The following is a 72089-nucleotide window of genomic DNA, read 5'->3' as shown; positions in this document are numbered from 1 at the left end:
TTTTTCTAATATTCTACATTCTGAAGTTTGAATATAGCATTTGAGAAAACAGATGCTATAAAAAATTTAGAGACCAACAAGTCTTATCATGTCATTTCTGAGTGAATATTCTTATTTATTTTGATTCAGTGAGTGGCTAGATTGAACACTTTCACTGTTCTGCTTTTTAAAAAAGGCCAAGTGCAATCTTATAAATGTAAAACAATGCAACCTAATTCTATCCTCTTGCAGTAGTAGACATTACAATATACCTTTTCTTTCCTTTTATTTTACTTGTAAAATTATATTCCTAAAACACAGAGAAATGGAAGCAGTAGACAGGTCAAAATTATAGACAGGTCAAAAGCTGTAATTTAATTATACAATCAATAATTGGACTAATCATTATTGAAGGCAGTATCAGGATTTCCTTGTATTTTCTCTGAGTTATCTTAAATGAAAGATATTCTCTGAATTCTAACATAATTATTTTAATATACTTTAAATGAATAGATTTCAGAAATCATTTTAAAACATATTAAGTCATAGTGATTTCTTACTCTAACTTCTCTTAGGCTTTATCTGTAGATTATGAAAATGAATTTTGGTCAGGTCTTATCAGACCTTCAATTGTGCTCTAGAAAATGAAGAACAAATGGTCCCTTAGAGTAGCTCGCCGACTTGCAGAAATTATAGTGGCTAAACCAGATGCAGCTCTTTGGATAAAAGATACTGGATGTGAGTTGCATTTTAATTCTTGGGAAAGATTATAGCCTCTGAAATGAAAGTTATGGTCACTTACTGTAGTTTAAACTTTAAAAGAAATTACCTCTATTTCCTTTTCCTTTCATATAAATTTCTTAGTTTTCCTACAACAAAAATAAAATATTCTCTCCAGATTTTCTGTGACTACAATCATAAAATTTTATACCACTCAGGATCCTCAGGAGTTACATTTTTTTTCTTCTTTTATTTCCAGTACCTGTAGGTTTCCAAACATTTTTCATGTGAAAATAAACAGAGAACACAAGATATTCTCAAGTCCTTGACCAGATGTCGCAGATTTTCAGCATGGAGTGCAGAGATCCTGCCAGATTCCCTGATGGCTGAGGGACACAAATAAATCAACACTGTTGAGTCATATACTATGATGCAAATGGTTGAGACATGTACTAAATAAGACCACACCAAGCATTTCAAAAACATAAAATGATAAGTTGAAGTCTGTTCCAACAGTGTTACTTTATAAGGCACTGATTTAGCTTGGAGTCTCAAATCCTGGCCTGAGAAGGGGAGGCTGCAGAAATGCGATGCTCTGCAGTCAGCCTCGCTGAGGCTGCGTTTTTTCCTCTCTGATGCATCCCTTCCTGGGAACTCCTCAGAAGAGAGTGCAAGTCCCTTATTCATCACTGTGCTTCTCCTCTGAAAGCAACTCAAATTCAGTATTGATTCAGCAGGGGAGGAGGCTGTAAAGTCCATGACTTGGGTCAGCTCTGAAGAGTTTTCAGAATTTCAGAGCTCTATGAGGGCCAAATGGCTTCTGCTCTTCCTAAATTGGGTGCAAATGCCCAATTTTGCTTCTCACAATCCCTTCTTCTGAATGCAAATCTGTTTCCTCTACAATAGTCCTGAAAGGAGCAAAGACAAATGAAATTTGGAGCATATTCTTACTATTTTAGAATCCAAAGGAATTGACATGTAGTTAATCAAATAGAAATGTGAAGGTTGCCACGGTATATATATACGTATGATGATGCATAGCTTATCCATTGAAACACCAAGAGGGTCCTAAATAAGAGGTAAAAGGAAGAGAGCCTTCAGGGAAATCAGGCGACATAACACAGATGCAACCCTTGCAGCAACAATTCCCATTGCTTAAGGTGTGATATCTCATGTTAAATAAATTTTTACTGCATTAATAATGCTGAGGTAATCTTACAGTTTATCATTTTATTATTATTTTAATTGTATCATTTTAAAGGAAAGGCTAATGGTAAATGAGAAGAAAGTTTTTGGCTGACTGTTTCAGAGGTGATAGGCTGGCTCCTAGGCTAATGGTGCGGCAGAAGCATCCAGCAGGAAAAGCACAGCTCAGCATAGTTACTCCCCTTGCACCCTGAAAGGTACATCTCCAGAGACCACCTTCCTTCACCTGGGGTCTAGCTCCTGATCTCTCAATAGCACCACCATTTGAGGAACAATAACACACAGACCTGGGAGAACATTCAGAATCTAAGCTATAATAAGTAGCATTTTAAAAACGCTGACAAGTGTTTTTATTCAGAGAGGTGAAAGTAGTCTGGTCTGGTTCCAGCAAGGGTGAAACAAAGTTAGTGTGGAAGCAAAGGCCAACTTACAAATGTGGTCTGTGGGCTCACGGTACCTGCCTGGGGCATTAGCTCTTGGAAAACAAGAGCTCACAAACCTTTAAAATACATACTGAGCCGGTGTGTTAGGTCAGGTGATTGTTGCAGTAATGTAGAGATCTCAAAATAAACTAGTGTAAGTGAAATTGAAATATTTGTTCCTCATTGTCAGATAAAGGTCAGTGGCATAGACTGAAAATGTCCTTGCTTCAGGGCACCACTATTGCAGTTTTTGTTTATCTGTTTTTTTTTTTTTTTTCCTTCTTCTTCTTCTTCTTTTTACTTCTGAACTTTCCTGCTGCCATACTGGAAACTGGGGCTTGTTTCTACCTGTTGACCACCATAAGGAAGAGCCACTGTATGAAGGAAGACAGCTCAATCCATATTTAAAGGTCGAACTGAAGTAGGGAAATTCCTTTTATCCACATTCTATTATAATTCCAGTTACATGGTCCAGCGATTTGCAGGGAACCTGAGGTCAAATAGGCATGATTCCAGCTTAGGAAGACAGGAGAGAGGAAGTGGCCCTAACACAAAAGGAACCAAAGATCCAGAGAACGTTCATGAACTTCATCCATATAGTTGCCAATGTTTTCAAAACTTGGAGACTTTGCATTAGAAGCAAGATTTATTGAAAATTGGGCCTGAATTTTTCTATGGCAATAATCAGATAGTTTCCTAATAGTTATTAACTTCAGCAAATGCAGTGCTTTTTCTAACACATTCATAAGTGATAAAAGTGTACATAAGTTACAAAAACCTTTTCCATACTTAAATGACAGTATATAAATCTTGAAAAAATTCAATGCAATGTGTTTTAATAAAATATGTTTTAATAAAAACGTGAAGAGAGAAATAATCTTGTTTAAATCTTTATAAATTAAAATCACTAACATTCAAGCAAGTGTTTTACAATGTAATTATATTTTCAGTAAAAATAGATGAAGTAAAATTACAATTTTTTAAATGTTGGAACATTTATAATAGCATGTGTTTAATCTTAAAGATATTAAGTATACTTAGCAGGAACAAACATTTGAAAATATACTCAATTAGGAATATTATTGCCCAGAATGCAAAAAAAATAGCTGAATTTTTAGACTAATGGAGGGACATTTTTAAACACATGTAACATTTAGTACTATCAAGCAGGACAGCCTAGATCATGAAATATGACTGCAGGATTCACTCCAGAGGCAAATCCTGGTTTAGAATGAAATCATCAGACTTACAACACATTTTACTTATGTGCAAAATTACAGGCCAGAGTTTTCAATGTCTTTAACAACTTCAGAAGAATTTTCTTCAGAGACAGTCTTTACTGGACATGTGGATACTTGGTCAGTCCACACAAGAGTCAGCCTATTTGTAATGGTTGTGAGGAGGTGTACTGAGGAAAAAGCCGTTCTGCGTTCACTGAGCATCACTCACCATGGGAATTAGTATCCTTGAGCCAAATATTCTGGCTAGCCCGGATAAACACCGTAGGTGTGAGGAATCCACTTCAGCCAGAAAGATGAGGGCAGCTCACTATTTGTCCTACAACACCAAATGCAGATCATCAAATATGGATTCATTTATAAGACAAACACCATTGCTTTGTAACAGTGATAGCATGCCACATGTAACTTGAAACTTTAGGCTTCAAGGGAAATATGTAGGAGAGGTAAGTCATGGATCACACTTTTTAAATGAAAATTAATTCAAATTAGTGATCCATTCCCCTCAACGCATTTTTTATAATAGATGTGTTTTGGAGGAGACTGGTGATGATGTGTATGACATCTGAGCGGCTGAGTGGCATGCTGCTTATTAATATTTGGATGAGAAGTACCTTGAGCATGCTAGGGAAGATTGATTAAAAGTTTGGGTTTGTCTGCTTACTGTGTTCTTCGGTATCTTACACTGACTATCAGATATCATCATCCTCATCTCTGTTTTGTTTTTTTTTTTTTTTTCTTTTTTTATTCTGCCTCATAGGTAGGGATTGTTACTTCACTTCAGATTAAAACAGTTAAGAGTAAAGGCAGGTTCTTTACTTAGTTTCCTTTTTGTATAATTCTGTTACTAGTGTGTAAATGCATTTTTGCACAAATTTATGTAAAGTAACAAGTGCATATTGGGACCCTATTGGAATCAATGTAGATGGAGCCCAGTAACAGTCATTCTGAGCCTCATTACACAGATCTTTCCTCAGGGTGACAGCCACATTGACTTCAGCAAATTTCATGATGTAAGCAACTAGAAAAATGAAGAACTGGGACTTTCTCAGAGCAATAATGTAACTCGGATGAAAATCTTATTTTACAAAGCAACCAAAGAAATTGGAATCAGAAAATCTGGGCCCTGGTCCTTTCTAATAGTTGGGAGCAGAGTTGCTGATATGAGAGTGAGGGTATTGACAGAGTTCAGAAAAACATCTGGGACTTCCTTCTGTTAGTGGCAGAGATTTAACCTCCCTTAACTACACCTCCCTGTAGACTGGGAGTTGGGGATAATATTACGTGATTGTATTTTCAAGTGCTCCCAAAAACTACATACACTTTTCCACAGTGTTCTGTGTCATGTACTACATTTTTTTTTTTTGCTCCATATAACCTGGTCTTTTGTGTTTAAAGCAATGTTTCCTTTGCAAGATTACTAGAATAATTTTATTACTGAATCTGTGATTAACCAGTGATAGTGACTAGCTATTTCATTCACTTGTATTTTAATTTTCTAGGATCCTCTATCCAAAGAGAGGATCTATTTCTGTCATTTGTGCTACTTTACACAAACCAACCATGTAAATTCAGGTGGCTTTGCCTGTCTGTAAACCTAGTAAGTTACCACCTAATAATAAAGCAGATGTGCAAGACAACAGCATTTGGGAAAGACAAGCGTCAGTAGTGGGCCACTTTACTTTCCCCAGAAGCACCAAAATTAGAGCTTTATGTCATGTTTCCCAAAGAACGTATAGAAGAACATCTTACTCATTATTTTTCTTGGATTCTGAACCAATCAGGGTTAGCTAAGTGCTGACACAAAATCCAGCGGCATTATATAATAAATGTATATTGGATATTTGCATGAAGTCCCAACATTGCTGAGAACTGGGGAGGAGCTCTGTTTTATACCATCTTTCAGAAACTCTCATTTGTTCTTTATCCTAGAACTTAAAACCTTCTGATGGCCAACAGATGGGAGGAGAGAGTGCAAATAGCTGCCTGTGGGCTCCTTCGAGGATTGGTTCTGTCTACATTAGGGCCAGACACATGTGATAAGTTAGTAACACAGTCAGAACTAAAATTTGTCACAATCTGACAAATGCTGTCACATTCCGTGCCACAAAGGAAATATAATTATTTGACATATACAATCTCTGCTCTGCTTTTGCAACACCATGCTTTCCTCAGTTCTTCCTGAGTCAATAGTCTCCTCTCTGGAGAGTCCTTTGATGGCTGTTTCTTCTGACAAACAAACTCCAAACACAGCCCTAAAGATGAATCTGAGCTTCTCCAGTTCAATATAACTTTGTCATGATTCTTTGTTATTAATTTTCTTATTTTAAAAAGAAAAAGAAGTCAGAAAAGAAAAACAAAAAGCAAAACAGACAAACAACAACAAACCCAAAACAATAACAATACAGGTTTTCAAAACAGAATGAAAGAAATTTAACAATGGTTGTTATATTGTTATCTTTTTTCAAGGAAAGAAAGAAAATTAAGAAAAAACAAAATAGAGAAACAAAAAGGTATAAAAATACAGAATTCAAAAAAATTAACATCATAAAATTTCTGAGTAGTATTCATTGTATAAAAATATCACATTTTTTTTCATCCACTCTGCAGTTTATGGGCACTTTGGTTGTTTTCAAGATTTAGCTAACACAAATTGTGCTGCTATGAACATGGGTACACATATACCACTGCGATATGACCTTTTCAATTTTTCTGGGAAAATACCCAGAAGGGGAATAACTGGATTGAATGGAACTTCCAATTCTAGTTTTTTGAGGAATCTCTATACTGATTTCCACAGTGGCTACACCAGTCTGCACTCACATCAACAGTGGAGAAGTGGCCCTTTATTTCCGCATCCTCACCAACATTTGTTATCAGTTAATGTTTTGATGACAGCCATTATTTCTGGGGTGAGATGAAATCTCAATGCTGTTTTAATTTGCATTTCTTGAATTATCAGTGATGGTGAACATTTCTTCATATATTTATTTGTCATTTGTTTGTATATTTTCCTCTGAGAACTGTATGTTCGTCTCCAATGTCTATTTTTGGAAAGGTTTTTGAATTTGGGGGGCTAGGTGTTTTTCAGTTCTTTATATGTTCTGGATATAAGTCCTTTGTCTGAGGGATTATAGGCTAAAATTCTTTGCCATTTCGTGGGTTTTCTTTTCATTTTGTTGGTGATTTCTTTTGAAGTTCAGAAACTTTTTAGTAATATGAGATCCCAGTTGTTGATTCTTTGAAGTACTTCATGTGCAGTATGCATTTTATTTATGAATTATCTGCCTACCCCTATGTCTCCAAGTAGATTTGTCTCCAAGTACCTTTTCTTCCAGTAGATTTAGTGTTTCTCTTTTAATATTTAGATCCTTGATCCATTTTGACTTTAGTTTAGTGTATGGTGAGAGGCATGCGTTTATTTTCAGTCTTTGGCATATGGAAAGCCAACTTCCCAACGCCCTTATTAAAGAGGCTTTATTCCAGTAATGCAGAGATGGTTCAAAATATGCACATCAAAAAATGTAATACCCCACATCAACAGAGCCAAAAATAAAAATTATATGATCATCTCAATAGATGCAGAAAAGCTTTTGATAAGGCCCAACACCTGGTCATGATAAAAACCCTACAGAAAATTGGAATATACGGTATGTACCTCAAACTCATAAAGGCCATTTATGAGAAACTGATGGCCAACATTATATTAAATGGGCAAAATCAGAAAGTCTTCACTCTAAAATCAGGAACAAGACAAAGATGTCCACTATCACCACTCCTATTCAATACAGTTCTAGGAATATTAGTGAGAGCAGTAAGACAAGAGGGAGAAACAAAAGGAATATAAATAGGGAAAAAAGAAGTTAAATTATTATTACTTGCAGACAACATGAAACTCCACAGAGAAGACCCCAAAAACTCAATTAAAAGACTACTAGAGGTAATAAACAAGTTCAGCAGCATAACTGGATGCCAAGTCAACACTCAAAAAGCAATAGCATTCCTGGACACAAAGAAACAACTCACTGAGACAGAAATTATAGAAATATCGTCTTTCACCTTAGCATCTAAAAAAATGAAATAATTAGGATTCAACCTAACCAAGAATTTAAAAGACTTATAATGCTGAAAATTATGCTATGCTAAAAGAGAAGATTAAAGAGGATATTAGAAAAAGGAAGCATACTCCTTGGTCTTGGTTAGGAAGAGCCAACATTGTGAAAATGGCCATACTCCCAAAACTGTTATATAGATTCAATGTAATCACAATCAAAATACTATTAACATAACTTGCAGATCTAGAGAAAACGCAACAAAAATTCATTTGGAACAGAAAAACCTAGAGTAGCAAAGGCAATTCTGGGTAACAAAGGCAAGACAGGAGGTATCTCAATTCCTGACTTGAAACTACACTTCAAAGCCCAGTAATAAAATCAGCATGGTGCTGGCAAAGATTTAGACCTAAGGATCAATGGAACAGATTAGAAGATACAAACACTACTACAAAGAAATTAAGCCACCTTATATTTGACAAAGGGGCTAAACATGTTCACGGGAAAAAAGATAACCTCTTTAATAAATGTTATCGCTCATGATTCTTAAAGTCTTCTGAATCACATACTATTCTCTCCATTTGTTCCTGTCTTTTTCCTTCTCTCATTTCCTCCATGATTTCTTCTATGCTTTATAAAAGTGGATTATTATCCTCTTGTATATAAAAACTTGCTCAAACATTTGGAAATCTTTGCTTGTAAATGTATGCCTAAGGTTAAGTTACTTAGGTGAGTTGAATGACGTATGTGCAAGGAGTTAACCCTTCATGAACTTCTTTGTAACCGTGTGTGTGTGTGTGTGTGTGTGTGTGTGTGTGTGTGTGTGATCTCACACAAAACATGGAGTGCAGTATAGAGGAAGGGAATGCTGTGTGTGCTGCTATTATTCTTAGAAATATAGTAAAGGCACTGGTGTGAGTCTCACTATTCCGTATGTGAATTTTCCTAGTTCCCTTTTACTGCTCTGTCTCATTTTCTACCCACTACTCTGAAAGGAAAATTGTTGTGGCTTTTAAAAAGATGATATAGATTTAAAATAGTAAGTTACATGCTTAGAAAAATGCATTTGGAAGATTCAAAAAACAGTTTCAGGTAGTGTATCCATTAATCACCTCTCCAAAGAGCTCTACAGCACTGTTTTCTGAAAGGACCCACATTTGCAGCTGTGAAAAAATTGAGGTATCTATCACTAGATCTGTCTCTAGGAATAAGTGTGTCTGCATTTATGATCAGTAAACTAGAATAAAATATGCTTAAAGGTTATATTACATTAGTAAGAATCAGAAAGGCATTAATAAGTTCAGAGCCAGCCATACTTGCTTGATAGACCTGGCAAAATTTACTGACCTGCCCACTGTTTCTTGGTACTAATAAAATCATAAGCTTGGAATGGAGCTTTATTAACACTCATTCAGATAAGCCCCATACCTCCTCACCTCTGCATGTTATCAGAAATGCAAGAAGTAGCGCGTATGTGATCTTTAATTGAAATCTAATCAAATATTCAGCTGCAAGTCTAGAAGAGGAGGCAGTTACTAAGTTTTCATTTTGCATAGTACACTGTGGCATGGTAACGATGGAACTCTAACTCTCTTTGATCTTAAATTATTTTCTATGATTGTTCAGAGCAGAGTAAGAAAGGGGATCTGGGTTCTATTGATTGCTCTATCTCGCTGTTTTCATATCCCTGACTCACTTGCATTTCACAGTCAGCAGTTCCTCTGATATTAAACCATTTTGGAGTTTCCCAATGCGAAACTTTCAGGGAGGGCAAATTCTCCTTTAGTCTTGCTCTCTAGGCACTTGGTATTCAGCCTTTCCGTGCCCCTCACTTAGCAGTACGCCTTCTGTTTTCTAAAAAAATGTCTGTAACACCTGCTCTTGTTCATTGATATTTTATTTTCTGATGGCCTTGCCAAGAAACATCCTTATTTGTTGTTCTTTTGGCGGAAAACTGTTTTACAAATGAACTTTAACCTAGAATCCACTCAGCATTTTTGTCTACCCTCTTTCCAGTGATCTATCCTGTTGTGTGTGAGTAGGAAACATCTTAAGCATCCTAATAACTTCTTAATTTACGTTTTCTCTTTCAGTATTACCATTGGATTCCACACTCTTCTACTTTTTATGTGGCATCCCACATTGAATATTTGATAGATATCATAGATATAAGGTAAATAAAATAGAACCCTTAATTATGTTGTCTTTACAATCATTTTTCTCTGTGGCATTTAGTGTCATGAGAGGGATAATTTAGAGAGTGTTCAATTCCACTTTGCTTGATAATAAATTACTCATTATTATAATGCGAATTTTCTAACCTCCCATTGGAAGCAATAGTTAGACTCTTTCAGCATCAGGCCTCACAGTCAGTTTCTTCAATCCCCTGCTCCCACATATCCCTACTCTGAATATTTTGATTTTGGTTTTGTCAGAATACAACCAGTAGTTGTACTCATCAGATAAGTTGAAGAAGTAAATGTTGCCTACTGGACAACTGAATAAACCATGGGGACTCTGACAATCCTATTGACTATTTAGGATCTTTACAAATTGTTATTATACTTTAAATTTAAAATCTAAGTCAAAGAAAGCATTGTATTAGATTTTAGTCTCACAGCCAGTAACATAGCATGATCCTGAGATAAAAACAAGTAAATATATTTTATTGCTGTACTTAAGTTGGTTGTTACTTCTTCAGCAATGAGACATGGAGTTGTATACCTTGAATGAGTATCATACACTTTTCATTACGCAAAATCATGCCATCAATAAACAGTATTCAGATTTTAAAACTCTCCTCAGAGTCCAGGGGAAAAATGTTTTTGATATTTATGCTGGGAGTTATGCATAGTTTTGTAATTAAGTTTTAAATTTAGTAATGCAAATATAAAATAGTGAATATTTTAAAGCACCATATCACATAGTCATATTTTGGCAAGAATATTTTTACTAGATGTGAAAGTTATTTAGATGCTAAACATATTATGCAAATAAGCCTAGTTCAGTTTTCTTACAATATTAAAAACAAAAATAAAAGTGTTAACAATATGCTGGGAAGAATACTTAATAAAATATGTCCCAAGACTTACTGCATGTTGCAGTTTGTGTCTGAACGTAAGAGACACTTCTGATTCAAATGGTGTGTGCTTAGCAATGTCAAAGGCATCTTCTCTAAAATTCTAATTAAGATTCTGGTGAAGGTGTGGAGAAGGGGTAAAAATTCAAAACATAGGCAGTTAACTCTGTCAGAACACCTACAGCTCGAATCTTGGAGGATTTAACATTAATTATAAGTCAGAGGGCTCTGGATTGAGAAATATCTTCCAGGGCTTTGTCATATAATGTACCTTGAGTCTGTTTCAGGTAACAGACTACTTGAAATAGAAAAGAAGATGTTCAGTGCCACTCTTGCAGCATTATATCAGGCTTACATAGACAGAGTGAGCACCAATCTGTGCCTTCAGGCACATCTCTGAAAGCAATGTATGCTTGCAAATTACTGTTTTCCATTTACCCTACCTCATCCAGAGGAGTAGGGGTTGCAGTGTGAAAGGAGCTCTCAACAGAAGTTAGGTGATAGTCACAAATGCTTTTTGGACATTTTTTTTAATATCTTGAAACAAATGTCAAGAGTAGTGCCTGGGGTAAATTGTTATTAAATGTATGAAAACATAAAACTGACTGGAAATGTGATCTTCAATCTTATTCTACCATAACACTTCGGGTAAATTCAAATGACATAAGATAAATCACACAATCATTATCATTATTAAACACATCATAATTTAGTATTATAACAAGTAACATTTATAGAGATTCTTACTTAATTCTAGACACTCTGCTAAATGTTGTTTTATGTGTTATCCACATGACAGTCTTAGGATACTGGCCATAATCACATTATCTTCATTTGAAGTAAACCTACCAGAGGTTACTAAAAGAATCAGATCTAGAATTGAAGCACAGACAATGACTGTATAACCCAAGGTCTCAGCTAAATACAAAGATATTCTGGCAGATACTGCTAAGTGAATGTTTTTTTTTTCTCCTAATTCATATAGTAATGTAGGCACTAGCTTTGGTTTGATACATTATTTTCAGAAAGACAGACAACATTTTATAGGCTCTGTTAAATTTAGCTGTACCCACTTGACTGTGTTCAAATTAATATAAAGAAATGAAAGTGATATTTTCAATACTAGGGCATTTAAAGGAAGAGAATTTCAGAGAATATTCTTTGCTTATTTCTTCTCCACAAGAGTCTCTATAATTACATTACTGTGCATAATGCTTGTTTCCCCTTATGTGAGTCTCTGACTGCTCAAGAACAAGTTAGCAAGTCAGTATTGTTTTGTAGCTTCTTTGAGAAAAAGGAAATGAATTGAACTCTATAACCTAAATGTAGAAGATGAAATTGTACATTTTTTGAAATTTTTCTGAACATATGTCATATCAAAACATTTTTTGTGTGATGTACCATGTCAAAGCAACAAAAATATCATAACCTTTATGAAAAAAATTAAATGAGAAAATGCACAACTCTGTCTTAGAAAATTTGTGAAGATTCTTGCCTTAAAATCAACCACTGGGATTCCAACATCTTCACTATCTGTATGTCAGACAAAAAAAAAAAAATTGGCATCCTGAGATAGGCGTCCTCTGTAATATCTATAAGCCAGGGATACCTTGGAGGACGGTGAACAAAGAATAGAAGGAGGACAAGGAAAGGCAGGAAATTTAGAGGAAAAAAGAATTATTTCACAGAAAGTAAAAATCAAAGCTGTTATCTAGACAAACTTAAAATTTCTCTACTGCAGCAAAGGAAATAATTTTCCTTGATGCTGTCAAGGAGAGTTTCATTAATATTAGTCACTAGAAACCTATTATTCATTTATTATTTACAAGTTTTTATGATTATGTTGAGGTTCACTGGTTCACTGTTTATATATAATCAGAGCATCAGAAGGTACTTTTTCAAGGAATATACCTCCGCAAAATTAAAACTACATGTGCCAGACCCACAAGTAACATTATACTGAACATACAAAAGTCAGTAAATCCTTTTTTAAAGATGTGGAATGAAGAAGGAATGGTCACTTTTGCCATGTTAATAAAAAAATCAATAGCATGTCTATGCAGAAATAATAAACTATCTGAAAAAAATCAAGAAATCTACAGATTCAACACAATTCCTGGCATTTTTCACAGAACTAGGAAGAATAATCCTAAACTTCATGTGTAACCACCAGAGACCTCAGAGAGTCAAAGTAATCTTTAGCAAAGCTATCAAAATGAAGACAACATACTTTCTGACTTGAAAATATACCACAAAGCTTTTGTCACCAAAACCAATAAGCTACTGTCATAAGAGACAAATATACCAGTGGGATGGAAAAGAAAGGTCAGTAGCAAATCCATGTATTTAAAACCACATTTTTTAAAAGGTGACAAGAACACAATTTGAGAAAGGGTGTCCAGTGCTGGGACAAATGGATATCTGATGTAAGAGAATCAAATTAACTCTTTATCTCTAAAATCATATGCAAAAATCAACCTGAAAGAATTTAAATACATAAATTTAAGACCTAAAATTATGAAACTGTTAGAAGAAAGTATAGGAGAAATATTTCATGACATTAGTCTAGGCAATGACTTTTGGATATCAACACAAATACAAAAGGACATGTGGGATAACGGCAAACTGAAAAACTACCAGGCCACAAAGAATGAACAAAATGAAGAAACAACAAAAGGTGGGAGAAAATATTTGCAAATTACATATCTGATAACAGCTTAAAAGCTAACACATATTGTTATGCTTCATTTGTATTCTTAATATTCATTACATTGAGTAAAAATGTTTTGGTTTTTAATGCTGAATTATGTATTTTTAAATTTTGAACTTGAATTTGAACTCATTGATAATAAATATGTGAGGCTTCTAAAAATTAAGAGCAAGATAAACTACTTAATTTGGCAATATTTCCAAAAGAAAACATATAAATTTCTCATTGTTATGTAAAAATATACAACATTACTAATAGAGAAATGCATATAAAAATTACAGTAAGACATTACATCACACTTGTTAGAATAGTTATCAAAAAATCAAATAAGTTTTGTCTAGGTTTTAGAGAAAAGGGAGCCCTTATACACTTTCTGGGAATATATATTAACACAGAACTCATGGAGAACGCTATGGAAATTCCTCAATGAATTAAAACTAGAGTTAACATAAAATCTGGCATCCTTCTACCAAGTATTCATTTAAAGGAAACTGATATCAGTATGTCAAAGAGACCATTGTGTTTAGTGCTTATTACAGTAGTATTCACAGTAGCCAAGAATCCAAATCAAACAAGGTACCTATCAAAAATTAATGAATAAATAAAATGTAGTGAATTAATTAAATATGCAAAACTAACAAGACCTTATCACTTAAGAAAACCATAAATGAACCTGGAAAACATAATGTTAAATAAAACATGCCAGGCATTGAAAGAGAATTGCAGTATGATGCTAATCAAATTTAAAATCTGAAAATATTGTTTTCATTGAAGTAGAAACAGTGTAGTGACTACCAGATGCTTGAGTGGCTAAAAAGGAGAGGGATAATGCAGAGAGGGATAATTGTTAGCTGAAATAGACATAATTAAAGTCATGTAAAATAAATATATTTCCAAAAGGTATCCAGAATAGACAAATTTAAAGACGGAAAGTAGATCCGTGGATGTCAGGTGCAATAGAGGATAGATAATAGGGAAAAGGGAGGAGAGAACTGGGGAAAGACTACTAGTCAGAGGGTTTTTTAAAATGTCATAATAATGTTCTAAAATGTAATATGTTAGTGCTTGTACCATTCTGTGATTGCACTAACAATTACTGAATAGAATATTTAAAATGAGTTTACAGTAAGGTATATGTCATATTTCAATGAAACTATTTTAAAAGAATCTGCATCTTAGATGGACAGAGAAGAATGAGTATCCCCATGAATCCTGCACATGGCTGCAACTTTAAAATTGCCTCTTTGGAGTTGGCAATCAGTGTGTTCCATGTACAAAAAATGAATATTCATGGATATATTGTGTCAGAGAATGATGTTCCAGGTTCTTATTCCTTCTTACTTTTACTAATAGAATCTTTTAATGTGATTCAAGCACATTATTAGAAGAGTGAATATTTTCTAGGTTGCCTGAAGCTCTGCACTGTAATGTGACAATGTCCTCCCATTAACACTAAGCAGAGGTGGTGTATCCCAATTCTGACAAGTAGCGTTGCTAAAATCAGCATGTTCACGTCTTTCCTTTCTATTGGGATTCAGGGCAAGGTACCAACAGGAGTTTCACAGCTGCAATGGCTGCAGGATAGATGTCTGCTGTGGGGGATTCTGGGTCCCTGGTGACAGAGAAACTGAACCATCTGTTTAAGAAGGCCTATGTTACATGAGAGAGATAAACATGTGTCTCTCACTAAGTCACATAATAAATGATATTCATGTACCAATGTGCTCTGAAATGTGTCTGGATAAAATTATTCAGGAAAATATTACAAATGAATGTATTGATAATTTTGGATAAAAAGAACTGAACTGAATGACTATGTTTAAATGGCATGCACAGAATGATCCAGAGAAAATTCTTTCTTAATATATATTTCAACACTGAATGAAATATAAAACTACATATTGATTGATGCATGGCTGAATTGATATAAATGAAAAGAAATTCTTCAGAAGTGAATAATTTTAAACCTGTAGTGTTAAAGCCTTGGAGCTAGTGCTTGCCTGTAGCATATCTACTCCTTTCTGTTGATAGAGAAACTGGATATTGGAAGAAATCTGAAGCGTTAGAAGACTAAAGGTCAGACCGGAAGTACATTCAATACAGCTGACACCATTGCCAGGCTACACTATAGCAGAAGACGAAGAGAAAGCAAAACAGAGGCATTTTACAAAGAGAGTGGGGGAGACCTATAATTATTTTGACCTTAATTCTAGATGGGGTGAAAACAAAACAAAACAAAAAATCCCAGCTCATCAGGAAACGTCTAAATACATGACTACTTTGACTTGTATTTGTAAAAATTCATAGCATCTACACAATAATAAAAAGCCTGTAGCTAAATTATGTATAAAAGCCTGTAGCAAAATATATATTTCAATTGTTTCCAAGTGATGTGTTTTCAAACTAATTAGGAAACTCAATTTTTTTTTAGGTAATGCATTTTAAATACAGAACTTAACAATGTTTCAAAGAAAATGTCTAGAAGCATGTCACAATTTTAAAAAATCTTTAAACATAATGAAGGGAAAGGGTAAAATAATGAGTCCACAAACCAAAAGTATGTAGACCTGAGGATATGGGAATAAAGATATAACGAATGTAATGAGGGTGCTCTATTAAAAAAACATTTTAAAGGCAATTAGAATTATAGTTAAGAATAATGTATTAACATGATATAGTGTTTTTCACTAAAAGTAAAATTTCATGTTGGTCATGGTGGCACAGGCAGGAGGATCACTACAAGTCAGAGTCCAGCTTGAAGTACAAAACATGACCCTGTCTAAAAGAATGAATCAATGAATAAATAAATAAAACATAATTTCAAATATTAAAAATCTAAAAATTGGTTTAAAAAATCAGTTTGAGGGCTGTGAATTTAGCTCAGCAACGTAAGTAACTGCTTGGCAAACACAAGGTCATGAGTTCAATTCCTGGCACAAAAAAAAAATTAGTTTAAGCACAATGCTTTTTCATGTAAAAAAGTTCTAGAAACACACAGTTATGCACAAAAGATTTCATGTGTACTGTAAACATTACCATAAGAGAAAAAAGAAATAGAATCTTTTTTTCCTCTATTGACAATATTTATATAGTTACATAAATAATATCACTATGAAAAACATTTTAAAAATAATGGGTGATATGAGATCAGAGTGGACTAGGGAAGGAATTAATGTTTAAGTAGCTGTGGCCCAAAACACATTTTACATTTGATTTTAAAATATAAAAATATTAAGGTTAATGCTTCCAGAAACCTGAAATAATAATTACTGTAAAGAAGATCAACATGGGTCCAGGTCCTAGAAACTGAGATTGAAAGCTAAAAATTATCACTGATATTACAGAAAAATTATAAAAAGATTGAGGCAAATTTAAAAGAATATAATAGTCAAACTCAAATGTAATTTAGAGACCAGTCTTTGAGTGCTAGCCACAATAAAATGAAATAATTGTTTTATTATAACTCTTTCATAAATCCATTATATGATAAAGTGGTGAATTTAAGCTTTTAAAATTAATGCAACCAAAATTATTAAGAGGTAAACTTAAAACAAGATCTACTAAAACATCTTTCTCTTAAATGTCAATTACTATCTGAATGGTTAGGATTTTTTATATGCATATTTTTGTACTATATAAATAACTGATGAGCCTAAATATTGACCTATATTTATCTTGATGTTATTTTGTCCTACAAATGCTGACATTTCCTTCAAATGATAAAGAATAGTTTTTGAAAAGATTTCCATGAAGAAATATTAAAAATTATGCAACAAAATTAAATATGCTACCAGATAATAGCATAATATTAACTCTAAAACTTATTAAAATTAAGACAGGAAAGTCTTAACAAATGTATAAATATGTAGAAGCACCAAAATGGGAATTGTTCAAACTTTATAACAAATAGATACAAAATTTTACTGAGTAATGTAATTTATCAACAGGGCACTAACTTACATGGGTTGTGATATGATCAAGCAATGCAGGGTTTATTTTCTTTACCGAATAGTTCTGATGTTTACCATGATGAATCAGTAAGACACAATAACCAAGAATGTTTTGTTTACTGGGTGAATTAGTAAGACAGAGTAACCAAGAAGTAAATGGAGCATTGTCCTCCCAGATATTAAGTTATGTGAACAAATAGAGTTGAAATAAGTCAATACTAAATAAATTCTGAGAAGAAAATGTGAAAATATGTTAAAATGTTTAATTCTAATATGTAATAAAGATGCATCTCAAGTCAATTTACTGATTGCCATACCAATTTATCAAACAGAGTCGTTACTAAATAGTTTAATGTTCAATTACCCTCAGGTTATGCACACAGGTAAATTATAGATAGACTATTTAAATGTAAAGAAGGAAACTATATCATGGTAGAAAAAAATATAAGTGAGCTGAGGATTTATTTGGAAACAATCTCAAAGGTAGAAAGCAAACTTAAATTGGCAGTTTTGACACATTATTTAAATACATGTACAAAATTTAAACATAAACAACTACAGGCATAAGTAATTATTATATTACTGGAATAAATGTCTTTTATACATGAGTAGTAATGAATAAAAATTAAGAAATTCATTATTATATCAAGGTTATTCCTTTCAAAAGTTATCAAAATATAAATTAGAATTTTGAAATTTTTTCATAAATGAAAAACACAGATATTATTTTCACTAACTGGAAAATAACATTTATAATATATATGTATATTACATAGAAACTGAAGGAATTGTAATGATGGTATAATTTTTATTACTCTAATAAAAAAATCAAAACACTTGGGAAGTGCATGTTATCTGACACTTAAATGCCACTTTTATATCAAATAGTGCAAAGAGAGCTACTATGACAGCTTTTATTATTCTCAATTCTTTCCCAGCTATCACTTGCCATAGTCTTATTTTCTACAACTCTGAATAGAGTAATATCTTTTCTATACATTGTATGTATTGACATTGGAAGGATTTTACTTTCTATAAAATAAGAAAAACTTACCCCATTGCGTGCATCCAAATTTCCATTGGAATAATAATTAACTATAGAAATGGTAGGAATTTATATATACAGAGGTTATCCTTGAAGGATTAGATTAGAGGACATTTTGCTACTATAGATGTGTTTTAATTGTGCAACTGTAAAAGATAAACTAAAAAAATGAAAAATAAAAGAAATATAAAGTAAAGATGATACTTTTTCCTCCCTTGAGTAGTACATTTCATTATGCAATGTAAAGAAACTCATAAACATTTTTTACTGGAAACATTCTACTTAATGGGTGACTTCTCAAAGTGTCTCTTATGGATCTGTGTCAGTTATTGGTCTATCTCATGTTAAGAGCAGCTGGATGTGATGTCATCATTACGTTTCTATTTGCTGGATGCATTGACCTGCAAGAGCTTCTGCTCTTTAAGCTCTAATGTCACTATAGTTTATTAGCTTGTGATGCAAACCCTAGGATTTTATTGGCCATATACAGTGATTTTTCTCTATGAATTTATTCTCCATTTTCTACTTTCTTTGCATGTTTTAGTCACCCTAAAGTCTTGATTACTTTCTAGTATAAAATTAATACATTATGTCTGGTACCAGCTTCATTTTTCACCTAGCACATTAACCATTCCAAACTCAGTCTCACATTAAAGGACTTAGAGATCCTTTGAAGCTGAATTATCAGGTGATAAAAGTTGTTAGAAAGTTAAAATGAATTTTAGTGCTTTTTCCTTCACGTTAGTTTTAGCTTTTCCACTTAATATTTCATCTCTCTTGGGTGAAAATAACATGTGACTTGTTCATAGAAGTTCTAATAAACATTTAAAACTTCAGATTAGTATTCAAGTTACATTATATGAGAACTAATGTGGTCCTGAGTTCAATCCCTGGTACAAATATATATATATATATATATGTATGTATATATGTATGAGAACTAAAAAAAGAGAAATTTCTACAGAGGTCATAAGTGAAGAGCCAAGTAAAGCTTAATACAGTAGCTATAACAACTGTTGCTTATATATTAAATTTTAAAGAAATGAATTACAATACTGTCTAGCTATTGTGAAACTTCTGAAGTACTCTGAATAAACAGACTTCATTAATATTTTTCTTTTATGTTTTTATATATACACATAAAATATGTATAAACATTTTAAATATTTTAACCTTCAACTATATAATGCTATAGTTGGCAACTGCTATCTAATAAAACCCAGGTTACTTAGTATTTAAAAGTTTTTGAAGTTCCTTTTACTTGGCTGGCAATATAGCTTATTAAATACTTTTATTCTGAAAAATATGCTTCTACATAAATCATGGTGAAATTAATCTTGCAAGAGTTCTTGGTGTTTAAATAATATTTGGAATATTTTCATAACAATATATAAAGAACTTTTAAAGAATGTTGCTTGAATACTGGAATGTTTTCTTTTTTGACCAGAGAAAAATAAAATCAAAGAGGATCAACAACGGGGATTTATTTTCTTAATTGTGTTGGGCAAATTCTTTTCAATTTCCCACTAGTAAAATAAAAGAATTGCTACATGAACTATCACCAGAATGCTTGGGGAACTCTTTTTCAGTGAACTCTTTTGATTTGAATTATCTCAAAAGGTGGGGCGAAAAAGCATTTATATTTCTGGTTGTGACCTCAAAGGATGAAGCCAGACACATGAAAGGATTGTTATCATTAACCTCCTCTGAAAGCAATATCATAATTTGCAGACTCCTTTTTCTGTCTTTGGAATGTTACCACTCATTATGCAAGGTCACACTCTTCAGTATCTCAAAGTCCTTAATTAGCTAACCATGAACTATAAGTGTAAATATTTGACAAAATGCAGCAATTAAATTTAAACCCCTGAAACAGTGTTAAGGTTTTTATGTTTGTTCAGTTAGCTTTAGAAAACTCTGTGGTATTATTGAGAATCAAAATATTTCTGTAAAAGAAATATATTCTTGAAAAATTTAATTTTGGGGACAAAAATGTATCTGTCAGTTGAATTTAGTTTGAAATGATTTAGTTTTTTTTTTTAAATGATTTATTTAGAAACATTTATAAATTGTTTCATTGGTTTAACTTGAAATTTTTTCTCTATATATTTTATTTAAACAGTTTTAGCTATGAAGTTAAATGTCATAGAAATTGTTATTTTAGAAAGCAGTTGGTACTTAATATTGAGTTTTTTTTTTTTTTTTCTTCAACTACAGGCTATCTCACAAATCGTAAAAGATATCTTCAATTAGAGGAAATCATTATAACATATCTCTTCCAACACAAATGATAAAATAATTTCCACTTGCTTATATTTCATGTCAACACAATTTTATCATTGCTTTTCATCAGATAATAATCTGCCACAATATGAAAACTTCTTCCTAGTTTTAATTTTTTAAAAATCTATTTCATTGTTAAAATTAAGAAAATTTGTATTTCATTCTCAAGATTATATATCAAATTGTAATTCAGAAAAAAAATGCCTTTGAGTGCTTTGTACAGGTATCTTAGAATATAAAGGAACTATAAAAGACTGCAAATTTTATATATACATATATATAATATTTATGTTTAAGGAGAAGATTTTTCTTCTTGTCATTTGAATAGTTTATAATCTGTATGTAAAAAGATCCATTATTATATTTAATCTGAAAAGTATTTTGCTCATTTTTGTAACTATAGTCACAGTTAATTAAGCCTAATTTATCTATTTAGAAACTTTCCAGATTTTTAATTAAATTTTCCATTTTTAATGATTTTGTGTCTTTAAGCATGAAAGGCTTAATGTAATCCTACCTTCACAAAAACCAACACAATATGTTATAAAAACCAAAATCCCAGAAACATAAAAAAATAATGCCTTTTACTGGTTGTGAGTAACTCCTCCATCCTTAATTAGCAGACCAGGAACTGTACCTTTGGGGACTATGTTATTGTGAGTTTGCCACATTCTGGAAACCATGATAGGATCCTAAATAAGAGTAAGTCTTTTACTTCTCATAAAAACACCACGAGCAAGATACCACTGCTATTTATCCTTGTATTCTGCTCTCTGCTGAATGATCACTCCCCTAAACATCTTTTGAAAAAGCTCATAAAAGATCAGTGAGTCACTGAATAACACAATCATTTTCTACCTTTATCCAATAATCAATCTTTGTTGTACATTCTCTTTTTCCTCTCTTGTTTTCTTTCTTTTCTCTCTCTCTCTCTCCTTATTTCTCCTGTCTCTCTTAAGGTGTCTGAATCACTATATCTTTTGGTTTTATGATGTATCACATACTGCTGTTTTCTCACCAAATTAAGTTTTCCTCCTCATCTAATGTCAGAGAAAATAAAGTTTATTTTTGCATTGTGGAATGAGCTCTACCCGCATTTATCTACTGTCAGCATTTTTCCTTTGTCTATGATGATAAACAAAGATTCTAGGCCAGACTGTACTATTAAATATAGATTATTTATTCATTTGAGTATTCTTCCAATTTATGCCTATGAGCATCTAACAATTTCTTAGCACAGTGTTAGTCTGCGATCACTGGAGATACTATAGACTGAAAACCAAAATAAACTATTCCATTGTCGTTTCTCCTAAAGGGCATATAGATTTTTTTAAAAACCATTGTATGAACTGAGAACACGTGAGGAAGGATGGATCTTCTCATAAAGACAGTTACCTGGGGCTCAGGGGATGCAGGAGGAGGAATTCATGAATAAGTTGCTATTGAACTGAGACCTGGTGTAGGGACAGGGAAGAGATTTTCAGAAAATGGTGTAAAAGCGTTTTTCAAACCAACAGACTCTTTTGTAAAGTGTAGTTTATCAAACATTTCTGAGGCCCCACATTTTAAGCTCCTTAAAAAGAGATGAATATTCTTTAAACATACTGTTACCTCTGTTCCTTCTTCTCTATTAAATTCCATCTCTAAAATTCTAATCACTGTTCTCTAGGCTAATGTGTCTCTTTCTTTGTCTCTATCTCTCTCTTTCTCTCACTGGGTGAGTGCATGTATATGTTTCTCTCTAGAAATAGTTCAAAGGAAGAGAAAAATATTACCAAATAATGACACAAAACAGATTCAAATTTCCTAACTGTGCTATATAGTTTCAGTATTTTACATAGAAAGATAATGATTGAGGAAGATATTTGAAGTGTTGAGAATGTGGATTCCCCCTGAATAATAGACGGTAAGTGTTATAATAACTAATTCAGACCTGTATTTAAATTAGAAGTGTATTTGTTACTTAGCACTATTATTTTATCTTTGTATCTTTTCTAATAAAATGATACATTTCCCGGTATTCTATAACTTTTAAGTTTAAAACCTCAAAAGTATCATAAATTGTTATCATGACAATATCCTCCTAGAAATGTGTATCCATAATATAACAGAAAATGCATGTGTGCACACACACACAAACACACCACCTGGACAGTGTATTTCAGTTTCTTGGTTGCCCAGGTACCAGTTCCTGTTCCAGTTCTGGCTGTTCCTGTCTCTTAGATAAGACTGGTGTGTGATGCACATTGTGTAAGCCAATCCCCTATTGACAAGCCATTTTGCCTCTGTACTTTCTGCTTGTTTATCCTACATAAGGCCTAGACCACCAGAGATCAGGGCCTTATATTCTGGGAATGATTCTGATCAACGCCTGTCAATGTAAATAAATCTGCCTTCAAATCCTGGGTATTGTTTTCGTGTTTCTACTTGTTGCAATAAAAATATGAAAACTTGACATTACTTTCCAATCCGTAATCTTATTTCTCACTTCAAATATGCAAAGATAGAACAAATGAACATTTTCTTCCTCTAAAACTAACCATCTCAACTTCTCTATAAAGCAAAACCTTGTTGATGTCCAGGATGTGTGGATTAGTAGACTTCATTTATGAGGGTTTAAACTAAGCTGTGTGCAAACAAATCTCTAACTGGTATTAGAGTCAATGTCTAACTCTCTGTATTTTTGTTTCACTTTACATATTGACAAGCAAAATCCTATGATGTCATGGGAGAGATGTTTCTTGTCATATTTCCTGATTGGCTGGGAAGAGGAAGTTTTGACAGAGCTTCTTTGTTCTATCAAGATACCTACTGTAAATTCAAGACACAGAATATTTATTTTATAATTGCATTTCTTGTTTTATTGTTGCTAATTTGGGTTTTTATGATACTTAAAAATATTCCTGTGTAATGTGACCATTTGGGAAGAAAATACTCTTCAAGTTCCATGCGCAGATGTTTGCATATTATTTGGCATCTATAACAAGAAAACATTTAAAAACATTGTGTGCTACTTAATAGGCTTAAGTAAATGAACTCTATGCACTGATATAAAAATTTAAAAATCGTAGTTCCATAAAATTTTAAAAATCAAGTTTTTAAAGAAATTTTAAGAAATATGCAAGTTGTTGAAAATCAGAGGAATGTAACAATATGATTTTTGATAATAGGCACATTTAACTCTAAATATTTTGTTACTTATGACCTGGTTGTCTTAATAGAAATTTCTGAAACTATCTTGATACTAGTGGTCCTCATATTTAAGCAAAGAGTAACGTTAACTTTTAAACATTCTATAGAATGAAGAGTAAGTGATCTTCCTTGTAAAAAATACCAGCCACTCAGCCTCGTATTCATTAATAAATTGCATCTTTTCTGCTGTGAATTTTGTTGTTACTCCACTGTCTTCCTTAAATCATCTCAGACTGAAGTAAAGGCATTGTCCTTACTTTTAATATAGTTTCTAGCCCATGGCTTCAAAATTCTTTTGCCAAATTGCATTTCAGGTTGTATGTATGATAATCAATTAAAAAGAATGAAATGCTAAAGAGGGTAATGTGGAACAAAGAACAGAACAAAACCACACTAAATGATTTGAAATAGTATGGTAGGTTGTCATGACCTTAATTTTATCGAGCAGAGTCTGCTCTTATCAAAAAGAAATTATGTGGGATAATGGGAATATTTCTTTTAGCAATTTGTATTCACATTATAGTCCCTTAACTAATGAAGGAAATGCAATATATATTAACAGTTCTTTAATAAAGATACTATCATTATGTAGAAAAGTATTCTAAAATAGTGTATACATGAATGTTGGATCCATTTTAAAAGTATGAAAATTTTACAAGTAATAATTAAACTTTTGATTAAATTGGGAAAATAAAATCTTTTCCTTTCAGGTCTGAATCCATTTGGTTTTGGTAGTATATAGACTAAGAGATTTATTACAATGTTGGTATATTATAGATTTTAGAATTTGGGGGAAAAAAACACTCCAATTGTGGGTAGTGGGTGGTTTAGAGAAAGTTCTCCAACCCAGAATGACAAAGAGTTGAGGAATAATCTATGAAGGGCTATTTGCTCTGCATTTATCTAAAATTGTTATATATTCCACAAACAGGAAATTGCCAGGCAGCATGAAGAAGAAAATAAATAACAAACTTGGGTTGCAACAACAAACTGGGACCCACAAAGTAGACCTGAAACTCAGGAGCACACATTTGGAAACACTCTTTACTCTTGCTGCTGCTGTCCTAGACAAGTAGAAGGTCTGCAAAAGCTGCTCCTTTCTCGCTGGGGTTGTACACAGACTTGGCTTGGCCTCTGAGAAGTTCAGTGAGATCTACTGGGTGATAGAGAAGCGGAAAGCCAGGCTAAGCCCAGGTCACTGCAGTGAGTCTGCAGATCCAGTATCCTGCAGGGTTTCCCCCCTTACAGCACGATGACCACTGCCTCCCGCTTGCTCATTCTCTGTAGTTTACAGAATTTGGTCCCACACCATGACAGTGAGAAATGCATTTTAAATTTTGCCTAATGATGTGGGCCCAAGTGATCTAAACCTACACAAGTGCTTGAAGTCAAAGCGATTTAATTCTATAATTTTACTATATTGAATGGAAAAAATCAGTTACAACATTAATTCTCAGAACTATATTTTAGTAAATCTAATACACGTTTTAGGATTCCATAAGACAGTAAATGATAATTGTAGATATTATTTCTTCCCTGTCTCTCAGGAATCTCCTGTGCCATCTCATACCAGAAACCTCCTCCAGTCTCCCTGATGGCTCAAATTCATTTTATGAAATCTCTGAATTGCGCATAGAGTAAAACTATGGAAATACAGCACTTGGAAGAGGCACTTGGTGACTGATTTCTGAGCTCAGATTTTGTGTACCTATATTACCACATAGACTTATGGGTACAAGTGTCCTAATTTGTAACTTACACATGATTGAAATAGGACAGTAACTCATCACACACTGTCCTCCAGCTGTTTCTCATACATAGAGCTTCTATTTGCTTCCTCATCCTTCTGGTGGGAAATAACTCTCCATGCTCATGATCTTCACACTCCTGAACTTTCTGCACCTAACCAAACCATGTGTCATTATGGGAAGAAACATGTTTCTATTATTTTTGTGTCTGACTTTTTTATACATGAAGGAGTTGTTAATACAAAGTAATGAAATGATGAAAGAAACAAACATATCCCTTCAACTTAAAAAAATTAATCTATTTTGTGCACATCTTACTATTACTACACATTGACAAATTATAGCTCTGTATATTCATGGAGTAAAAAGTGATGTTAAGAATTTCTAATGCAATGTACAAGGGCCAAATCAAGCCAATCAATATATCCATCATTTGAAGTATTGCCATTCCTTATAATGAGCCTATTTGAGATGCATCTTCTCAGCAACATTAAAATGCACACTACTCACTCAGTTGTTGCCTAAACTAATCATGATATACAGAGGACCTTAACGTAAATAAAATAAAACATTTTATGACTGATTTGTACCCTTTATAAATGCTCATTTGCTCTACCCATAGTCTCTGATAACTATCCCTCTAATCTTTGCTTCCTTGAGTTAATATTTTTAGACTCCACATAAGAGAGAGAACATGATGTATTTGTCTATCTGTGTTTGGCTTATTTCACTTAGAATAGTGTTCTCTAATTCCATCCATGTCTTTACAAATATCTTTCTTTATTGAGGCTTAGTAGTATTCCAGTGGGCCTACACATTACATTTGCTTTATTCATTCATCTATGTATCCAGTTTGATTTCTACCTTGGCTATTGTGAATAGTGCTACTGTTAACACAGGTTGATAGACATCACTTCAACATACTGATTTCAAAACTTTTGAGTATGCAATCAAAAGTGAAAGGTCAGCCTTGTTTCTTTAAAAAAAAAACAAAAACAAAAACAAAAACAAAAAACTATGTATACTATGCTTGTTTTCTGCTTTAACCTTTGTTTGCCTGCTGCATTGGAAACAAAATTTTTCACCAGAGTGTCAGCGTTTATGAAGATGGTATTCTTAGAGTAACCTAAGTTTCTTGGGTTTTTGGAAAGTGCCTTTAATTATATTTTAAATTTCTGTTTTGATTGCCTATTATCTTGTGCCATTTGGAATGAAAGGTGTCATAATTTATTTCTTTTTATTTATTTCTTATATTAATTGTATGTGTCTAATATATAGATCTGGGAGGATAATACAGTTTTAGGGACTACCTGCATTTTTTCCATTTTAGAAATGTTCCTTTTCAGATAATATTGCTATTTCAGTTCTTTCATAGAAATGTACACTTTTTCCAAGTTTTTCTCAATTTAAGTGTATTAGTTTATTTTGCACTTCTGTAACCAAATACCTAACTTAGGCTGCTTATGAAGAAAAAGACTTTTATTTAGGTCCAGATTTGGAGACTAGAAGTCCAAGCTGCATGGTTATAGCTCTGGAAAGGACCTTATGACAATGGTTGTGCACATGTAAGAAGAAGAACTGCATTCAAAAAGGTATCTAGAAAGACAGTAGAGTTTTGCATTCCCTTCCAAAGGGAAATGTGCCCACAATAGACCTAATGAGTGCCCACAAGGGCCCAACAATTAAATATCCTCTCACTTCCCAAGTTTAGGTAGAATTTCATTTATAAGACAAAATATTCTATTGTTTTAAATAAAATTAAATTTTCAATAGTTAATATAATTATATCATAGCTCATATGACTCTTTTAATATCATTTTCTTTTTTTTTTTTTTTATTTAAGAGGAAAAAGAGAAAAACACAAAACAAACCAAAGCGGAGTAAGGGTACACGTAATACAGAACTACAAAAAAAAAAAAAAAAAAAGTAAGAAATCACCTGTTAGTAGATTACATATTATCATCTTGAAAATAGTTCCTCAAATCACAGTATCAAAGAATACAAGGTGGACATTCAAACAGGGAGACTGCAAACAGCTGTGTTCAATGATCCAAAAACATTGATATAGTCAGCTATTTAACACCCCTAAACACACTTGCTGTTATATCCGTTAGAGCTCTTTTTCTTTTTTTTTCCCTCTCTTTTTTACAACAAAATTTACACATTTTGGATTTTATTACTCCTTAGTGCTTATTACTTTTTTTTGGAGGGGGGAAAGAATACAGTCAAATATGGCAAAACAAAGCTGTCAGTCAATACCAAGGATAGACGTAGCACATGGTGTAGAACAGAGTACAAGTTTATCAACAATGGTTATCAACGTTGTCCCTTGTTTCCTTAAAAAGAATTGTCTATCTCATTAGATATTATAAAGTTGGACAAAACAGTAGAGAACAAGACCAATAAAACTTAGGCATTGTAAACATTACAGGACTTCCAAAGAAGACAATAGTCAAACCAGAATGGGTATCTTAGTGAATCTTATTGTCTTCAAAGTAGTTGCCTATGTCTTCAATACTATCATATACTATCATATAGAATGGAACAGAGTCTAATCAGTCAAAACAAGATCGTGGGAGTACTACAGGACTTCAAAACAAGTTAATAGGAAATCAAAAAGAGTTACTATTTATATATCCTAATTTTTTTGAATTTTTTCTTTAATTAAGACAAACATAAGAAATGACTAAATAATTTTTTAAAACAATAAGGGGGAGATTGAGATAAAACAGGACATAACAATATAACAATAGAGGTCACAGCATGACTGTTTCAACAACCTAGTACTTCACCACCATATAACCAGACTTAATAGTAGTTACCATAGTGTCTTTTTCCTTGAAATATTTGGATAAAACTTCATATACTCTAGCTTCAAATATTTTCATATCAAGAAGCCCTGAATAAAGCCTTTCTAATTAATGAGTGAAAACTTTATAAGGCTTCAAGGCCACCTAATGGCGAGTCATGATTACCACTTATTTTTATATATTTGAATCATTACTTACATTAGGGAAACTATTCGGTATTCACACATGCGAGATTGATTTATTTCACTTATGAGTATGGTTTCAAGCTGCGCCCATTTATTGATAAATATCTCAATGTGATCCTTCTTTATAGCTGAATAATACCCCTTTGTATAGAAATGCCACAACTTTTTTATCCATTCCTCAGTTGATGCACACTTGGGTTGTTTCCAAGATCTGGCGATTACAAATTGTGCTGCTATAAACATAGATGCACATATATCACAGTGGTATGATGCTTTCAGTTCTTCTGGGAATATGCCTAGAAGTGGAATAGCTGGAATAAATGGGATTTCCAGTCCCAACTTTTTGAGAAATCTCCAGACAGATCTCCACAAAGGCTGTACCAGTCTACACTCCCACCAGCAGTGCAGGAGAGTTCCTTTTTCCCCACAGCCTCTCCAGCATTTGTTGTCGGTTTTCTTGATTCTGGCCATTCTTTCAGGAGTGAGATGGTATCTCAGTTTGGTTTTAATTTGCATTTCTCTAATGACCAATGATGATGAGCATTTTTTCATGTATTTATTTGCCATTTGCATTTCTTCATCTGAGAATTGCGTATTCATCTCAGATGCCCATTTTTGGATTGGATCTTTGAATTTTGGAGGTCTGAGTTTCTTTAATTCTTTATATGTTTTAGACAAGAGGCCCTTGTCTGAGAGAGAGTTCACTAAAATCTTTTCCCAGTTTGTGGGTTTTCTTTTCACTATGCTGGAGATTTCTTTTGACATGCAGAAACTTTTTTAATAAGAAGTGGTCCCAGTTATTGATTCTGGGAAGTATTTCCCGTGCGGTTTGAGTGCTTTTCATGAATTCTTTACCTACTCCTATGTCTCCAAGGTTTCTACCTAATTTGTCTTCCAATAGATTTAGTGTTTCTGTTTTAATATTCAGATCTTTGACCCATTTAGATTTTAATTTAGTACATGGTGATAGACATGGGTCTAGCTTTAGTTTTCGGCAAATGGAGAGCCAGTTTTTCCAGCACCATTTATTAAAGAAACTGTCGTTCTTCCAGTGAACCTGCTTGGCTCCTTTATCAAAGATAAGGTGGTTGAGTGTGTTCGTAGTTGTGGTTGTATCTTCTAATCTATTCCACTGATCTTCGGCTCTGTTTTGATTCCAATACCATGTTGATTTTACTACTGTTGCTTTGTAGTATAACTTCAAGTCAGGGATTGTGATGCCTCCTGCTTTGTCTTTGCTGCTTAGAATTGCCTTTGCGATTCTAGGTCTCTTCTGGTTCCAGATGAAATTTAGGAGTGATTTCTCTAGATCTATAAGGTATGTTGATGGTATTTCTATTGGGATTGCATTGAATCTGTATAACAGTTTTGGGAGAATGGCCATTTTCACAATGTTTGTACTTCCTATCCATGAGCAAGGGATGTCTTTCCATTTTCTGAGATCATCTTCAATTTCCTTTTTCAGTGTATTATAATTTTCACTGTATAAGTCTTTCACTTCTTTCGTAAGAGTAATTCCTAAATATTTCGTTTTTTTGCTTACTAATGTGAATAGTCCAGTTTCTCTTATTTCCCTCTCTGTAATTTTGTTGTTCGTGTATAGGAATGCTATTGATGTCTGAGTATTGATTTTGTATCCAGCCACATTACTGAAATTATTTATTGTATCTAAGAGTATTTCAATGGAGTTTAGGGGGTCTTCTATGTAGAGTATCATGTCATCTGCAAACAATGATAATTTAACTTATTCTTTTCCTATCTTTACCCCTTTTATTTCTCTTTCTTGCCTAATTGCTCTGGCTAGTACTTCCAGTACTATATTAAATAGGAGTGGTGATAAAGGACATCCTTGTCTTGTGCCCAATTTTAAAGTAAAGGCTTTCAATTTTTGGCCATTTAGTATGATGCTGGCTGTTGGTTTGTCATAAATGGCCTTTATTATATTGAGGTAAAGACCATTTATTCCAATTTTCTATAAAGTTCTTATCATGAATAAGTGTTGGACCTTATCGAAGGCTTTTTTTGCATCTATAGAAATGATCATGTGATTCTTATTTTTGGCTTTATTGATATGGTGGATTACATATTGATTTGCGTATGTTGAACCATCCTAGCATTCCTGGGATGAATCCCACTTGGTCATGGTGTATAATCTTCTTGATGATTTGCTGGATCCTATTTGCCAATATTTTATTGAGGATTTTTGCATATGTGTTCATTAGGGAGATCGGTCTATAGTTCTCTTTTACAGTTACGTCTTTCTCAGGTTTTGGTACTAGAGTAATATTTGCTTCCAGGAATGACTTAGGAAGGATTGCTTCCCTTTCAATTTCATTGAATAGTTTGAGGAGTGTCGGCATTAGGTCTTCTTTATATTTCTTGTAGAATTCTGCAGTGAATCCATCTGGGCCTGGGCTCTTCTTGGTGGGTAAGGACTTAATTACATTTTCAATTTCATTAGTAGAGATTGGGTTATTCAACAGTTTTATATCCTCTTGATCTAGCTTTGGTACTTCATATGCTTCTAAGAATCTGTCTATTTCTTCTGTGTTATCAAACTTTTGAGAGTAGAGGTTTTCGAAATAGGTGTTGATGATCCTCTGTATTTCTATTGGGTCTGTAGTGATTTCTCCTTTTTCATTTCTTATTGCATGAATTTGAGCTTTTTCTTCCCTTTTTTTTAATAAGGTTGGCTAGGGGCTTATCGATTTTATTTATTCTTTCAAAGAACCAACTCTTTGATTCGTTGATTCTTTGGATTGTTTTCTTAGTCTCTATTGCATTGATTTCTGCTCTGATTTTTATAATTTCCTCTCTTCTTTTGGCTTTGGGCTTGACTTGCTCTTCTTTTTCTAGCTGTTTGAGGTGTAGCATCAAGTTATTTATTTGTATTCATTCTGTTTTCCTGATGTGGGAACTCAGTGCAATAAATTTTCCTCTCAGAGCGGCTTTCATTGCATCCCACAGATTCCGGTAAGTTGTATCTGCATTTTCATTTTCTTTTAGGTATTCTTTAATTTCTTCTTTAATTTCTTCTGTGACCCACTGATTACTCAAGAGTGTGTTATTTAGTTTCCATGTGTTTGCGGAATTTTTGCAGTATCTTTTGTCATTAATTTCTAATTTCAGAGCGCTATGATCCGATAATATGCAAGGGATGATTTCAACTCTTTTGCATTTGCTTAAATATGTTCTGTGAGCTAATATATGGTCTATTTTAGAAAATGATCCATGTACTGCTGAGAAGAATGTGTATTCTGATGTTGTTGGGTGGAACATTCTGTATATGTCTATCAAACCCATTTGTTCACAGGTGTGATTCAGTTCTGTTATTTCTTTGCTCATTTTCTGTCTGGTTGATCTGTCCCTTGGTGTCAGTGGTGTATTAAGGTCTCCTGTTACAATTGTGTTACTGATAATTTGAGTTTTCATTTCTGTTAATAATTGTTTTATATAACTGGGTGCTCTGGAGTTTGGTGCGTATATATTTAAGATAGTTATCTCTTCCTCTTGGAGTTTTCCCCTTACGAGTATGTAGTGACCTTCTTTGTCCTTTATGGTCATTGTTGGTTTAAAGTTCACGTTGTCTGCAAACAGAATGGCTACTCCTGCCTTTTTTTGGATTCCTGCTGCATGAAGAATTGTTTTCCATCCTTTGACTTTCAGTCTGTGAGTATCCTTCTGGGTTCGATGGGTTTCCTGTAAACAGCATATGGTTGGATTTTGTTTCTTGATCCATTCTGCTAGTCTGTTTCTTTTGATTGGTGCATTGAGACCATTTACATTAATGGTTATTACTGTTAAATGCTGGTTAATTGTAGGAATGTTATCTCTCTGCTGTTGCATCTTTATCTTTCGGTTCTGTTTAATTATTTGCTTTGCTTAGTGGTTTTTTCCTTTGTGTATCTAAACTGTCTTTCAATATTTTTTGCAGGGTTGGTTTGGTGTTCATGAAGTTCTTCAGCTGTTCTTTGTCATGGAAGTATCGTATTGCACCATCTATTTTGAATGATAGTTTTGCAGGATATATCAGTCTTGGTTGGAAATCATTTTGCTTTAGGATCTGGAATACTTCACTCCATGCTCTTCTTGACTTTATCGTTTGTGCTGAGAAGTCTGCTGTGATTCTGATAGGTTTTCATTTATAAGTGATCTGTCGTTTCTCTCTGACAGCTTTTAATAATCTATTCTTGTGTTGGATTTCTGGGATGATGATTATTATATGTCTGGGTGTAGTTTTATTTTGGTTATGACTGTTTGGAGTTCTATATGCTTCACTGATCCTGATGTCAGTTTCTGATCTCATGCTTGGGAAATTTTCAGCTATTACTTCTCTAAATATCCTCCTGACATCCTTCATGTTGTCTCCCTCTCTTTCATTAATCCCTATCATTCTTATGTTATTCTTCTTTGCATCGTCTTGCAGTTGTTGAATTGTTGTTTCCTGATTCCTTGTTATTTTCAAAAGATTTTTCCTTTCCTGTTCACTAGCTGCAATCCTGTCTTCAAGGTCTGAAATTCTACCTTCACTTTCATTAAAGCGGTTTTTACAACTTTCAGTGGAGTTTTTTATTTCCTGTATATCTCTGTGTATCTGCATTATGTATTCTGTTTGTTTCTTATATTGCTCGTCTAGGGATTCTATCTTTTTGTTTAGTTCCTCCAATTTTTTACTTGTGTTTTCTTTAGATATATTTAGAATCTCTTTCATTTCTTTTATCATTTCTTCTTTTATCTGGGAGATTATTTCGAGTTTGAATTTCTTTAAAGCTTCCTGGAGTTGCTTGTCAATTTCAGTGGCTATTGTGTCCGATATATGAGGTGGATGGGATATATTTTCTTCTATATACATCGCTCCTAGGATTCCTTGAGATGGGCTGGAGGTTTGAGGTTGTAATTTGGTCTTTCGTTTTGTCATTTTCCTATATTTCTGTGTTTCAAGTGTTATTTGAAAGCTTCCTCAGGATCTGTTGAAAATCCCCTTCTATGTTTGGAGCTACTGAGACTCTGGCACCGTGCTACCCCAAGCCATTGGGCCTACAGAGCCAGTGGCCCTCCTCTGCCTGCTCAGAACTCCGCAGTTCCAGACAAGCTGGGCCTCAGTGACACTGTGCGCCCACCTGCCCCTTGGAAGCTCCACAGTTCTTCAATTGCAGCCAGGTTAGGGTATTCACCACAGGCCGCAGTGCTTCAGGAACCTGTGGACCCTCCCTGGTTGCAGAGATATCCACAGTCCTCCAGACACATGGAGAGACCGATGCAGGCACCCCAAATCTGCCCAGCTCCTCCTCTGCAGACCAATGGCCAGGTGCGGCAGCTAAACAGGCTGGGCTAGGCTGATAGTGTGGGCCCACCCAACCGTCGGTAGCTCAGCAATTCTCCAAGTGTAACCGGAATGGGGAGGCTGATGTGGAAGCCTCAAACCCACCTCTCCCCTTCACTGCACCTGGAAGGCTGGGGGAACTCCAGCAGTCTGGGCGGAGATATCCAGAGTCCTCCAGACACGCAGAGAGGCCGGTGAGGGCACCCCAGATCTGCGCAGCTCCTCCTCTGCAACCTATGGCCAGGCGCGGCAGCTAAACAGGCTGGGCTAGGCTGATAGTGTGGGCCAGCCCACCTATCGGGAGCTCAGCAGGTCTCCAAGTGATGCCGGAATGGGGAGGCTGATGTGGAAGCCTCAAACCCACCTCTCCCCTTCACTGCACCTGGAAGCCTGGGGGAACTCCAGCAGTCTGGGCGGAGATATCCAGAGTCCTCCAGACACGCAGAGAGGCCGGTGAGGGCACCCCGGATCTGCCCAGCTCCTCCTCTGCAGACCTATGGCCAGGTGCAGCAGCTAAACAGGCTGGGCTAGGCTGGTAGTGTTTTAATATCATTTTCATCTCTTGGTATAATTGTATAACATTTTCAGCTCTCCAAGGTGTTCTTTAGACTTATGAAAAGTGGGAGATATTTCGAAGTTAAAGCTATATTATAAACTTTATATTGAGAAAAAATTTATAACTAGTGTTGATGCACACCATTCATTTTTATACTTTGTGTTCTGGTATACAATATATGAATTGCTAATACTCTGCTTTGTTTTATTTAGTTTAATTATTTAGCACAACTCTAAAGAAAAATGCTGTTCTTATCAGAAATTATCTGGCAATGTAAAAGGAAATATTTGGTGCTAAAATTTAAGCTACTTAATAATTAATCTAATATATGGTATATATTTAAAATTATTTTAATTAAATATGACAGGGCAAAAATGGCTTGCTTAAAATAGGATTTTAAAGAATGAATTAATATGCAGTTCAAATATTTTTAAGGCAACCAATCCTGTGTAGAGAAAATATTTCTCTGGAGAGAGACTAAAGAATTTCCCTAAGGCAATTGTAGTTAGGAACTAAAATGAATTATAGCATCTACATGAATGATTCTTCCAGTTTTAATTAAGTTGACCTTAATAATGTTGATCTATTTCTGTCTTTAAATTGAGTAGAATTTTAAAATACATCTTTATGGTAATAGGCTCTTGTGAATAACATTCAAAAGTTATTTTCATGTTATGACTTAAAAGTCTTTTGGCTACTTTATTTAACTCACTTTTCCTTTTTCTTACCTTTTTTTTTTTAAAACCCAGATCAACAATTTGGAATCACGTCAGTTGTAGAGAACTATTGATATACATTTAATAGCAGATTATATGAAGATTTCTTTTAAGGTCTGTTCCTTGTATTCTTCTGATTCCTTCATTAATAATTATATTCACTTCTGTGTTACTTTTTGTCACTATAACAAATATCTCAAATAATCAACTTATTTATAGATAGAAAACTTTGTAAAGGCTTATAGTTTGGAGATTACCATCCCTGGCTGGATGGCCTTTTTAATTTCGGGCTTTGGGACATATAGTGGCAGGAGTATGAGGCTTATCTCATGATCTGGAAGTGAAAAACAGAATGGATAGGATGGGGTCCTATAGTACCTTCAAGATCTCATCCCTAATAAGCTAACGGTCTAATAGGAACCAACTCTTAAAAGACTCCATCGTCCTCCCAAGAGTACCACTTGGGAGTGAGCCTTTACCACATGGTTTGAAGGACATTTTAGAACCAACTATAACAATTCCTGACTTGAATCACAGGTTCAGTGTTTTCAAGTGATAAAGCTTTTTAGTCACACTACAAAGCCTCACTTATTTGGGGGAGTTCCTATAGAACTGTCACCTGTTGTTTATGACAGGCCTAATGGTCAGCTATTTGTATGTTCAAAGTGCCTTCCAGATCTGGCTCTGGTTTTCTCAGAAAGAGTTGCAGTTGTCTAGGCCAGACTCTCTGCTAGGTCGTAACATCCCACATGTGCTGTGACTGAGCCATTGGAAAAGGGAATGAGTCAGTCAGTCCGTGTGACACTGTGCATGAGTACATGCCCACATTGGGTCTTCTGATTCCCAGGTGCACTTGTCTTCCTAAGTACAGCCCTTTGGGGTGTGGTGGCTTTTTGTTGGCTAAAATAAGAGGCCTACTAACTCAATTAATCTTATGAAGACTTAAATCCATATCTCTTTTTCTGAACAAAATAGTACATCTAAATAACAGTAAAATAATGGGTCAAGAAAATCTGAGCTGACGAGTTTCATTAAACCAGAAAATCTCTCTACTATATTGATATGAGTTGATATCGTATCAAATAGTGTTAATGGCCTTATATTAAATTCTGAGTTCTCTCACTCCTTCTCATATTAACTAATAAATGTAGAATCATTCTCAATATGAGACTCCCTTTGGCTCTTTCTCTTCTTTTATTTTTAATTTTATTCGGAGAAATAAGTGAATCAGAAAAAAAGGGTTGAAATAATACAGAATTTCAAAAAAATAACCAAAATGACCAGTCAAAAAATAACAATAAGAAATCACTGGTTGATAAATTACATGTTGTTATATTGGAAGTAACTGTTCAAGTTACAAAATCAAAGCATAAAAAATGGACAATCAAACAATGACTATAGTCCTCCTCTGCTCTGAATTAACATTATTTTTCTGGAACATGTCTGAAATAAACTAATCACACAGATCTCAAAATGGATTTCTTTGTTAAATAATGTGTGACTAGAGTTTAAATACTGTCCAGATCTCATAGTCTAACTTAATTTCTCATATGATTAAATCCTCAATGTATTTTCTTCAGAGAATCACAGAAAAGAGGTCCTCTCATGGTTTATGGACTAATTAGGTCTTTATTATTGTTATGATTTTCAGTCCATGATACGTTTAGGGAAAATATTACACAGGCCTGTTGTATCACAAGCACACCTATCCAATACATGAAAATATCATTCATAAAAATTTTAAATCTAATTCTTCAAATATTTGATACCCAGGACAGTTTCTAAATAAAATAAACCTCTACTTGTGATTTATATACCTCAAGTCAAATCATAGTTCATAATTTTCTATCTAATTCATGGAATCCTCAACCGAACACCCAAACATTTTGGATTTATGGTTTTGATTTAACATGTTAACAGCTTGTCATGAAAATCCTCTAAATCTTCCACTGTACAAGCACAAAGATGTTATTTCTGCTTTTAGGATTTTGTTCAAAGTATTCTCTATCCTTCTGAAGCCTTCTCACTCTCAGAACAATGGGTATTGACATTCTGTTATCTCTGTAGGCTCCCCTTCAGTATGACTTCTTTATGATGCCTCCTTTGATCACATGCACAAGGTGTCATCTCTTCATTTTTTAGTTCCCACAGCACTTAATAAATCTTGAACAGCTTTAGTGCAGTCTGCTATGTAACAACATTGTTTATAAAAAAAACTTTCTCCTAGTAAAAACTGCAACCAATCCAACGATGTGACTTCTGCTGAACTCCTCCTGCACTGTGCAGAATGCATTGTGAATAAATAAATGTTGCCAGAATGAATGAGCATGACAATTAAATACAATGCTACATAAAAATGACAGCTTAGAGTCAAATCTTCTCTCTTTGAACTTTCAACAAGAATACTAGTGGAAACTTTTTGATGCCACTTAGTGTTTTAGACAATGTTAAATTTTCTATATGTGTTGTCCACCTGCAAGTTCCTCTTGGTGAGATTTTTACCATTTTTTATTTGGTTTGTATGTTACATTTATACAAGTTTAATATGAACATTAACATTTATATCCTCTTTTAATGTTTTGCAATATTTTATTATTTGTGGATATAACCTTTTATTGTATTTATTTTTATATGATTGGTTTAAATATTTCCTAGTTTCCATGATGTTAAACTCATCCTAGGAGTTCAAAGTCAGTCTTCCTTTTTATAAAAATGGGAATTCACAAGTTTTCAAATAACCTTTGATTAAGAATTATAATAATCTCTGTTCTAGACTGGGTACAATTTTCATTGAAGCAGGAGTATCTTGCTTATTTTTAAAATTTTAATTGGTACCTTTTAGATAAACATGATAACATTGATCATAAAGAATTTCTACCTGTACCTGACATATCTTTCTGCTTTTTCCCATTCTCTTCCCTCTCTTCAACCCTCTTCCTCTGCTCATTTACAAAAGCTTTTCTTCCATTCTGTCCTTCTATTTTCTTTTCTTCTCCAGTTTTTCCTTTCTCACTCCCCCTTCTTTGTTCCTCTACACATCTGAAACGTTTTGCTCTCATTTTCCAATTTTATAGTTTGTTTTTTATTTACACTTTTGTTTTTTCATACCAGACAACAATGTGGTATTAAAATATGTGTGTGTGTGTGATTTATTATACTTAATAGTACTTTCTCAAGATATTTCCACTTAGCTAAAAACATCTCAAGTTTGAGCTCATTTATGACAGAATAATGTTGAATTATATTAAAAAGAAAAACACATATCTTTATCCATTCATTTGTTGACAGGTATTTGTGTTGTTTCCAACACTTAGTTGTGATAAACTATGCTACTATAAACATGGTTATACATATACTACCATTGTAGGGTGTTTTTAATTCCTTTGGGATGATATCACAAGGGTAACACCTTTGGATCAAAGGGACATCTAGTTTTAACTTTTTGAGGCATCTTCACACTGATTTCCCTAATAGCTGCGCCAGTTTACACTCCCAACAGTGGAAAAAGGTCTCTCCCCTCCTATCCTTGCCAACATTAGTTATTCATTGTTTTCCTGATTAATACCATTCTTTCCATAGTGAGATGGACTCTTAGAGTTGTCATAATTTGAATCTCTTGAATAACCACTAATATTGAACACTAATATTTTCATGTATTTATTTGCCATTTCTACTTCTTCATCTGAAAAGTACTTACTCATTTCAGATGCCCCTTTTTGGGTTGGGTCTTTAAATTTGAAAGTCTGATTTTTAAAATTTATTTATAAAACCTTTGTCTGAGAAATAGCTGGCAAAAAAGTTCCCTCACTGTGAGTTGTTTCTTAATTGTTAGTGATTTTTTTTATTAAAATGAGATCCAAATAGCTGATTCTTTATGATAGTTCTTGTAAACTGGAGTTTTGTTCATAAAGTTTTTGCCTACAGCAGTGTCTTCAAGAACTCTACATATTACCTCTTCCAGTATATGTAGAGGTTCTGAGTTAATATCTAGATCATAATTCCATTTAGATTTTAGTTTAGTGCATGGTAAAAGATACAAATACAGTATTAATCTTTGGCATATGGAAAGCCAACTTTTCCAGGACCATTTATTAAAGAGGCTATTTCTCTTTATAGTAAAGGGCTTGGTCACTTTGTCAATAAGTTGAGTTAGTATGTTTGACATGGTTTCTACATCTTCAGATCTGTTCCATTTGATTCTTGGATCTATTTTTCTTGACTTTTTCCCAGTACCATGGTGTTTTTTTTTTAAAGAGGTTAAAATTAAACAGAACAAAACAGATCTAAGGAAACAATTTTAAGAAACACAGATTTCAAAGCAAGGCCACTGGAGAATTTCACTGTCTATCATATCGTCTTTTGTTTCATTCCAAAGAGTTGTCCACATTTTTACACACAGTGAATACATACTGAACTATATAGTACTAATCTAATCAGAAAAGGAAGTGAAGGCTTTTTAGATCTTCAAGACCAGACAATAGGGAAGTCCACAATGGCTGCCATAGTGGCTATCATTCTCTTGAAATAGCTGTCCATATCTTTACGTATGTTGAAATTAAATGTAAGAGGCTAGGCTAATATCACTCTGAAGAGTGAATACTAGTATTACTAGATTTTATATCATAATGCTATATAATTAGCACTGGGTATCTTAGTGTCTCTTCTTCTTCAGAGTATTTGTTCATTATACTGTGCTTTATATAACCTGTTACCGTAAACTGTTTAGAAATTCTACACATGTGTGAATCTCTACATGTATACCTATCTTTTCTGTATTATAGGGAAAAACAGATCAAAACAAGACAACAAAATAAATTCTTAGAAAGACATGAAATGAAAAAGACATATAAAACCTCAATAGTACGTGATCTACAGTAGTTACCATGCTGTCTCTTATTATTTTCAATAGAATTGTCTACATCATCAGGTAAATTATAATTGGACATAGCATTACATAGCAATTTTAATAAAAACACAACTTTGGAGATATTGTAGGACTTCAAAGGCAGTTAATAATCAAACTGGAATGGGTATCTTATTACATCTTGTCATCTTCAGAGTAGTTGCCTCTACTCTTGGACTTGATACTATCAAGCTACTTGATACTATCAAGTACCAAATTCAAGTAAAATCAGTCAAGTCAAAACAGTGGTCTAAAAACTCATATTCAGATAAGATCAGTCATAGTAAGACCACATAAGTAATACATGACTTCAGTTTAAGTTAATAGGAAATTAAAGATAGATACCATATTATAGCCTCCTATTTTGGGAATAGCTGCCTGTGCCCTCAATTCTAGTATGAATAGACAGACTGAAACAGAATAAAATCAAACTAAACAGAGTGATAAGGGTAATGCGTCTTTTAAATCTTGATACACTGTTAACAATGGCCTCTGCTTTCATTTTTTAGAGAATTCCTCCCCTTTCCCTACCTCAGGGTGCTTTGTATATTTTGGGTCCCACTAACTTCTTTAGTTTTTAGATTAGGGGGCAACCCATTATCTATCTGAGTGGTGCTGAACCTTTTAACCCCTGAGCTTGATTTTGAGCTGTATTCCTTTACTGACTAAAGCTTCAAGGTTTTCCTTCCTTATAGCTGAGTAGTTCTCCACTGCACAAAAGTGTCATGACTTTCCAACCTATCTGCATCTGTTGGATGAGTTGTCCCTATTTCTTTCTGGTTTCCTGTCACATAGAGCATCATTTTCTCATCTTTGACTTTTGATTTATTAACCCTCTTTCAAGTTGAGTAGATTTCCTGTTCAGAGCATCTGGATGGATCCTATCTCCTGATCTACTCTGCTTATGTTTCTTTTTTGTTAGTGTATCAAGGACATCTATATTAGAGATTATAGCCCAGCTTCTCAGCCTCGTATCTTCTCTTCTATTTTTCTGCTATTATTTGTCCACTTTTCTCCTTCATTCCACTGTCTGCCCTGTTCATTAAGGCCTCTCTGCCATTGTTCCTGGAATCTTGGTATTTTTTTCTCTCTCTCTGGAATGTCCTTCAGTACTTTTGTAAGGTTGGATTGATGATCACCAACTCCCACAGTTCCTTCTTGTCTTGGAAACATTTTGTTTCTCCAATAAGTTTGAGGGAGAGTTTTTTCAGGGTACATTAATCTGGATTGGAGATTATTTTCTTTCAGGGATTGGACTACTTCACTCCAAGCTCTTCTTAATTTGAAAGTTTGTGTTGAGAAGTCTGTCATTATTTTGATGGATTTTCCTTTATAGGTAATCTGTTTCTATTCTCTGCCCACTTTTAATATTCTGTTCATTTCTGGGATCTTGATTATTATGTCTGGGTGTAGATATGTTTTGGTTGTAGTTGTCTGGAGTTCTGTATGCTTCATTTATCTGGATATCATTTCTTTTTCCTATGCTTTGGAAGTTTTCCTTAATTATTTCTGTGAATAGCCTTTGTAATTCAGTTGTGCTTACTCCTGCTTCTTCACTCATGTTTTTTCTTTTTTTTTTTTTTTTCAAGTTATAGATCCTCTTGTCGTCTTCTAGCCTTTGTATTGTTATTTCCTGGTTCATTGTTATTTTTAAGAAATCTGTTTTTTTAAGATCATACATTACAAATTTATCTTCAAATTTTGAAAGGCTAACTTTAGTTTCTGTCAAGGCATTTTGCCAGCTTTTAATGGAGTTTTAAATTTCCTGGTAATCTCTTTGGATTTGTTTCATATATTCTAGATTTTGTTTATATTCTTCATCAAAGGTTTCTCTTCTTTACCTGCGTTCCTCCATTCTTCCATCTGTGTCTTCTGGAGAGGGGGTTAGCATTCTTTTATTAGTCTTTTTATATCTTGCCTCACGTGGACTAGAATTTCAGTTTTAGCTTTGTCTATGAGGTCACAAAAGTATTTCTTTATGTTGGCTGATGCTTTGGCTGATATTGCATGATTGCTACCCTGGGTCTCTTCTGTATTTACCTCTCCTGTATTTATTTTCCCAGGGCCAGCAGCTGGACAGTTTTTCTTATTTCTCTTATCATGCTTCTGGTTTCTTTCACACAAGTGTATGTTGCAGGTCTCAGGCCCTCTCTGTATTGCTTATGGTTTTTCTAAAGTATGCTGGCTTGGGGCATGCTGCCTTCTCCAGTTTACTGTTATCTGAGGTGCCCTCAGGGATGATGTGGGCTGGCCCCTCTTCTCTGAGCCAGTCAAAGGTGAGTGCCTTCAGCATGTTATTCTGTGCTGTTTGAGCATCACAGGTTCAGGACAGTTTCATCCCTGGCTATTGTGTTCCAAACAGGGACATACTCAGTCCAAGCATATCCCACCAGTGCTCTCTGGGCCAGGCATGGCTAGCTGACACCACTGCAATTCTGACTTCAGTCCCACCATGCCCAACTCCAATATGTTCTGCAGCAACCACACCCACTATGGTACCCAATTTCCAGCTCACCACAAATTAATGCAGCTCTCTCCCTAGCTACACTCTACACTGTGCTGCATCCTTCCACCAAGGACCCCAGGCTCATCAGTTACCAATTTCGGTGGCCACGGCTTAAGTGCGACCATGAATCATCCGACTCCAGGGAGTGCCCAGCACAATGTGGGATCGGTCCCAGTGAGCGCGTTTGGTTCCAGCCTTTAATCCACATTTTTATTTCCTTTCTTTCTTTTTCTTTTTCCTCAATTTCTTCCTGGGTCATGCAAATATATCTCTTTTCATCGGTCTTCTCTATGTTGTTAAATTCTAGCATCTGAGTTGTTTTTCTCAGATAGAATCTCTACTCTGCCACCTAACAAGCTGCCATCTTCCTGAATTATCCAGTACCATGGTGTTTTTATCATAGTAATTTTGTAGTATATTTTCAAGTCAAGAATTATGGTATCTCCAACCTTATCTTTGTCTTCTATAATTGTTATTTATATTGTAGGTCTCTTCTGGTTCCAAATTAATTTTACTATTGTTTTGTCTAATTCCGTGAGATATCTTATTTGCATTTTGATTGAGATTGCCTTAAATCTGTAGAACAATTTTGAAATTATGGCCATTTTCACTATTTTTGTTCTTCCAACCAACAACAGGGGATATATTTCCATTTCCTGATGTCATCTTTGATCTCCTTTTTAGAGTACTATAGTTGTCAATCCAGAGGTCTTTTATTTCCTTTGTTAGATTCATTCCTAGGTATTTAATTTTTTGCTTTGGATGCTATTGTGATAGTATATTCTGAGGATGCCGTTGGATCAAAGCCTTTGTCCCTATATCCTCACTTGGATCAGGCTTAGGACCCCTTAACTTTGAATCTGAGGCTGCCCTCAATTTTGAATATGTCTTGGTATCTTTACTTTCATTGTGGTTTGCATTGGAGATGGTAGATTGGAATTAACTTTCCAGAATCCATTAACAACACAATCCAATAACATTTCAATGGGATTACAAATATAACATTCTGAATTTTGAGGAAGATGAGAAAAGGAGCTATAATTGTTAGATTACAATATTCAATATTTGGATTACAATAATATGGTTTTGTACATGTCTCTGTTAATATAGTGCATTGTATTTATTGATTCTCATATGGTGTCCCATCCACGCATCCCTAGAATGAATCCTACTTGGTCATGGTGTAAAATTTTCTGGTGATTTGCTGGGTTTTGTTTGCCAGTAACTTATTAAGGATTTTGTGTCTATTTTTAGTGGTGAGGTTGATGTGTGTTTTTCCCTTTTTATTTTTATTTTTTGTACCAGGAATTGAACTTACAGCCTCACATGTGCAAGTCTGGAACTTAAGCCACTGAGCTAAATTCAGTCCTTTGCTAGTTTTAGTATCAGGTAATGCTCACTTTCAAGAATGAATTTTGTAGTATAACTTCCATTTCAATTTCATTAAGGAATATGAGAAATAGCAGAATATGGATTTCTCTAGATTTCTTGTAGAATTCAGCAATGAATCCAGCAGGGTCTAGGCTTCTCTTTGTTGATAAATTTTTATTGTATCCTCAATTTCATTGACATATTGGATTATTTATGTTTATATCTTCTTGATTCAGCCTTGGAAATTCATATGTATCTAGGAATCATGTGTTTTCTGTTTAATTTGAGTACAGATTCTCTAAGCAGATATGGATGATGTTCTGGATATCTGCAGAATCCATTGTAATTTCACACTTTTCATTCCTAATTGCATGGATTTGTGTCTTTTCTTCACTTTTTTTGATAAGATTGGCTGTTTCTCAATTTTATTTTCTATTTCAGAAAAACAACTATTTGCTTCATTGATTCTTTCAATTTTTCTTTTCCATTTGCTTTATGAAAAAAGGTAAAATTTCATAACAAAATAATAGGAAATATCAATAAATTACATGTATTTGAATTGGGAATCATTCCAAATGTATTGCTTTCTTAGTCTTGATTGCATTAATTTTTCCTCTGATATTTATAATTTCCTCCCTTTTACAAGCTTTGAGCTTGATCCGTTTTTCAGAAGTTTGAGGTTCATCTTTAGGTTGTTTATTTGAGCTTTCTCTGTCTTCTTAATGCATGAATTAACTACTATAAATTTCCTTCATAGGACTGCTTTCTTTGCATCCTATAAATTCCAGTATGTTTTATTTGCATTTTGATTTAATCAAAGAAACTGTCTATTCCTTCTTTAATTTCATGTGTGACTCTTTGGTCATTAAGAAGGATGTAATTTTTTTTTATATGTGATGAAGTCCATGTGGTTTCTTTTACCATTGATCAATTTCATTGCACTATGATAATACTACACAGAATAATTTCATATGTTGAATTTACTTAAGCACATTTTATGAGCTAGGAAATAGTGAACTTTCCTACTTATTGTACATTAGGTACTTTTATAAAAAGTTATTGAAAATGTATTTTATATAAGATTAACTGAACTCTATAAGTTCTAAATGAAGGCCCTCTCTCAGAGAAGTTATTTATCAATACTTTCTACCATTCTATAGGTGATCATTTCACTTTTTTGATAGTACCCTTTTGCACAAAAACAAATTAAAATTTTGATTAAACACAATTAATTTACTTTTTGTTTTGTTGCTTGTGCTGTTGATAGCATTGTTAAACTGTTTCCTAATCCAAGGTCATGATTTAGGTCAATATTTTCTTTTAGGTATTTGCTTTCATAAGATATATTGGTCTCTAATTTTCCTTTGTCCAGTATCTTTGGCTTTTAAACCTGGATAATACCATCTTCACGTAAGGAGTTAGAAAGGGTGAGTTCCTTGTTAATATTTTTAAAGTGTTCAAGAAAGATTGATTTTAATTACTCCTTAGTTATTTGGTAGACTCCACCAATGAAGCCATAGAGTTCCAGAGTTTTCTTTGTAGGAAGTTATTTTGGTTACTGACACAATCTCTTTGTTATTAGACCATTCAGATTTCCAGTATCCTACTGAATCACTCTTGGTCATTTGTGTGTTTTAATACATTTGTCTATTTTATGGAAGTTTTCTAACTTGTTGGCTAACATTGTTAATAATTCTTTTTATTTCTGAAAGTTAGTAGTAGTTTCTTTTATTTAATTCCTGATTTTGATTATTTAATATACTATTTAAAAAGTCAATCTAACTAAACATTTGTCAAGATGTTATTTCTCTATTCAGGGAATAGTTGGCAATTTTTTTAACCATTCTGTAATCTGTCTTTTCATCTGTTAGTTGGAATTGATGTTCAAAATAATTATTTGGGGAGGATTCTTTGAAAAACAAAAGACAGAAGAAATGGAGATGCATAGGAAGGTTTTTAGGCCAAATGTAGCTCTGACATTCCAGAAAGGACTAGAAAGGTAAGATGACTAGGTAGAAAATGCTAAGACTGAAGTGATGATCTGAGAAAGTCTCAACTAGGACAGATGATGGAAAGTACTAGAGTCAAGTAAATGCATCTTTAGAATCCTTTGTTAGCTTGAAAGAGTATTTTTTAACCTACTGTTCTAATTCCCTTTGGGTGGCACATAGAGAATGTGGCCTGCGTATGAACATAGCGCCAAGTCAAAACTATACATACTGGAGTCAGTAAGACAATTGCATTTCTCAGTGCCAGTCCCACACAGGAAGAGCCAAGTAGCAAATGACTATCACATAGGATGAAAAAACTTTGAAAAGGTCATATTTCATAGCTAGATCCTACAGTGTTCTAAATAAGAAGATTGTTCTTTCTTCTTTAATAAGAGTAAGAACAACTTCTTTTTTATTATTTTAAAAAGCAAACCAGAATAAAAGGATAGAAATGATACAGACTTTTTTTTAAAGTAGGAAATTAACACTAGTTAATATATTGCATATTTTTATCTTAGAAGTAGTTATTCTGATTGCAAGATTTAGGGACAAAAATTGTCAAACAAACAATGACAGCATACACTGTTATTTTTGATGAACTAACAGATTTTGTAGTTATCTATTTTGCATATATATACAAGCATACATTTATCTATGTATACATATATATATAGTCTTGATATATTAGATTTTCCTTTCTTTCTCTTCTCATTTTCCCTATCTGGGATTTTTTTTCCTTTTGGGCACTGTCTTTCCCTTTCATTACTATAGTATCTACCATACATTTTGAACCTTAGTATTCCTTCAATTTTTTATGTTTATTATTATTTTTTACACTAGGGAGACAATACAACATTTACAAATGTGAGTTTGACTTGTTTTACTTGTGAGTATGGTCTCAAATTGCCTCCATTTACCTTTAAAGCCTCAAGAATATCCTTATTATAGATGAATAATATTCTGTTTTATAAAACTGTATCTTTTTTAATCCATTGTGTGGTTGATGGATATTAGGGTTATTTCCAAGGTTTAGCTATTACAAATTGTGCTGCTGTAAACTTAGGTGCACATATATGGCTGTAGTATGATATTTCCAATTTTTCTGGGAAAATTCTCAGGAGAGGAATAGCTGTATTGAGTGAGACTTCATATCCTAGTTTTTGAGGAATCTCCACACTGATTTCCAACATAGCTGCACCAGTCTACATTCTCACTGACAGTGGAGAAGTGTTCCTTTTCCTCCACAGCCCTGCCAAGATTTGTTACTGATTGATTTCTTGATGGCAGCTGTTCTTTCTGGAGTAGATGGAATCTCAATATTGTTTTAATTTGAATTTCTAGAATGACCAGTGATGTTGAATATTTCTTCATGTATTTGTCACTTGTGTTTCTTTATCTGAGAAATGTGTGTTCATCTCAGATGCCCATTTTTGGATTGGGTCTTTGAATTTGAGGGTCTGAAGTTTTTCAATTCTTTATATGTTCTAGATATAAGTCCTTTGTCTAAGGGACAGCTGGCTAAACTTCTTTGCCATTCTGTGGGTTTTCTCTTCACTCTGTTGGTGATTTATTTTGAAATGCAAAAACTTTTTAATAAGATGAGATCCCAGACATTTCTTCTTTAAAGTGTACCCCATGTGGTCTGTCTTTTGTTCATGAACTCTTTGCCTACCCATATGGCTTCAAGACTTCTACCTAACTTGTCTTCCAGTAGACTTAGTGTTTATATTTTAATATTTATATCTTTGGTCCATTTTGACTTTAGTTTAGTGCATGGTGATATATATATATATATATATATATATATATATATATATATATATCTAGTTTCATTCTTATGTAAGTGGAAAACCAATTTTTCCAGCACCATTTATTAATGAGGCTATCCTTCCAGCGAATACGTTTAGCTCCTTTGTCAAAGATAAAGTGGTTGGGTATCTTTGTACTGTGTTTGCATCTTCTAATCTGTTCCATTGATCCTCAGGTCTGTTTTTTTCCATTACCATGCTGACTTTATTACTGTAGCTTTATAGTATAATTTCAAGTCATCGATAGTGAATCCTCCTGCCTTATCTTTGTTGCTCAGGATTGCCTTTGCTATTTCAGGTCTTTTCTGTTTCCAAATGAATTTTAGTAATATTTTCTCTCTATCTGTAAGGTATGTAATGGTGTTTTGATCAGGATTGCATTAAATTTGTATGACAGTTTTGGGAATATGGCCATTTCACAATGTTGATTCTTCCTAATCAAGAGCAAGGGATACCTTTCCATATTCTCTTCACTCTTTTTTTAGGGTAGTATTGTTGTCAATGTATAGGTATTTGGCATCCTTTGTTAGATTGATCCCCAAACATTTCATTTTTCTGGATGCTATTATGAAAAGTGTAATTTCTTTTTTAAATTTTATTTTAAAGAGGGTAAAATTATACAGAACAAAATAGACAAAACAGATCAGAAGAAAACAATGTAAGACATACAGATTTCAAAGAAAGACCGCAGGAGATCTTCACTCTCTATTATATTGTCTCTCATTTTCTTCTCAATAGTTGTCCATATCTTCACACACAATGAATTCATACAAAACAAAATAGTATTAGACTGATCAGGACAGGATGATGAAGGCATTTTAGGTCTTCAAAACCAGGCAATAGAGAAGTGAACAATGGCTGCCATAATGTCTCTCATTCTCGTCAAAGTGGTTGTCCATACCTTCATGTATGTTGGAATTAAACAATACAAAACAGACTAAAATCACTCTGAATAAAGAATAATAGTGTTGCTGAATTTCACAGCATGCCACCATGGAATCAGCACTGGGTACCTTAGTGCCTCTTTTTCTTCAAAGTAGTTGTTCATTTCATCATGACTTATATAATCGATTCTCATAAACTGTTCTAGGAGAAGTTCTATGCATGTATGGGTCTCTACATGCTTACCTATCCTTTCTGTTAGAGGTAAAAATAAAACAAAGCAAAATTCTTAGAAAATAGGCAAGTAAGTAACAATAGCAAAGAGCCCAAAATACTGACAATATAGGCCTTCAAAACAAGGTAGTATTGAGCATAATTAGGGTTGTTATTTTACATAATGATCTTCAAGAGTACCTCAAATCACCATACAATAATATACACAATTATTTCAAGCCTATGAATGTTAACTATTTTGTTCCAAGAACTTATAGAATTTGTAGCACAATCATTTTAGATATCCTAAGTGTTTACATAATTTTAGATATTTTTGTTTCCCTTCCTTTTTCTTTTTCCTCATTTTTCCTGAGATATTATTTTTCCCTTTAAGCAGATTCTTATCCTTTCACTATATTTATTGAGTTTTTGTATCTTATGTACTCTTAGCATTTCTCACATTAAGGAAACCATACAGTATTTACATATTTGAGTTTGATTTATTTCACCTATGAGTATGCTCTTGTGTTGCATCCATTTACTTATAAAAACTCAGTGTGATCATTCTTTATAGATGATAGTAAGTACTCCATTGTATAAAAATACCACATCTTTTTTATCCATTCCTTAGAGGATGCGCATTTAGGTTGTTTTCAATATCTGGCTATTACAAATTGTGCTGCTATAAACATGGGTGCATATATGTCTCTGTGGTATGATGTTTTCAGTTCTTCTGGGAATATGCCCAGAAGTGCAATAGCTGAATCAAATAGGGCTTCCAATCCTAGCTTTTTGAGGAAGCTCCAGACTGACCTCCACAGTGGTTGCATCAGTCTGTACTCCCACCAACAGTGCAGGAGAGTTTCTTTTCCCCTGCAGACTCTCCAGCATTTGTTGTTGGTATTTTTTTTGATCCTGGTCATTCTTTTCGGAATGAGATGGAATCTCAGTGTGGTTTTAAGTTGTGTTTCTCTAATGACTAATGATGCTCAACATTTTTTCATGTATTTATTTGCCATTTATATTTCTTCATCTGAGAACTGTGTAATCATCCCAGATGCCCATTTTTGGAATGGGTCTTTGAATTTTAAGTATCTGATTTTTAAAATTCTTTATATGTTCTAGAGAGAAGTCCTTTGTCTGAGGGACAGTTCACTAAGATTTTTTCCCAATTGTGTGTTGTCTTTTCACTATTCTGGGGATTTATTTTGATATGCAAAAACTCTTTAATAGGACGTGATCCCAGTTATTGATTCTGTGAAATATTTTCTCTGTGGTTTGATTCTTATTCATGAATTCTGTACCTATCCTTATATCTTCAAGATTTCTACATACTTTATAGCCAAGTAGATTTAGTGTTTCTGTTTTAATATTTAGATCTTTGACCCATTTAGGCTTTAGTTTAGTATATGGTGATAGACCTGGGTCTAGTTTTAGTTTTTGGCATTTGGAGATCCAATTTTTCCAGCACCATTTATTAAAGAGACTGTCCTTCTTCCAGTGGATATGTTTGGCCCCTTTATCAAAGATAAAGTGGCTGAGTGTGTTTGTAGTTGTAGTTGTATCTTTGAAACTATTACATAGATCTTCAGGTCTGTTTTTATTCCAGTGCCATGCTGATTTTATTACAGTAGCTTTGTAGTATAACATTCAAGTCAGGGATTGTGACGCCTCCTGCCTTGCTTTGTTACTTAGACTTGTGTTTGCTATTCTAGGTCTCTTCTGGTTCTACATGAATTTTACGAGTGATTTCTCTAGATCTGTGAGGTATTGCTAATGGTATGTTGATTGGGATTGCATTGAATTTGTGTAACAATTCTGGGAGAATGGCCATTTTCACAATGTTTGTTCTTCCTATCCATGAACAAGAGATGTCTTTCCATTTTCTGAGGTCCTCTTCAACTACTTTTTTCAGGGTATTTTAACTTTCCCTGAACAAATCTTTTGTTTCTTTTGCTAGATTGATTCCTAAGTATTTCATTTTTTGGATGCTACTGTGAAGGGTGTGGCTTCTCCTATTTCTCTGTCAGTGATTTTGTTGTTAGTGTACAGAAATACTATTGATTTTGGAGTATTGATTTTGTGTCCAGCTACATTACTGAATTTATTTATTATATCTAGGAATCTTTCTATGGAATTTGGGGATCTTCTATGTAGAGTATCATGTCATCTTCCAATAATGATAATTTAATTTCCTCTTTTCCTGTCCTTACTCCTTTTATTTTTCTCTGTTGTCTAATTGCCATGGCTAGAATTTCCAGCGTTATATTAGATAGGAGTGGTGATAATAGACATTCTTGTCTTGATCCTGATTTTAGGGTAAAGGCTTTCAGTTTTTGCCCATTTAATAATATGCTGGTTATTGGTTTGTCACAGACAGCTTTTATCATATTGAGGAAAAGACCATAGTTTCCAATTTTCTGTAAGGCTTCTATCATAAATAAGTGCTGGACCTGCATCTATAGAAATGATTCTGTGATTCTTATTTTTTATTCTATTGATGTGGTGGATTAAATTTATTGATTCACTTATGTTGAATGCATTCCTGGGATGAATCCCACTTGGTAATGGTGCATAATCTTCTTGATGATTTGCTGTATTCTCTTTGCCAAAATTTTATTGAGAATTTTTGCATCTATGTTCATTAGGGAGATTGGCATGTAGTTCTCTTTTTTTGGTTGCTCAGGTTTTGGTATTAGAGTAATATTTGCTTCCAGGCAAGGTTAGGAAGAATGATTTCCCTTTCAATTTCATTGAAGAGTTTCAGGAGTGTTGGCATTAAATCCTCTTTGAATTGCTTGTAGAATTCCACAATGAATCTGTCTGGACCTGGACTTTTCTTTATTAGTAATTATTTAATTACATTTTCAATTTTGTTAATTGAAATTGGGTTATTCAGTAGTTTCACATATTCTTGACCCAGGTTTGGTAATTCATATGTTTCTAGGAATCTCTCCATTTCTTCTGTCTGTTAGAATAGAGGTTTTTGAAATATTGATTTTCTGTATTTCCATAGAGTCTGTAGTGATTTCACCCTTTTCATTCCTTGTTATATGAATATGAGTTTTTTCTTTACTATTTTTAACAAGGTTGACAAGGGGCTTATCAATTTTATTTATTCTTTTAAAAAACCTTTGATTCATTGATTTTTTGGAGTATTTTCTTAGTCTCTATTGTGTTGATTTCTGCTCTGACCTTATAATTTCCTCCCTTCTTTTGGCTTTGGGCTTGAGTTGCTCTTCTTTTTCTAGATGTTTGAGGTGTAGCATCAAGTTTTTTATTTGTTTTTTTTTCTGTTTTCCTGATGTGGGAATTCACTGCATTAAATTTTCCTCTGACTGCTTTCATTGCATCCCACAGGTTCAGGTAACATGCATTCATATTTTCATTTGCTTGTAGATATTGTTTAACTTCTTCTTTAATTTCCTCTATGACTCACTGATTGTTCATGAGTATATTATTTAATTTCCATGTGTTTGTTGGGTTTTGCAGTTTCTTTTATCATTAACTTCAAGTTGCATGGTGATATGATCTATATGATCTTATAGATGCATGGGATAATTTCAATTCTTTTGTATTTAGTTAAGCATATTCTGTGGGCTAGTATATGGTCTATTTTAGAGAATATTCTATGTGTTGCTGAGAAGTATGTATATTCTGATATACATCTAGCAAGTCCATTTGTTCACAAGTGTAATTCTGTTCTGATATTTCTTTGCTGATTTTCTGTCTAGTTGATCTGTCCCTTTTGTCAGTGGCATAAGGTCTCTATTATAATTGTTTTATTGCTTATTCAACTTTTCATTTCTGTTAATATTTATTTTCTATAGCTGGCTGCACCTGAATATGGTGCATATATATTTAAGATTGTTATCTCTCCCTCTTGAAGCTTTCCCATAACTAGTATGTGGTGACCTTCTTTATCTCTTTGGACCACTCTTTGTTTGAAACTCATGTTGTCTGCAAACAGAATAGCTACCTATGCTTTTTTTTTTTTTTTTTTTTTGATCCTGTTGCATGGAGTATTGTTTTCCATGCTTTGACTTTCAGTCTATGATTTCTTTTTAGGTTAGATTGAGTTTCTTTTAGACAGCATATGGTTGGATATTGTTTCTTGATCCATTCTGCCAGTCTGTTTCTTTTAATTGCTGAATTGAGACCATTTATGTTAATGGTTATAACTGTTATATGTTGGTTTCTTGTTGACATATTATCTTTCTACTGTTGCATTTTTATCTTTCCATTCTGCTTAAGTGTCTACCTTGCTTAGTGGTTTTTTCCTATGTGTATCTAAACTGTCTTTCAGTATTCTTTGCAGGGTTGGCTTGGTGATCATCAAGTTCTTCAGCTATTTTTTGTCATGGAAGTATCTTATTTCACCATTCATTTTGAAGGACAGTTTGGCAGGGTACATCAGTCTGCGTTGGAAGCCATTTTCCTTTAGGATCTGAAATACTTCACTCCATGCTATTCTTGACTTCATTGTTTATGTTGAGATGTCTGATGTGATTTTGATAGGCTTTTCTTTATAGGTGATCTGTCTCTTCTCTCTAGCAGCTTTTAACATTCTGTTCTTATGTTGAATTTCTGGGATGTTGATTATTATATGTCTGGGTATAGTTTTATTTTGGTTGTGGTTATTTGGAGCTCTGTATGCTTTACTGATCTGTAGGCTTGTTTCCATTCTCATGTTTGGGAAATTTGTAGCTATTACTTCTGTTTAGCCTCTTGATATCATTTGTGTTGTCACCTCCTTTTTCATTTATGCCTATCAATCTTATATTGTTTTTTCTCTGCATCATCATTTCCTGATTCCTTGTTGTTTTTAAAAATTCTTTCCTTTCCTGTTCACTAAATGCAATCTTGTCTTCGAGGTCTGCAATTCTATCTTCACTTTCATTGGGGCAGTTTTGCCAACTTTCGACGGAATATTTGATTTCCTGTATATCTCTTTGAATCTGCTTTATACATTCTGTTTGTTTCTTATATTGTTCATTCAGAGTTTCCACCTTTTTGCATTGCTCCTGCAATTTTTTCACTATGTCTTCTTTAGATGTGTTCACTTGGTTTTAAGATAAGCAAGCAGAGAAAGACTAAAGAGGAAAGGCACCTTTTAGAAACAAAGAGATAAAGAAAATATTGGATAGAAGAAAGAATGAAAGAAAGGAAAAGAGTAAGACTGTAGATAATGTCACTTTCCAAAGAGGAGATAGACCTCTTTTAGAAGAAAAAAAAATAGGGTAAATACATCATTGATATTTCTTATGTCATGCCAATTTGTGATAATAAATGTCATTATCAAGCAAACAATATCTAGATCTCCTCATTGTATACTGTGAATTTATAGAATACCTTCCAAATGCCTTTAGATCATTTTTAGCTTGCTTCTGCCTGTGCTGGCTTATTTTTCTTTCGAAACTTAAATTTCATTTCTGGAGACCTATATTTTACTTACTACATTTAAAATCCTATTTAAATACATCAAGCTATGGTCTTGTTTTCTTTAAGTTAGCTACATTCCTATCCATTGCACAGATATATTGCTGTTTTGCTTTGCCTAAATAAATCAGTTCTCATTATTCATTTTATGACAGGTAAATATTTCAATTAACTCTGTTTTTCAGTTTTAGAAAGTATAACTACATCATATTTCTGTTTAAACACATGTATTAACAATAATGAACTCAAATGTTTCATGATTTTTAGCACATATTTTATAATGGTTTTCTGCTTTACACATTTTAACTGTTTGGAGTTATAAGCCAAAATAATTATTGTTTCTCTGATATATCCTCTCTATTCCTGTAACTACCTTTCTACTTTGTTTTACATTTCTTTCTTTAGCACTCTATGTAAGGATGTATCACTTAATACTTCTAGAATGGCTGTCATCAAAATTCAAAAGATAACAAAAATTGAAAGGAATGTAACACAAAGAAAAATATTGTACAGTATTTCTAATTATGTAGATTGGTTCAGCCACTATAAGAAACAGTGCAGAGGTTCCTCTAAACAAAATAAAGCCAGAGTTACTATATCCTAGGGTCTAGAAATCCCTCTTCTTAGCCTATGCCCAAAGGAACTGATATGTGTTCTTTGAAGTGATGTCTACACGCTCATGTTCACTGCAACATCTATAATGGCTTAGATATGTAAACATTCTAAGTATTCACAAATGGATGAATGGATAAGAAACTGATTTCTTTATTCTGATACTTGCCTGTTTTATGATGTCTCAGTATAATGTCTAGGAACTGTAGAAAAATATTGAATAATCCAGGGAATAAAGAATACCGGTGATTTTTTACTGTATTGTAAATATTTCTAATATATTATTTGCTATAATATTTGCTCTAGAATTTTGAGATTCTTTCAGATTATATAAGGCCTTTAATTCAGTGATCAGCAGTAGTCTGAATCTTGGACACTATGTATATAGACTATTTCCTTGAGAAGAAAATAATTTGTTTCAAAAACCAAAATGCTGATTTGAAAGAGTAAAATTTTAATGATGCAGTCAGGTAATAACATTTGCACACCTGCATGAATTTTCAATGAATTGATTAGAATTACTACTGATTATCTTTTTTGTCTGAAAATCAGTAGAATTGTATAAAGAGTTCTTTTTGCATCTCTTTTTTTCAGTAGTGGACATGGAACCCAGGACTTTTCACATGCTAGTCAATTGTTTTACCACAGAGATACATCATTAGCTACTCATTATCTTTTGAGGTCATAGTTTTTAACATTTATAAACATACAGTAACTGGCCTCAGTATTTTTTGACCTTAGAATTTAATGCATACTTCTGAATTTTGCTTTACATGAGTTATACTAATACTTATCACATTGGAAATTAAAACAAGCATTTAAATATTTATGCATTCATTTAAATGACAGAAGTAAACATTACTTGGTAAATATTTCTATTTGAAATAAGTGTATTTAGGAAAATTTTTAGAAGTTATGAAATGAATGGCATTGTATTACATTTTACAGATTTATGACCTGACTGGTTTATTTTTTAAATATTTTATTTTTATTTTTACTTATTTCCAATACTTAATGATTACATGCCTCATGGGGGGTTTGTATATGTGCCTAACACATCTTAATTCTTTTTTCATCCCTTCTTTCCTAAATGTTTAAATTGCTACTGAGTGTGATATATTCCCTTTTTAACATCTGGAAACTTCATTTTACACTCAAAAATGAGTACAACTAAGAAGACATACAACAACTTGCTATTATAGAAGTACTTCTGTATTATTATAGAACTACTTCTGATGCTGCTCAGCCCCTGAAAAATTTACAGGCTTATGGTCAGGGTTTAGAATTCTTTGACAGAGATTATCAAAATATCAAAATCTTCTGCAGTCTTCTGTGTGTCTTAGGACTACTGACCGTGCAAACTTTTCCCAAATCAAAATTTTGATTCTCTTCATATCTACGTATTCATCATCTAAATTGCACCTTATTGTTTAATACCCCTTCCTGCCCAAGTTGGTGTGCTATGAGACACAGCAGTCCCTGGTCATTCACTTCTTATGTAAATGATTGCATCTTTGTCTATTTCTACAACATTTTTAATTACTGTTACATTGAGAAAATTATTCAGAAACTTTGATGTCTGATACATTTAGGGTTCAGTTTTGCAAATTATGATGCTGAGCATTGATTTTATTATTACTCTGGTATAAATATAAGAAGAAAAAATCATAAATCTTAATTTTGAAATATATAAAAAGTAATTCAGTTTCTCCAGTACAATGGGCCCTTATCTTTTTAAGGGTTTTATATTTGGACTAATATAAAATTAGTTCTCTGTAAAGAAAATATGATTTGTTAATATTGAAAAACTTAATGTGTAAACAAATGCAAAAGAAAAATCATTATAACAATCAGTTTTGTTAATTTTGACAATTTTAAAGATACTTTATCACTAAATACTTTTGTGTATATAAAGACACTACTGCTTCAAAATACTGTTTGCTTTCCTATGGAGTAACTTCAGGGTCAGATCTTAAGCCAGGAAAATAAGGTTTATGTTGGTAAATAAAACAACAGATTCTGCCCTAACAATTTATATACTTTAAAATTACATAAATATCTTCCAAAAGCAGAAATAATACACCTACTTGAGGCCTCCTAGGGTAAATGCTTGCCCACAATCTATAAGACTATCCTAGTGAAGGTCAATTAAAATCAAAGAGGAGTAACGTACCTTCAATGTATTTGCCTGATTTAAGTAGCGCTGGAAGATTTGTGATAAAACAAGTAAATATTACAGCGATATGATTCCTATGAACTAAACAGTAGTATGTGGATGTTATACCAAAGGAACCGTAAGAATAAAGCAACTATGTTAATTATCATTCCCAAATGACAACTCTGCTATTATTACTGAAAACTTTCTTGTGAAGTGTCTATTTCTGTAGATTGCAGCTTAAAGACTTTGTTTCAATTTAGAATCTTAAAGTTTGATGATTTATGAAAATGGAGTTTTGATCAATCTAGAATTTTTAAGGAAGTATAGACATTGAAAGTGATCTTTTTTCTGAGACAGTCATGTTGCACAATCACACAGGACAGCACAGATTTTCCCTACAAAGAAGATGGGAACCTCTGATCACAATAATGTATTTTATGAAGAAAACATGTTTCCTAAAACTGTTTTCAGTTACAGATATGACTTATTAGAAGGTAAGAACCAAATTTAAGAGCTGTTCATTTGTATAGGCAAAGAGAATGTATAAATAAGGTAAAATTCTGATATTTAAAAAATCTTGATAGGAAACTGTTTATAAGTGGAGACACTAAGTCACAGAAACGTAACCATGTTCAGTCTCAAGACTGAATCTAATATTTTAGGTAGAAATAGAATTTAGGGCTCTGATGCTCAGAAAAATGGGTGATATCTTCCCAAAGATAAATAGATAGATAGATAGATAGATAGATAGATAGATAGATAGATACATTTGTGATATTAGTAAATTGTTTTTGAAATATATATTGTGGATTTTCTTGAAAATCGTTGGCATGTTTAGTTCTTTGGAGGCTGAGGATTCTAAGAATTTTCTCCCCAAAATATGAAGTGAGTGGGAGCTAAAAAGGATTAATTTTAATTTCAAAATAACCTGATTCACTCAGCAAATTATAGAATCAACTGTAGAGAATGTGAGGCCTGAGAAACACAGCACAGGCTTCTATATTTCACCAAGCTCATACTTAGAACACTACTGTGAAATTGATATAACTGGAATTTACTCTGTACTTTGGTAAAGCACAACATTAAATAAGTTGTCTCAGTCTGTTTTTCATAAAGTCAACTATTTAGAGATGTCAAGCTTATTACAGGGATATCATATACTATATGTTCTGAAGTAGCTCCAAATCCAAGTATTATATTCATCCTCTTCACAAAATGCTCTTCATTATTGAGATGTGGACTGTGATATTTATATAATCCACAGGGACATCTTGCACTGTGTATATGTTTTTGATCACAAAACTTTTCATCTCTTAAGTTTGCATTTTTGAGAGCCCAGGTAAGTTTCTGTAGTCCTAAGATAGCAAGTGGTACAGTACATTTCGTGTAAAAATAATGTTCTAGTTTGTTTTTAAAGTGCTCCACATGCTGTAATATCAAATTTGTCATTATATAGAGCTAGTATGACTCATAATAATATTTTAAAAAGATCAGCAGTTGCAGGAAAATGACTGATTCAAATATGGACCCCATACGATGCAAAAGAGATGAAAACCTCTTGAGGCACATTCAAACACAGATTTTCAAAAATCCATTAGCAGACATAAGGGAGATGCAGAGGTACTTAGGAGGAATGTCTGAACAGAAGCTGGTACCTAAGGGCACTGCAGTATAAACTCAAAGTAGACTTACATATTTTGGTAAAAAGTATTTGTCCAGTGAAACAGCATCAAAAATAAAATGTACTCATTCCTTATCAGGAAAGAAACAAATCAAGTATGCTCAGATACTCAGAAACTGAAATATAAAAACCTTTTTGAAAAATTTCATGAATAAGAGGTTGCTTCACCCATGTTGCCATCACTGTCCGTACCAAAATCATCTCCGTCTTCAAAGTCTGAATTGATGGAGTCATTTTCCTCTTCTCCTTCTTCGTCATAGTCGGTTCCTGCTCTGAACCGTCATTGGCACTGTCCTCATCACCTTCTTTACTTTTTTCTTTGCCGCCTTCTTCTCTTCATTTTCCTCATCGAATTTTTTCACCGTCATCCCTCTTTTCTAACTTCTCATGTCTGTTTCAGCACATCTGCAGTAGGCATGAGTGAAGAGACCCTGTCTGTACCTTTTGCGTTTTTGGATTTTGAGTCTGCTTTCTGCCCCTTTTGCTCGGCATCATCTCTATTGGGAGTAGTCTCCAGCCTGGCATCCACTCTTCTTTGTACACCTGCATATATATATATATTTTTTACTGTATCTTTCAATATTTGGCTTTTCTTCAGTTTTCAATAAATAAAGCTTTTTTCCATTATTCCCCTCAATTCATGTTTCAAGGCCCGCATGTAGTCTTCACTTTCTCCTGTTTGCAGACATACTGGTTTGTACTCTGTATCCTAAGGAAACAGTGAGGGTGGCTGCAACATGACATCAGGTAACTTTTCACCATTTTCAAACCCAACAACGTCAATATTAAAGGTGTAGACAGCACGGCCTCTTTCATTATTCCGGCCACTAAAACTAGTTACACGAGAAGAGTGGGTAGAAGCTGGTCACTAAGTCTGCAGGCGTGAACAAAAGCTGTGTAACCCCGGTACGGCCAGCCAGTCTGGAGTGCAAGCAGTGGGGCTTCTGGCCGAAAGCCACAGCGCACACACGCCACCGCCCTCCCAGAATATCTGATTTCTATGACAGAAATAACACTATTCCTTAAGCGAAAATTTGCACCTACATAGGGAAGAATTGCTTACTGTGAATTTTTATACTTCCTAAGGAATATTTTGCTTTATATTAGTTTGTATGTGTGAAGTTAATGGTCCTGAAACCTAATATTTCTTTGGAAAAAAATTGATAATTACACTTATAAAAATTAATTTAACTAAATTTTGACATAGGAAAACTTCTTAATGAAGGCACTATCTCTTTGACACTGTATAGCAGATATTCAAAATGCTTTAAATGTGATTTGAACTATATTACATTACTATAGTTTTCAGATTCACAGAAAATCTCCTCTCCCTCCCAATGTCCCTCAAGCTAGTCAATTACTTTGTTAAAGTCAGAAACTCAATAAATTTAGTACCACAAATGCAAGGATTTGTGTAAAGTCTTAAACAAAAAATAAGCTAAGAATTGGCAAATCATTAAGCTAGTACTTTAGAAGTTGCTTTAATAGAAATCAAAATTTTGATTCATTGAGTCTTTTAGGAAGCCAGTAGTCTTTGAGATCTCTCTCCAAAAAGAAAAATGTGCAAGTCCACAAAATACTATGTAAAATTCCACTCAATTCATAATATTCATCTATAAATTTTAAAAGTTTTTATAGATCTCAATCAATTTAAAGAAATTTGCACATGGAAACATGTATAAATTTTAATGAAATGGAAATTACCAGATGTGCTAATTTCAACAAAATTTTTAGTCTTTTACATTTAATGATTGCTATTTATTGGAGTAGCCATAGTCGAAAATTCCAGAAATTATTCTATTTGACAAACATGCAAGCTGCTTTTGAATTAAAAATCTGGCAGATTCATTATTGTGACTTCTGACTTGTGTCTTCTTAATGCCAGAACTCAGAGAAAATTTCAACTTGTTAAAAGAGAAAATAGTCAAATGATGACACATTTTAAAAAACAAAGGAAAAGAGAATACCATCATATTTCAATGTAAGTTATCACATTGGCCATATTATAGTTCTGTGCTGAAAGAAGCCTTAAAGTTGATTTAGAATTTTGTGCCTTTATTTTTTGTCTTTTTCCTTTTTATTGGTACCAGGGATTGAACTCAGGACTGCCTGCTTGCAAGGCAGGTGCTTGTGCCGCTGAGCTAAATCCCCAGCTCCTTTTGTGCCTTTTTTTTTACAGCTCTTTCAAAGAAATCAAATTAGAACCATATATACATATTTTCAAATATTCTAATATTTTAAAAATAAAATTATGACATTGATTTTAATAATGCAATTATATTGAACATACTATCTCTAAAATGCTATCATCCTAACATATACATAGTAAAGAGCAAATATCTGTGCTACAAATTTTCTTACGTTGATATCACTGTTTACTTCATGTTTATTGCATACCCAAATTTAGACTGGACTAATTTCAAGTGTTTATTAGTCACATGATATAGGCTCATACAGCAGTCATTGGCCATATTTATTGGCCATCTCTGGAGACTATTTTTAAGGAATCACAGTATTTTTCTGTAATTTGAAGAATTTCAACTATTCTTTTTACTACTTTCAAAAAATAAATAAAATGAATAAAATGATGATTGTTCATAATCATTAATAACCATACATTTTTAAAAATTAATTAATTTTATTGGTGCACAAAAACTTTACAAACACATAAAATTAAGTAAGGCCCTCCTGACCAGCTAATGGTTCACAGATTAAACTAAAGAGGAAATTAGCTTCTAAAATTAAATGATAATGCCAATACAACAGACAGAAATTATGGAACATGCTGTGAAAGCAGTCCTACAAGATCAAATTTATAGAAATTAACTTCCACTTCACAAAAGCAGAGGGAGCTCAAGTAAACAACCTGATATTAAACGTCAAGCTTTTAGAAAAAGAAGAAGCAAGTCATGTTGAAAATTTGTCTATGGCAGGAAATTGTAGAATTTTAGTGATCATAGCATATCAATACATAGAGTCAATGAAATGAAGAATTGGTTCTTTAAAATATTAAATAAAATTGAAAAACTCTTAGCCAATCTTATCAAAAAAGGAAACAAAACCCTCAATTAGGAATCAAAAAAGTATAACCACAATAGATCATGCAGAAATCCAGATCATCAATAGCTACTTAGAAAACCAGAACTCACATAAGATGTAAAACACAGAATAAGAATTGCCAAGGCTGAATCAATAAAATATGAAAATTATAAATAAAGCCATATCAATCAATGAAACTAAAAATGTAATTAAAACTTGCCAATAAAAAAAGCTTAGATCATGATGGATTCACTGCCAAATTCTACAAGAAATCTAGAGAAAAATCTATATTCTGCTATTTCTCAATTCTTTAAAGAAATTGAAAGGGAAGCAATACTTCAAATTTATTCTTGGAATTAAGCATTACCCTGATTCCAAAACCCGAGAAAGAAGGACTCAAACAAAAAACTACAGGCCAATCTCCCCCCACTGAACATAGACACAAATTTCCTCATAAGATGTTGGCAAACATAATGCAGTAAATCATGAATAAAATTTTACACTGTGACCAATTAGGATTCATCCCAGGAATGCACAGAAGGATCAACATATGCAAATCAATAAATGTAATATACCATATCAACAGAACCAAGAACAAAAGTCACATGATTATCTCAACAGATACATCAAAAGTACTTTACAAAGTCCAAAAAACACTCATGATTAAAAAACTACAGAAAATTGTAATATATCGTTTTTATTTCAATCCAATGTAAGCCATCTATGTCAAACCAAAGGCAAACATTATATTAAGTGACAAAAATCTGAAAGCTTTCAGTATATAATTTTTAAAATTAAGTTTATTGGTCCATATAAGATACACATAATGATTATATTTATTTTTTGGGAATTTGTACCTACACATGATATATTTTGATTCCCCTTTTTTCCTCAGTCATCTTCCTTCTCTTCAACCCCCACTTCCCTTCCCTAATTACAAAATGTTGTTTCCATTTTCTTTTTCATTATTTTGTCTTTTCCTTTCCTTCATTCCCCCATTTCCTATCCTAGTTCCTCTTTCTTTTTCAAAAGTTCTGTCCTATTTCACAGTATCTGTTACATTTTAGTTTTTATTTATTGTTTAAGTTTCTCACACCAAGGAAATGATCTGATGCTTACTTAATTATCTTGAGTTCCATTCATTTACCTACAAATCTTTCAGGGATATCCTTTATGGCTGAGTGATACTCCATTATATAAAGAACCACTTTTTTATTTTAAAGAGATTAAAAGAAAACAAAACAATATAAACTTCAATGGGGCTGGGGATTTAGCTCAGCGCCGTAAGTGCCTGGCTTGCAAGCAGGCAGTCGTGAGTTCGATCCCTGGTACCGATACAAAGGAAAAAGACAAAAACAAAACAAAACAAAACAAACAAACAAACAAACAAACAAACAAAAAACAATATAGGACTTCAAAACTAGGTGGAAGGAAATCAACAATATCACTATATTGCACATTGTTGTCTCTGAAATAGTTGCCTCATTTTCAAGATAGAGGTATGCAAAACAGATCAAACACTATAAACTCCATTTCTATGAACTAATAGAATTACTTGTACAATTATCTTGTGTGTGTATGCAAATATATTTTCTCTCTTTCTTTTCAATTTCTCTGCATCCCAATTGTTTGTTCCATTTGAGCAGTGTTTTTCCTAACACAATATCTACTGTTCCTTTTGGAACTTACTGTTACAGTTTTTTACCCAGAGGAGACAATATGATATATGCACAAAAATCTGATTAATTTCACTTATGAGTATAGTTTTTAGTTGCACCCATTTACCTATAAAATCCTTGAATTTATCTTTCTTTATAGTTGATTAGTATCCCATAGTATGAAAATACCATTTTTTTTTATCTATTCCTCAATTCCTAATTGGTAATTGTGTAAAATCTCTTCATGTTTTGCTGCATTCTGTTTGCCATCATCTTATGAGAACTTTTGTGTCTATGTTTATTGGGGGAGATTGGCCTGTAATTTTCCTTTTGTTTGGGTCCTTCCTGCCTGCGTTTTGGAATTAGGGTAATTCTTAATTCGAATGAGGAATTATCCATTCCTGAAATTAGGTTGTTTCCAATATTTAACTGTTACAAATTGCACTACTATAAACTATAAACATGGGTGCACATATATAACTGTGGTATAATGTTTTCAATTCTTTTGGAAAAATACCCAGAAAGGTAATAGTTGGTTGGAATGGACCTCTAATCCTATGTTTTTGAGGAATTTCTACAGTGATTGCCAGAGTGGTTTCACCAGTCTACACTCCCACCAACAAGGTTCTTTTTTCCTCATATGCCCTCTAGCATTTGTTACTGATTGATTTTTTTGATGACAGTCATCCTTTTTGGAGTGAGATGGGATATCAGTTTTTTTAATTTGCATGTCTCAAGTGACCACTGATGTTGAATGATTTTTCATAAATTCATTTGCTGTTTGTATTTCTTCATCTGAGAAGTATGTCTTCATCTCAGATGTCCATTTTTGGATTTTGTCTTTGCATTTTGAAAGCTTCGTTTTTTAAAATGCTTTATATGTTTTAGATATAAGTACCTTGTCTGAAGGATAGTTGGCTAAGATTGTGGGTGTTAATTTCACACTGTTGGTGATTTCTTTTGACATGTAAAAGCTTTTAATAAAGTGAGATTTCAGTTGCTGATTCTTTGAAGTAATTCTCATACACTTTGAAAACCATATCTTCTTTATCCATCCCTTGGTTGATGAGAATTTGTGTTGTTTCTAAGGTTTGACTATTACAAACTGTGCTACTATAAATATGAGTGTACATATATTACTGCTTTTATGGAAATTTTAAACATCCGAAATTTGATAGGGTTAGTGTGCTGCATACCTATTGTGAATGGGTAATTTAGTTTGCAACTCTAGCAACAAGTCAAAGAAAAGATTGCCTATAGGAGATTGAGACTTACCTGAGTGATCTGGTATGTTGCCCGTTAAAAATCACAAAGCATTATATGATGACTAAAAGTAATAAAATGTTCAAGAAATATTCAAAGTCTTATTTTCATGTTGAATGTAATTTTTTTTTAAAAACTAGTGTGTAAAATGTAATAATGTGATTTTTTTGTTCTCATGTTGTTGCTATGTGGTTCAGAATGGCCTTGAACTCATTACATGCCAGGTTGGCCTCAGACTCACAGTAGTCCTTTTGCCTTAGCCTCTTGAATCCTACGATTATAGGGTACACCATAATATCTAGCACACAATGTGATTTTTCACACATCCATAAAATAGAAGAAAAGTATCTTGACTGTGGCAATCTAAATCTTATCCATACTGTTTAAAAAATATATCTTCATCAGTACCATTTGTGTCTATTTAATGGAGTTATTAATTAATGTTTGAAATTTAACTAATGGGCAATTTACTTTCATTTTATTTATGTTTTTTTAATAATTAGTAAAAGGTAGTATTAGAAAGCTAAACACATTGAATGTTTTTTTAATTTTGAAAAGAATAAAACCACATGAAAAAAATTAGAGTCATTCAAAACAAAAAGATGGACATAGTACATGATGTAAGACCACAATACAAAGTGATCTAAAATGGTTACCATGATGTCTCTTGTTATCGTCAACAAGGTTGCCCCTATCATCAGATACAATATAATTGAACTCAGGAATACAGAACAAAATCAATCAAAACAAAATATTGGAGACATTATAGGACTTCAAAAAAGGTAATAGTCAGACCGGAATGGGTATCATCATGAATCTTATTGTTTTCAAAGTAGTTGTTCTGAACTTGATCCTATTAAACATAACAGATTCAAATAAAATCAGTCAATATTAGACAGCAATTGAACAAAACATGCAAATAAAATCAGTCTAAACAAGACAGTGAAAGCAATACAGTATTTCAGATTAATTTAATAGGAACTTAAAAATGGTTACCATAGTATATCCTGCTGTCTTTGGAATAGTTGTCCATCCCTCAAATCTAGTACAAGTAGACAATTTGGAACAGAATATAACCAAATTAAACAGTGATGAAAGCAATATGGATTTCAAATCATGATACATTATTAACAATGTCCTCTACCTTCCCTATTTAGACAAGTCTTCCCCTTTCACTTTCCCAGGGAACATTGTACATTTTGTAGCCCACTAACTCCTTTAGATTTTAGATTAGGGAGGCAACCTGCTATTTACCTTAGTGGTTCTGAACCTTTTTACCCCTGAGCTTGGTCTCAGGTTGTATCTATTTACCTGCAGGAGCCTCAAGGTTTTCTTTTTCTTATAGCTGAGTGGTTCTCCAATATATAAAACTTTTGTGTCTTTCCAACCTATCTGCAGCTTGTGGGTGAGCTATCTCCACTTTTTTTCTGGTTCCCTGTCACATAAAACATTATTTTCTCATCTTTGACTTCCAAGCCATAAACCCTCTTTCAGGTTAAATATATTTCTTGTATAGAGCATCTTGATGGATCCTATATCCTGATCCACTCTGCCTGTGTTTCTTATTGTCAGTGTATCAAGGCCATCCATATTAGTGATTATGACCAAACTTCTCTGCCTCATCTCTGCCATGCTATTTTTCTGCCATTGGTTGTCTACTTTTCTGCTTCATTCCACTGTCTGCCCTGTTCAGTGAGCCCCCTCTGTCATTGTTCTTGAATCCATGGTCTTATTTTTCTTTCTCTCAAGCATGTCCTCCAGTACTTTTTGTAGGGATGGATTGATGGTCACGAACTCCCCCAGTTCCTCTTTATCATGGGAGCATCTTGTTTGTCTACTAATTTTGAGAGATAGTTTTCAGGGTACATCAGTCTGGGTTGGAGGTTATGTTCTTTCAGGCTTGGAATACTCCAAGTTCTTCTGGATTTGATGGTTTGTGTTGAGGAGCCTGTTTTTATTCTGATGGCTCCTCATTTATAGTTGATCTGTTTCTGTTGTCTCTGACAGATTTTAATATTCTGTTCTTGTGTTGAATTTCTGGGATATTGATTATTATATGTCTGGGTGTAGATCTATTCTGATTGTAGCTGGATGGAGTTCTGTATGCCTCATTTATATGAATATCATTTCCTTTTCCTATGCTTGGGAAGTTTTATTTAATTATTTCTGTAAATCATCTTTTTATATTCTTTTTGTTTACTTCTTCTTCTTCAGTCACATTTTTTATTCTTAAGTTATACATCCTCTTGTCATCTTCTAGCCTTTGTATTGTAGTTGCCTGTTTCTTTGTTATTTAAGAGAGCTCTTTCCTTTCATGATCACACATTGCAAAGCTGTCTTCAAGGTTTGCTAATCTGTCTTCAGTTTCTTTTAAGCAGGTTTGCCAGCTTTTAGTGGAGTTTTAAATTTCCTGTTAATCTTTTTGAATCTATTTTATATATTCTAGATTTTTAAATATATTTTTCATTGAAGGTTCCTTCCTTTTTGTACGCCCTTCCATTCTGCCATCTGTGTCTTCTTGAGAGGTACTTAGCATCTCTTTTATTATTTTTCTTATATCTTCCTTTACTTGTATTAGTATTTCTGTTTTGAGGTCTTTTATAAGGTCATAAAGATAATTCTTTGTGTCAGATGTGTTTTTTTTTTTTTTTTTTTTCCAGAAACAACAGGTGTGCAACATCTGATCTCTTCTGTGTTTATGGCTCCTGGGCCAGTACTGTTTAAGTTGGAGTCTGCAGACTTCCTTTTGTTTCTTCTTATTGTCATGTTTCTGGTTTCTTCCAGACAAGTGGATACTGGGAATCCTCAGTACTTCCTGTATTGGCTGTGATTACTTTGAGGTGTGCTGGCTAGGGATTGCTGCCCTCCCCAGACTGCTGATGACCCTTGAAGTACAAGCAGGGATGCAGCAGGCTGGCCACTCCCTTCTGAGCTGGTCAACCACTGAGAGTCTTCACCATGTTAGTGTGTGCCACATGAATGGGGCCAGTTAGGGCTAGCTTTAAGGAGATCTTGTCCTTGGCTATTAAATTGTGCACAGGGGTGGGACTCAGTCCAACAGTTCTCTCCAATCTGCTCTGTGATAGGAGTAGCTGACTGAAGCTGCTGCATTTCTGGTTCCAGGCTTATCCTACCTGACTTCAAAATGCCTCCTAGCCAGTCACTCACTCCCACAGAAGGACTGAGCTCCCTGCACTCACTGCAAGATGGTGCAGATCTCTGAGCTGGTGCTGCTCTCTGCCCTGCCACTCCTGTCCATGATGGAATCCTCCTGCTGAGGCCCTTGAGCTCGCCAACTGCCAACTTCACCACAATTGTGCATCTTTGGAGTCCAGCAGCATTTTGTATACAGTGGGACTGCCTCTGGTGAGAGCATGTCTGTCTACAGACCTCCGTACATAGAGAGGATCCATCTCCTTCCTTCTTGTCTTCTCCAGGATGCTTTATTCCAGCATTTGAGCTATTTGTCTCAGAGAGGCTCTTTATTTTGCTGCTTATTGATCTGCTATCTTCCCAGTTGATCACATTAAATATTTTTAATAAAGCTGAATATTTGTGCTTGACCATGTCTATAGACTTGATATAAGTAGGAAAATACATTTTAAGTGATACTTAAACAAGAAGGCTGGGTTATTGGACTTATTTTCTTAATTAAGCGAGTATGATGAAGGAAAAAGAGATGTAATAAAAGATGTAGGTTGAAACTAGGTGTGGTGGTACAGGCCTATAATCCTATCACTCTGGGAGCCTGGAGCAAGAGGCTTCAAAATTAGATACAACTAGCATTTTGCTGACTCAGTAAGACTTTACTTCAAAATCACATTAGGTAAAATAAATTAGTAAAATTTAAAAATTGAGTAAATTAAATTGGAAAAGGACTGGGAATGAAGTTCATTGTAAAAATCCTGTGTTCAATACCTACCACATAAGAAAAAGATCTTTGTTGATTGAGTAATGTAAATAATAATATAAGAACTCAAAAATAATACAAGAACGCTTATTCAAGTATGGGCCAGTCTTGTATAAAACATACTTAGGTTTGAATCAAGTATTAAAATACTTCTTCAAAATAAAACTCACCTGCTACTGAACATTTTTTGCTTATTGCATTTGCATATACACGTTTATTTTAAGTTCAGTTTCATGATATAATTTTAATTCACTGAGTTTCTATAGTAAGGACATTCAGACTCATTTAAAAATATAGCAGCTCCGATTTAGACAGGTTATAAAAAAGTCAAATATATAAAAAGATTTTTAATACATAACTTGATCCATAAAAAGGAGAAAAAATTTTTTCTATAAAAATCAGGAAAATATTTCAAAATTCTTTTCAATAAAAGATATATTTGAATTAGAATTACACTAATTATTTTACCCTAAAATATGAGAAAAATTTTGTAGTGTTTAGAATTGATCAATTCTATCTTTGCATACTCTTCAGAAACAGGAATTCCCAGAAGTAACGGTGCTTTCAATATCTTTGAAAGAATTTGTAGCCAAAGAATGCTCAAGAAAGTAGTTTGCATGTAGAAAATACTACTCAGGCATGGTAGAAGAATAATGGCAAGTATGAAACATATTGTCTCCTGTTGGTACCAGTACAAATCACAGAAACTAAATATATCAACTCTTGATTGATATATAATCTTTCTTTTCTTCTTTATGATAGACTGCTTTTATAAGAACAGCTCACAAAAAAAATAAGTAAAAAGTACAGGGTTTGCATATATTCCTTAACATGTCTGATTCCCCGATAATCCCCCAGCAAACTGGTACAATTGTTACAATCAATAATCTATACTGATCTGTAATTTTTCAAAGAGTACAGTTTACCATGGTTTTTTCTATGTACTGTGAATTCTGGAGGTTCTTCAATTGTATAATGATATATTCCTACCACTATAGTTTATACAGAATAGTTTCCTTGCTTTACAAAGATCTCTTCCACTTATTCATTCCTAGTAACCTCTAATATCTTTCCTTTCTCCATAGCGGTGACTTTTCTAGAATGCCAAATATTTAAAAAATACAGTATGCAGTCTTTTGCGTTTTTTGTGGTATCACGCTTTTAAGTCTCTGTCATACCTTTTCAGATTCTAAAACTCATTTCTTTTTGTGATGATGAATACTACACTGCTTTGACATACATTAGTTTCTGGGCTCTTGCATCTCTAAAGGGTTTCTTAGTGGTATTCAAATTATGTCAAATATGAATTTAAAAATCACACAATAAATATAATAAAATCACATTATATATATCACACACAAGAACTTACACTTCTCAAGATGTTATTGTTTTAATTTTAACTCTCTGATATTTTGGAAATGTATGTATGGTGTGGAGGCACATATACAGGTATGAGAAGTGGAGAGCAGAACACAGAGAAACTAGCAAAGACTTTAAAGTTTTTTTTGCGCTACTCTGATGGACATTAATCATTCTCCTAACATGCACAATAAATCAAGAATGATGCATTATAAGCATTAATTTGAAGCAAAATGAGACATCTGTGGGAAAGGTACATCATTTGTGCCCCAACTATTTTATTCATAGATTATTCTCAAACTCACTAAATCTACAAAAAAATAGAGTTCAGTGATCCTAGAGCTATTGACACTTGTAAAGCACATACAAATTAAATAGGATTTGAATTTAAAATAAAAACACAATTTAAATATGTGTTTAATTTTAAGGTTCTTAATGTGACAAGTTGAATTCATCATTTGGAAACACACATCTCACTAGTAATTTGATCTTGAAATGGAATGAAATTTCTCTAAGTATTAGGAATTTTAATTTCATCTTTGGTATACTTACATTGTTGAGGACATTCAGCAACCACAGTTTAATTATATAATTTTACTGTTGATCATATCAAATTTAATGAGAAGTCAAATTAAAATTCAAGGGGATATGTCTATATTTTCTCCTAAAATACTGCTATGAACAAGTCTACACTTGGAAATTCCTTAGAAATGCAAGGATTTCAGCTCCTTTATAATTTTTATACCATTGTAGCTTTATTCAGTGTTCTTCTTTGTAATTAGCTAAGGCTCTCCTAAGATTATTGATGCTATTTGAACAAATAAACAGTGAGAATAAAGGTGAAACTTTCCTCCCACTGGAGGATACCGTTAGGAATGCAAGAGGGCTCATATTCCTTCCCTCCATCCAGAGGACCCCAGCAGGGTCTATGAGAATGCTAGTAAACCCTCCCACCATCCAGAGGGTGCCAGGAAGGCCTAAAAGCCCTCAGTAACCCACTAGTGCCCCAATAGGAACATATACCATGCACAGGTGGGTCTGGTGGGCTAGAAAGGTTGGAAGCAGCAGTACAATATGAGCCAAAAGTTGGTTCACATCAATACTTCTTAGCTAGTGAGCCCAAGAAGAGTCCAGGGCTTGCCCAACTAGACCCGCAGGAGGAATTCAGGTGACTGGTCCTCCCTTACATTGTGGGACCTGGCAGCTGGATAAACACTATGCAATAGGGACCCTCACTAAGACTCACATAATGGACAGGCGAGACTAGTGAGATTGAAAAGACTGAAATATGAACCGAGAAGTAAAAATGACAAGATGAAAAAGTGAAATGTAATAGCAGACCTCCAGCCCCTACAGAACAAGTAGAGGAGACATCAACATAGGAGAAAATGGGAGACACACATCTGAAATTTTTAAAAATATAGCAAACGAAGTAAAGAAACAAATTCACAAGGCTATAGAAGTAATCAGATCAGAAACAATCTCTCAGGTAAAGAAAGAAATGGCAATCATAATGAAGGAATGCTTCAGCATAGCTTAAATATACAGGAGAACAGGAAAATGATGAAGATTTTGAATGAAGAATATAGGAAAGAAATAGAGTGCATGAAAGATATTCAAAGAAGTATCCACATAATTAAAAATTCCATTGAAAGCTGGCAAAACTGTTGAATGAAACTGAAGTCAGACTTTCAGACCTTGAAGACAGGATTGCAGCTAGCAATCATGAAAGGAAAGCTCTCTTAAAAATAACAAAGGACATAAAATAACTATTCTATGGCTCTGAGATGATGCAAAGAAAGATAATATAACAATGATGGGTATTAGTGAAATATTAGGAGTCAGCACAACTGACATTATAAAAAACTATTTGCAGAAGTAATAGTGGGATGTTTCTCAAGCATGGGAAAACAATTTGATACACAGATAAGTGAGGCTTATAAAACTTCAATAATTCATAACCAAAATAAATCTAAACTCATAAATATAATAATCAGTATCCCACAAATTCAGTACAAAAACAGAATATTAAAAGCTGTCAGAGAAAATAAACCAATAACATGCATATAAAGGAAAGCCCAT

At 33.5% G+C, this 72089-nt stretch overlaps 1 pseudogene; it reads right to left on the bottom strand.

Moving 5' to 3' along the window:
* Positions 1–58923: 58923 nt before the first annotated feature.
* Positions 58924–68060, bottom strand: LOC100732123 (DNA-directed RNA polymerase III subunit RPC7-like; annotated as a pseudogene).
* Between the last annotated feature and the right edge of the window lie 4029 nt (positions 68061–72089).

This window comes from Cavia porcellus, unplaced genomic scaffold, assembly GCF_034190915.1.
Source record: "Cavia porcellus strain 051 isolate PalLab524CR breed Dunkin Hartley unplaced genomic scaffold, mCavPor4.1 scaffold_13, whole genome shotgun sequence".
Taxonomy (NCBI): Eukaryota; Metazoa; Chordata; class Mammalia; order Rodentia; family Caviidae; genus Cavia; species Cavia porcellus.
Note: the sequence above shows the minus strand (reverse complement) of the source record. Positions and strands in the feature narration are given on the sequence as shown.